This window comes from Manis javanica, chromosome 13 (assembly GCF_040802235.1).
Source record: "Manis javanica isolate MJ-LG chromosome 13, MJ_LKY, whole genome shotgun sequence".
NCBI classification, from domain to species: domain Eukaryota; kingdom Metazoa; phylum Chordata; class Mammalia; order Pholidota; family Manidae; genus Manis; species Manis javanica.
Genome location: NC_133168.1, coordinates 22,616,524 through 22,688,612, shown reverse-complemented (window position 1 = coordinate 22,688,612; position 72,089 = coordinate 22,616,524). Strand labels below are relative to the sequence as shown.

The 72,089-nt window shown below is 40.7% G+C and overlaps 1 protein-coding gene across 2 annotated transcripts; it reads right to left on the bottom strand.

The window, feature by feature from the left end:
- Positions 1-27,488: 27,488 nt before the first annotated feature.
- Positions 27,489-55,883, bottom strand: LOC108386225 (T-box transcription factor TBX18). Of its 2 annotated transcripts, XR_012124122.1 has the most exons (9): positions 54,083-55,883; positions 52,742-52,946; positions 50,511-50,612; positions 47,048-47,219; positions 40,902-41,069; positions 37,752-37,816; positions 31,959-32,053; positions 31,424-31,586; positions 30,263-30,397 (listed from the first exon to the last, which is right to left on the bottom strand). XR_012124122.1 is itself a non-coding variant. In XM_073219336.1 (8 exons), exons 1-8 carry the CDS (start codon positions 54,393-54,395, stop codon positions 29,673-29,675), a joined length of 1,845 nt encoding a protein of 614 aa, XP_073075437.1. In that variant the 5' UTR covers positions 54,396-55,883; the 3' UTR covers positions 27,489-29,672. The 2 variants fall into 2 exon arrangements, 1 of the variants encoding a protein (XP_073075437.1); XM_073219336.1 differs by lacking the exon at positions 31,424-31,586 and having other exon boundaries at positions 27,489-30,397.
- Between the last annotated feature and the right edge of the window lie 16,206 nt (positions 55,884-72,089).

Below are 72,089 nucleotides of genomic sequence, written 5' to 3'. Positions count from 1 at the left end.
AAAACCTTTCAAGAAATCCCTGAAGCACATCAATTCATATCTTACTGGCCTGAAGTGTTCACATAGTCACCAACAGCTGCAAGGGAGTCTCAGAAAACAAGTAATTCCCCAGAGGAAATTGAGGTTCTGGCGGTAAGGAAGAAAGGAAGCACGGTTATTGAGTAGGCAGCTTGCAGCGTCTCCCAAAGAGCAGAAAGTCAATAACGCAAAGAGATTGCAATGTATTTTGGTAACAGAAATTAAACAAATGCCTCAATGGTTCAGGGCTAAGCTCCGCACAGCAGCCATAAAGTTACATAGAATTTTGTTATGACTAATCAACTTTAGGAAGACGGGATATGAAATATCCCAAATTATTACATTCAGATATACATTTTTAATAATCTTTTTGTTCTCCTTTCTGAGTTCTGAAACCAAATCATGAATTGTTAAGAAACAGGAAGTAATACACCGAATGGGTTAAGTTACCAGAATACTGACTACTCAACTATCTTTCCTAACTACAAGAAACCTAGCTTGGGGATAAAAATGAATATCAAAATTATTCATTTCAGCAAACAGCTTGAACCCAGGCACATTAGGGTGACTGATATTTTCTGTTGAATAAAGCCAAAATAACATAAATATTTACATAGCATCAGAGTGAAGGGGAAGAATCAGGACTAAGATGAAACATTTTCTACATGAGAACTTCCATTAAATTGGAAAATAAATGCAAGTGTGCATTTAATTATCTTCAGTCTTTTTCAGATAGGTCACCTCTAGGAGCGAGGGTGGCCGGGAGCAGGCGTCATTGTGAGCCAGCCTGGAAGCTCAAGGGGGTCACATTGCCTGAGAACTCGGCTCCATGATGCTGAGCTGTTGCTGGGAGAAAGAAATGGGGTTTTTCCACAACCTCACTGAACTATGTGGAAGTGCTCCTTAAAGGAACAAAAGAGAAGGTTCTCCTGGGCCTGACCCCGCAGGGAACTTTCCTGTCCGTTCACTTTGTCACCAGTGTTTACTTATGTTTACTTATTTGGGCTGGTCTCACTTTTTGGCACTCTTCGTTTTGACTTCTTCTCTTTCAAACACATGCTACAGAGATCTGTGCTTTTTGTTTTAATGCTTCCAAGCCAACCCCAAAGATAAGTGTTCCATGCCCAAATCTGAAGAAACCCAGGCACAGTCCAGGCACTCAGCCTTCCAAGTTGCATTTGGCAACTGACTCTCCAATTCATCTTTCTCTTTCCATTCACTCATCTCTGAAGTAGGAATAATAGCAGCCGTCTTCACTTATAGGACTGTTTCCTTTGTCATTAAATATTTATTAAGCATCCACATGCATGACACAAAGTCGAGTTACATAGGCTACACCGGATAGACGCCGTCCTGAGCTTCAGAGAGCTTCTGGGGAGGAAAAGGCAGGTGGCCCTTGGGCACATAGGCACAGGGCAAGAGTGTGCAGATTTGTGTGAGTGCGGGAGTGAGTGAAGAACAGAAGCTGGAACTACATGCCATTTGCTCTCTTTCTAACTACATGTGTCTGCCTTGACTTTAGGTTATCTTCGGTCATTAATATATGAAAATATATTTGAATTTCAAAGCTGTTGGATTTAGCAATAGGACATAATCAGATTCTGCTTCTTTTTCTATTTTCACAAAGGGCAGTCACTACCAAGTGCCCAGAAGGTATTCACATAGCAGGTATTCAAGATGACCCCACAAAAAAATAAGGAGCAAATATTTCCAGCATCAAGCTTCTCATCTGATAGTGCTACCTAGGTGCATAATACCACTAGGGCTTTTTTCCTTATGGTAAAGGTCAGCATAAGACTGAATTATAATGGTTAGTTCTGCTAAAAAATACTGTCTCTGGGCAGAAGAGAACATTTAGAGAAGTAGTAACCAAGAAGGTACAGAATGGAAGTTACTGTGTTAGTATGTCTCCATCTATGAAGCTCCAGGCCTTCCCATTAACCTTGTGTCAATCTGTACTATTAAGGGACAGTCAATTATGTGTGGAACATTATAAATTTTCTAAGCAAGCAATAGCTGGAAGTTTTCATCTGGGCCCTAGCTGTGTTTCCCTTGTTTGCTTAATCTAGGCTTTCAGTCTTCCTAAAAAGATGAAAGGCTGCCATTTTAGCCTCAATGCCTCATAATATGTACATTAAACTCAGCACTGCCTCATTACTTATTAATGTCAAGTTATTATACTTCAGTGGAGGGTGGGGGCTGGAGCTGCGATGGTGACATATGTTCCAACAGATCAGCTTATATAATGAGAAGTTGGGCCAAATCTGTCAAAAGGAGTGTTTTTTAAAAAAACACACTGACTTCAAAGAAATGAGTTGTGGCATCTGTAACATCCATGGAGCAGTGCCAGTGGAGGCGAGTGGGTCTGCAGCCGGGGGGCACAAGTCATGCGATTATTGGAGCTTGCAGTGCAGTGACTGGAACAACATCTGGGCCGCAGCAAGCTGGCCAGGACATTTAAAAAGAGCTCCTGTGGTGCCTCCAACTTTGATTTTACAGAGCTATGGAGAAAGAAACAGGCTGCATTCAAGAGCTCATGTGTTTTGGCTCACACGTTTTGTCCTCGACCACTGGGGAGGGCTCTGCTCAGCTGGGAATCTGAGGGACACTCTTGGACTGTCATTCTCTATCCACTCTGCTAGCTTTGTGGGTTTGTGCTGGGTTCTGAGCAGGTGATCCCTGAAAATGGTACAAAATAAGAAACACTCTCTCTATTCCATGGAAATTACACTTATTCTTTCTCAGCAAGAAACTCTCAAGGGAGGTGCTGTGTAAAAACTTGACACCTATCAGTTGGTTTTGGATAGAATGTCAGTTGGAAACTAAACAGGTTCTTGTCTGCGTGTATGTGTGCATAGTGAGGGAGTAAGGAGATTGTGTCCTACAGTTGAGAATTAAGAATATCCATTTCCAATTTCACAGCATTTCAGCATCTAGTCCGAGTATCACAATGTCCTAAACAACTTTTTCCCTGTCTCCATTCTAGAACATTCATGTATGCAACAACTATTATTGTGAAACTACTGTGTGTAACATACAGTATGCAGAGTCCTGGACAGAGTGAAGACTTGGGACTGAACCACAGCCTTGCAGCCTCCAAATTCTGTGAGCCTCACTTGCTGCTCAAGGGCTTTGGACAGCATTTATGAGGTGTTTTGGAAACCTTGACATTCTCTAACGTAGTGCAGGTGGGAGGACAGCAGAGTGATGAAGAGCCTGGTTTCTGGAGCTGGAACCCTGGGTGCAAATTATGACTTTTCCTCTTATAGGTTATGTGAACTTGGGCAAGTTATTTAGCCTCTCTCTCATACATAGGTCCACATCTATAAGATGGGGATAATAATAATAATAATAATAATAATAATAATAATAATAATAATAACCTATTACAGGGGCTTGTTAAGAACAAACATGTTAATGCATATGATGCATTTAGGATTTTACTTGGCACATAGAAAGCATTATATAAGTAAGTGCTCTTTTAAAGCATACATGTGTGCATGCACCCACACACACATAAATGAAAAGTGCTATTTCAGAACTGAACCATCGATGTGAAAAACAAAACTTCCCTCTCTCATTTCTGGACTATTCCCTTTTCAGACCTCACTTGGCCAAACTGTCCTGGACTTCCTGATTCCCTTGTTTGTCCAACTTCGTGTGTGTGTCTTTTAATCAATGTAAGCTTCCTTTGCCAACATTTTAAGTATTATGAAGCCTGGAAGCTTTCCACTCCCAAAATGCAAGCAGGAGCAGAACCCAAAGGGCGTGTTGCTCAGGTAACTTAGAAGAAGAAATGGAAACCTGGGAGCTTGGAGAGAAGTCACCAGGTAGAGAAGGCATTGGTGCTGAAGAATGTGAAGTCTATGGCCCTCACTTAGTAAAGCCAGCTAACATTTAAGAACCCTTGACAAAGTGGACTTTGAAGTGAATCAGACCTGGTACGAATCCTGCCTTGAGTATGCACCAGCTTTATAACTTTGGGAAATTATTTAATCTGGCTGAGTCTTAGTTCTCTTATCTGTAAAATGGGGGTAACAATATTACCTCCCTCCTAGCCCAGTTACAGATTATATTATATAATGCTCAATAGAGTACATGAAACATAGTAAATGAACAATAAAGAGCAGTTGTAATTATAACCACTGGCTGCCCACTAGGTCGGGAGGACTGTGGGGAAGGAGCGGACTGCACCAGGAGGAAGGGGTAGAAAGGGAAACCCCTCAGCTTGCTGCCTTTCTTCTTTTAAGCCACACATGCTTAACAGTGACTAAAAAAGCCTATTCACCATTGCTTGATAAAAGAAAAGTGGGCTAAGAAGAAACTCCCGGAAAACAGAGACTTACCTATAATAAAATCAACATGAAGACCAAATTTCTAAGAATTTAAGAAAGAAAATACTGTTTTCTAAAAGGCCAATAACTGCAGTCTTTGTGCCTTAAAAAAATTTTTTTAAAAAGAAGCCAAGTATATGCCAATAGAACAGGAGGAATTAAAGAATAACTTCAACAGCATCATGGTCTTTGTGAGTTATTGTGTTTGTTTCCATCCCTAAAAGTGACACTCATCCTGGTGAAAAAGTCTCACATGCTGTAAGAACTCACAGAATCATCCCAGAGTGGAAGCCCATAAATGAGTCACTTTGGAAACAGCACATTTTTCTCTTCTTATAAATTTATAATAGGAGAAAGTGATCGTAGTTTCTAGATCCTCCTTCTCGACCCCATCCTCACCTCAAGGGGAATGTGGCGTCAGGGCCCACAGATTTTTCTTGAAGTCTATGACGGGTCAGCTGAACAGACGCAGAGCCCAGCTTCCTCTTTGCTAGCCCCCCTTTTCCCCTTATCTAATGCCAACTCAACTTTATTTTTTATTGAGTTTCCATTACTTCAATGTTCCTCATGGAGACTCAGTTCCTGTAACTGTTATAGCTGATGGTAGTTTAGTACTTTGAACATCAGTAATTAACTCTCTGCGTCACACAGGCCAGGCGCATTTCCATCACAAGCTGCTATCTTGTCCTCCAGCCTAGAAACCTTGGCACAGTGTCCTCTCAGAAAGCCTGGATTGCATCTAAAACCATGTGGCAGAGAGAGAAGCCACAGATGGGACCCCCTGAGAAGACTCAGACTGGGAGCAAAACTCTCCTGTCCAAGCACCAGGGTCCAGCCACACTGGGAGCTGCTCCACGAGCCGGCCCACAAGCTTCCACATTTGTCTGAGCAATTTTACTTGTCTCTATACCACGTGCCCCTATCCTGACTCCTCCCACTTCTATCACAGTGACCAATGAATCCAAAACACAATCTCTTCTTTCCAAAATCCATACAACTCTGACACATCAGATATACCTAATGCTTATCATCAATCATTTTCATGCAGCATGAAAGAAATTCTTTTCTCCAACAGTTGTCCATTAGTTGTCTTTATGAGAAGCCATCCTGAGTCACAGCCTTTAGCCACCCATAATGATAAATAGACTTGTTTTTATCATTTTACTAATTAAGTATTATATGGCTACTATGATGGATATGAAGAAAGAAGTAAAGGTTGTTAACACTTATAAAGTACCTATTATGTGTTAGTCCCATTCTGTGACTTCAAGGACCTTACATTCATATTGTTAATATAAGACTAACAAGCTCATGATAATTTAAATGTGGAAACTTTTTAAACACTTACAGTGACCCTGTGTTCTGCCTCTATGTGCTTCTCTTTTTAGTCCTTAGTTTCGAAAGAGAAGAGGTCTTTTTAGCTCCAAATCCCATTCAGGCCCACCTAGGGCTCCCAATGCTCATATTTCTCATTTTTTCCAATAATTCAGGAATAAGACAGCATGTGTGCAAATGTTTAATAGAATAAAATTAAATTCCCAAATCACAGAGCTCCGCCCCTCCTGATGTTTGAGAACTATGCTGGAACTATATGGTAGCCACTGGACTTGCGGCCACTAACCCTTGAAAGGTGGCTACTGTAACTGCAGAACTACATTTTTAATTTTACACAATCTTAACTAAGTTTAAATTTAAAAACATTTTTCCATTTAATAAAGCGTTATTGTTTTCGAAGGGCTATGCTGAAAATTTAGTATCTAAATTGAGATGTGCTATTGTATAAAATAAACACTGGAGTTCAAAACCTTAGTCCAGAAAAAAGAAGGTAGAATGTTCCATTAATAGTTTTTATATTAGTTAAATGTTTAAATGATGATATTTAGGATATATTGGGTTAAATAGAATATTTTTTAATTAATTTCACCTGTTTCTTTTTCTTAATGTGGCCACTAGAAAATTTAAATTTATGTATATGGCTTGTTTTACATTTTTATTGGGCAGTGATGCTCTAGAAAAGAATTAAAGAGAATTCTAGAAAAAATTATAGAAACTAGGAAAAATAATTTCTATTGAAATGCAGGGTGAGAAGGACAGAGGGAAAGATGAGAAACTACTAGTTTAGCCCATCTAACCAAATGAAAGGAAAATTATTCGGTTTGAGACTCAATCACTGACTCATAATTCCCTCTAGGATTAATTTTTCATTCCATGTTCCTACCCAAAGCCCTGCCTGCACTGTCCCCTGGGTGATGAGACTGCTCTGTGAGACCCTGACCACTCAATGCCTGGATATGATACTTCCCTCTACCCTTATGAAAGCACTTAAAATGGTGTGATAAACACACAACATCCAGCAATGGCATTCATTGTTCCCCTACATGGTATCTGTGTGGAGCTTAATTCGATGAAAGGATTACAGGAAAAATTTGTGTCATAACGATTCTTTAAAGTGAAATTGTAGATCAAAGTTCACCACTGCCAAATATACAACTCAAGAACAAACTGAAGTGCTGCTATTAATCATGGTTTCTGGGGATTTGATGACACAGATTAAACTGCTGTAGGGAATACTGCTGTGCATCTCGCCCTTGCAACTGTCATCAACACTTCTGCCCAGTATTCACGGAGCAGGAAGGAAAGCTGCTCAGTGTTCACTGTAGGTGCCTCTCTCAATGAGATTAGTCACAAATCTGGGCAACAGGTTTAAGTTCATGATAATACCTCAACGGTATCTGCAAAGCCTCTGCCTTCTTAGAAGAGAAAGGTCTTGGTAAGATTGAGAGGCACAGTGGAGGTGAAGCATGGAGGGACAAGTAAATTGAGATCAGATGTCATATTTAATTTCATTTCCACTGAATTTTCAATCAGATATAAGGCTTTCCATAAAGATTCTATAGAATGCTTTAATAATAATATGCCATATTTAAAGATCTGAGGATATGTATCTTTTCAATTACATTTTTAGTATCTTCCACACTGAAATGCTTCTTAGAGCTGATAGCATCTTAGTCACTGTAGTCCAGGCAGCACTTACTATGAAGTTGTTTCTGTCCACATTCTGGGTGCCCGTTCAATCATGCTGGCCCTTTTTAATCACTTCCTTTGAGTTCTTGCTTTGTTGGTACAAAAAGGATTGAGTTTAACTACAAAAATGGAAAGTCTTTAAGAAGATTACATAAGGATACAGCATTGAAACAAAGGGTATTGTGCACATAAAAAGATTTAGGAAAAAGTGGATATAAATTTGATATTCGTGTAGTCATCATTGGAGGAATAATGTCAATTCCACCTTCTTACACAACAACAACGAAGTGCTTTATGGGACCAAACAACTAGAAAGCATCTTATAATTGCTGGAGACACGCAAAAGGAGAGTCTCTTGCCTGCCAGGCAGTGCAATGGAAGGCAGAAGAAATTGCAAAGCAACCGAAGACTGGTGTGATTGATTCATGTGTTGCACAGGACTATGGATAAGGCCTTGTATCAAATTTAACTAACATGTTTTCTTCCCTAGTGGTTCAAAAATGATAACATATCCTAATTCCAAAAAATTCGATATGTAAGTAAATATAAAAATGGAGGGCATTAGAGAGCTTGTGCCCTCAGTTTATTTTGGGCCCCGGTGATATGCTCCAAATGAACTTCCTTGTCTTTGGTAAGTAAGTTGTCCCCTGATCACCCTTCTAACACAGGTGATGCTTAGATAAAATGTATGTATTTCCTTCCTTTTTAAAATGATTGTTTTAAAATACAAATCACCTGGCTTTTCTTTAGTAAAGGAGCAACATTCAATTGCAAAATGATAAAATATCCCTGTACTCCCTTGCCTGTAAATCAACTTAAATAATGTTTCCTTCTTTCTTACTTAGAGTCCAATAGAGATGACCATAGAGATGTACTAAATACTGTCGATAGGCTGTTTTGATTGCCAGGAGAATCAGATGCTTGCTAGTTAGATGACAAATGAGAATCAAATACACACCAGTTGCATTTGTGTATCAGGCTCATTTGCATATCAGGCTTCTGTTTGTAATGCTTCACTCTGGCAGTTGCACAAAGAATAGTCCCCACCCTTTGTTAGTGAAGCAATGTCACAAACATACTTGCCTTGAAGAAAGGAAGGGCCTGGGAAACCAGCATATCACGTGACAGGCAGCAGTAGAGTGTGTCCAGTAGATAGGTGTACATGTTTAAGTTTTAAACTTAAAACTTGAAAATCAAGACCAAGAGTGTTCCTTGCTTCAGTCGCATTCCTCCTAGTATATGCTGTCCTACACCACTGATGCTTGTTCATAGAGAACACTGGCACTGTGGTGATTTTATACTTATTTGAGTTATTATTTGATCGATGTCTGTTTCCTCTGCTAGATCACTCTGTGTTCTGTGTTTTACTCACCACAGTATTCCCAGGGACGAGAATGATGCTTGATTCATAAATGATGTTCAATAAATACTTGTTAAAGATTGAAAGAATGGACAAAAGATTGTGATATTGGTTTTCTGAACGCTATGAGGATTATTTTTTGTTTTTTCTTGTAAGAATCAGTGCAGTTCTTTGAATGTTTTTTAATTTTTAATTTTGGTAAAATACATACAATAGAAAGTTTACCATTTTAACAATTTTAAAGAGTATAATTCTATGGAATTAAATATATTCACATTGTTGTGCAACTACCACGTCTGTCCATCTCCAGAACTATTCATCTTCCCAAACTAAAACTCTATACCCATTAAACACTCCCCGTTCCTCTCCTCCCCAAGCCCTGGCAACCACCATGTACCTTCTTGTTTTTGAATTTGACTACCCTAAGTACCTCGTATAAGTGGAGTCATACAAGATTTGCCCTTTTGTGTCTGACTTATTTCACTTAGCATAATGTTTTCAAGGTTCATCCATGTTGTAGCATGTGCCGGAACTTCATTCCTCTTAAAGTTGAATAATATTTCATTGTATGTTTAGACCACATTTTTTTATCTGCTCATTCATCGATAGACTCTGGACTCACTTTCACTTTTTGGCTGTTGTGAATAATTCTGCTATGAATATGGGTGCACAAATATCTATTCAAGTCTCTGCTTTCAATGAATTTAAATTTATATTCAAAAGTGGACTTGCTGGATCATATGGGCTTCTATTCTTAATTTTTTAAGGAACTGCCATACTTTTTCCCACAGTGGCTACATCATGCATGGGGTTCCAATTTCTCTACATCCTTACCAACACTTATTATTTTCTGAGTTTTTTTTTAATGATTTCCTGATGGTGTGAGGTGGCATCTCATTGTGATTTTGTTTTGTTGTTCTCTATTTATTAGTGATGTTGAGCATCTTTTCATATGATTATTGTCATTTGTATATCTCCTGTGGAGAAATGTTTATTTAAGTCATTTGCCCACTTTTTAATTGGGTTGTTTTGTATTTGTTGTTGTTTTTGAGTTGTAGCTGTTCTTTATATATTTTGGATATTAATCCCTTATTGGATATAGAGTTTGCAGATACTGTCTCCCATCCTTTGGGTTGCCTTTTCACTCTGCTGATAATGTTCTTTGATGCATAGGAGTTTTTAATTTTGATAAAGTCCAATTTACCAATTTTTTGTTGCCTAGTATTATGTTTCATAACCCAGAAATTATTTTAAAAACAATTCTGGTATCAGATGGACTTGAGTTCAAATTCTAATTTTTCTCCTTTCCAGCCCAGTGGCCAGATAAGTCAGTCCCTTATTTTATTTCAGTTTTCTTATTTACAAAATGGTACTAAAAAATACTTGTTTGTATGTTGGAAATTAAAACATGACATATCTTTGGATCACAATTCATGTTAAAGGAATATTAGGCAATGACATGAACAATCAGAAGATTTTAATTTCAAGCTGGCAGGATTTTCCTTGAGCCAATACAGCTGTCAGATAGTTGAGTTTTGGCATGAGGCAAAACTTTTCTTTCAAAAAGAAGTAATTATCATTCTTCTCCTCTTGATTTTCACAATCTTAACATATTTGCTTCCTTTTCTAAGAGGCAAAAAATAATAATTTTCTCAAATGAAGACCTATGAGAAATAATTTCCCATAGCATTTTGAAGTATTGTACACATATTTCCAAGGGGACCATAAGTGAGAAAGCTGACAGTTTTATTGTTCTTCTTTCCAACCCTAACAGGAAAGTTGTTGTTAAATTAATTAAATAAGGAGTCCATTACACTGCGGTGGCTGTAATGCTGTGGCAGCCAATGTAAGCCAACCCAAATATAACTGTATACACGCTTCAAGGTCATGAAATCAAAATGCTAAGGACAGGCAATCGCACGGCCAAGCAGGCTTCAAGCTACAGTCAACCAGCAATTTCCTTCCTTTGCTTCTGCCTTTTCTCTATGGAAGTCGAATCACAGGCTCCTGGACGGGAGTGCTCCTGATCTGGTGCTGCCCGGTTCGAATCAAGTCTTGCTCAAATAGACTATTAAAGGACTTAATATGCCCCAATTTATCTTTTAACAACTCTTTAACCAAGACTCTGGCTGCACCCCAGCTTCGAATCCCTCAGCTGCGTCCTCACGGTAGGGGGCTGCTCGCGGGACGCAGGGCCGGGAGGAAGGGAGGCGGTGCGGACGGCTGTGCCGTGGGACCGCCCCCGCCGACCCACTGCTTTCCCTGACAGCAGCTTCTAGTCACACGGAATCTGCAAGGAGCGGTTTCTTTCCCTTTTCTTCTCTTGTCTTCTCCCTCCCGCTGCCTTTTGCCCCCCAGTCATTAATATGGCCCCAATCTTCTTCCTTCCATCCTGTCAGTCACCAGTTAGCAGACAGGTTGAGGCCTCACTTGTCATTTGATGGCTGGATGATTGTGGGCAAGTCCTTAACTTTTGTGAGTCCAGCTTCCTCACGTACAAACTGAGGACAGAAGTACCTCTCAGGGTTGTTGTAAAGACTGAATAAAATAAGGTATGTGGATGTGCAGTGTATGTAAGGAAATGCTGTGCAAAGTCTAGTTGTTTTTTATGCCTCATATAATGAAAGTTCTGCATTTTCTCCATCTTTCCCTGGGAGGAATTATCTTCATTCATTTAATGGGGGTAAGGCAAGAGAAAGAATCCCACTTATCAATAAATGGTTACCTGGCCTTTAAGTGGTTTGACAAGGGAAGAGGATGAGATGTTGCCAGATAACGTTTCATTGTGTCATTCAACTGAATACGCATGAAGAGCTGGAGGACTAGAGCCAGGGCAAGGGGTCAGGGCCCCAGAGCCACCTCAGCTGGGAAGCAGTCACTGATGCTATAAACAGGGCCCCCCGATTCAGAATTACTAACTGCTCTTCCCAAACCCTATCAAAGCAAATTACAAGTGTCACCTTCCAAAAAGGACTTTCTTGGTCTCTGCCTGATAAAGGGAAGGGGCCTGGGCCCTGGGTCACCTCTGGATGATTGTGTGAGAAGCCCACTGTGTGGAGGACAGAACTGTGCAGGTGCCCCCTAAATGCATACACCATGAATGAGCTGCCTGGCAGAGTCACCCATCATTGGTCTGTTTTCAGTGGCCAGAGAGTCACCACCTACTCATAATAACCTACAGAAGCATCATCCATACAGCGGGTGGACTGCGTGTTGCAGAAGCTGTTCTCTCCGATGCTCATCATGCATACTGCTTTTAGGACACACAGTACTTTCTGCTTTGGAGAGTTTCTAGAGCTTTATTGTCCAGCATGGTAGCCAATAACTACACATGGCTATTTAAACTTGAAATACTTCATATTAAATAAAATTAAAAATTCAATCCCTCCATCTCACTAGCCTCATTTAAAGGGTTCAATACCTGTATGTGGCTCGTATTAGACAGGGCAGATATATAATATTTACATTGTTAAAGGAAGTTCTATTGGACTAATGGAGTATACTGTCCTAGAACACTTACCCCTCACTTTACCAGCCCTTCCTGGCCTTTGTCAAATAGTGTCTCATCCTCACAGCTCGATCCCTTCCCTCTCCTCCGCATAACCGTAGTCACATCCTCTGTGCTCCCTTGGTACTACCTCCAGTTTACATAGTATTACCTTTTGGTACTCTTCCTGCTGCCTCGATTTTAACATTTACTACATGGTGTCATGACTATGTGTTTGCACATGTGATTCTCTGATGAGACTGAGTATCCCCAAAAGAACAACTTTTCTCACTCATCACCACATCACCAGCAACAGTATATGGACTGTGGCAGGTGCTCAGCAAATGCTAAAAGCAGGGCTGAAGAAACCAGTGAAAGTCATGTAAATAAGCCGACACATACTAGGAGCTCAAGGTGTCATCAACACCCTTCTCCCAGGGGTTCTGACTGGATGTATCACATGCACAGGAAACAGAAAAAGCATAAACAAAAGCTTTATCAATCCGGGCAGATATGTGATATGTGGCACCCCAAAGCAGAAACATAGTAAAAAGTACCCTAGGAATGCAGTGGGGCCTTCTGTTGTATGTGTTCTTCCCTCCCCCAGTCCATGCCTATTTTTATGCCATCCTCCAACCTTTTGGGTGGATCTTACCAATAGAGTCTGAAGAAAATCCAAGCCAAAATACTTTCCTGTATTCCAGAGAAAAGGAACAGAGAGCAAGAAGGAACCTGTGTGCCCTGCCGTGCAGTGACTCACGCGCCTAAGCTGCTCACCTGAGATGGTAGCAGCTGTGGGGTCCGCAACCACTGTTACGGTTTTCCTCAGAGCAAAGGTTTTCTGAGGCATCTTAGATCACCACCAAAAGAGAAAACATTTTTTTTCTGACACAACACCCCTAATCCATGGGAGTTGGAGAGATCTCTAGGTCCTTTTCTGGGATTTAATTGTTTTATATTATAAAAAGTACTTTTTCAAGATAAAATGACATTTACTGCACTCAGTTGCACACATCTATAACCTAGAAGTAACCATGTTAGTAACCTAATGCAGCAATCCTTTTAGAGCCACTGGGCCCATAGCTCTCAGGATGCAATACCCATCTTTCATGCAATCTGGGCTTCTCTAGCACCCTATCTCACTGCAGTCAGTGACACATCTGTGGCTAGCTGGATGTCCGAGGATGTTGAAAGTCTCCCTTTCCTCCCATTATTTCCAGACTAGACTCTAGAGGGTGTCTGCAAAAAACAGTTTCTGAAGCTACAGGTTAGCCTGGGGAAGCTCCTTAGACTGAATGATCTCCAAGCTGCATGTAATTCATTCTTCCCTTAGGAATATTTCCCCTTTGAATTCACATAACATCCTAATAACTTTAAAAGATCCTCATGATAAAACACCTATAGTTTTGGAAGGAATATCTTATTTAGCTGTCACTACAATCCTCCATTTATAAAACTCAGTTCAAACAGAGAAAGAAAAAGGAAGGAAGGGAGGGAGGGAGGGAAAGTCTTCCCTTCCCTGTGTTTTTGTGAGAAACTTAGAGTCTTCTATGTCTCTACTGATAATGGGAAATTGGCAGCTCACCCAGCAAAATCTCCAGACCTACCAAATTTGAGGTTCCATTCTAAGCCTACAAAATCCACTTATTTTTTATTCATTTATTCATGCATTTATTTAGGTAGTCATTCCTTCATTAATCACTTTTTATCTTTACCATATGCTGTGGCAAAAATAAAACAAGATAGAGATAGAGCCCCCCTCCCTATGGATTGCCCTTTGTAGTTAAGCTGTTCCACCTACACAAAAAGCATATATTGAGGTATATTATCTTAAGAAAAGTTTGCACATTTTACTACACAGGGACTGCAGTGGGGCATGGGGGGGGACTCAATAATATGGGTGAATGTAGTAACCACATTGTTTTTCTTGTGAAACCTTCATAGGAATGTATGTCAATGATAACTTAATAAAAAAAAGAGAAGTATGCACAGAATGCTTTGACAACATTTTAGAGACACCGTTTATTTCTCCCAGGGAAAGGAAGGTAGAACCAATAGAAACTGGGAAAAGCTTCACTGAGGAACGATTTGAGTAAGTTCTTGAAAAGTGAGAATGTAGATTTGAAGGACATGCAGGACTGAGGAGAAAACATGAATCTAAGCTTAAAATTGTTTGATGTCAAACTATCAAAATACATGTTTGATAGTGGAGACCATCGCTGAATTTTCTGAAGCTTGTAGATGGGTCAGAATTCTTAACTTTGAAGGTCGCCTGCTTCTCCACACACAACTCTTACTTGATCTCTTAACATCTTTTAGCTCTAATTCTTCATATTCTTTCTGCTTCCCCATCCTCCCAGTGTCCTCAAGTTACAACTGAGTAGACAGCAGACATTTACACTTATACAGCTTCTAATTCCTCTCTTCCCCATATACCAAGTTCATGAAATTCAATAATGAGAATAAGCAGAAGCTACCAGGCACCCTCCTTGATGTTCATTCATTCTTAGACAATGTTCCCCAAGGCAAAGGACTTCTAGAACTTCATAACAGTCCTTGATACAAGTGTCTTTAAGACTGTCTTTATAGTTGCTGAGTGAGAGCTTCTATTTTGTTTGAAAAACATATGGTTCAATTGATTTTCCCTTGAAATTCATTTCGGCAAATTAAGAAAAAGGAATCTGCAAATCCTTCCAATCCATTTCACCAAATACCTTTAAGAAAAATGTGCAGTTTTCCAGAAGCCTCAACAGGCAAGGTTTTTCCCTTCCTGCTATTAATAGAGAAATATTTTATTACAGTTCGGTAAACAGAGCCAAATTGAAAAAATTGCATTTAAATGATGTTAGGGTTTCCAAAGAAAACCACAAAACAAACTCAGAGTTAAGGCGATAATGCATCCCTGTTGTACCTTGGCACAGGAGCAGGCATTTTGCAGTGACCATCCGGGATATGTAACATCATAATAGTGGCAAGGGCACCAACTCAGAGAGGCTAAGAAGCAACACTTTTGTGTGTGCCAACTATGATATATTGCAATATGAAAGTTTTTTCCAGGAAACCAACATTTCAACTTTTATAAGGCATTTGAAAACACCAAAAGTTTTTTTAACTGCTATACTTCATATGTCTAAAATAATGCCTCACAGATAGGCATTAAATATTTTTTGATTGAATAAATATTGAAAGTGCCAAGCTTTTTCTGTAGTAATAAAAATTCCATGTTGCTTTGGGGTCCTTTTACCCTTCCTTTAAAACACTGAAGGATGGAGAGGCGGAGCCAAGATGGCGGCATGAGTAGAGCAGTGGAAATCTCCTCCCAAAAACACATAGAGCTATGAAAATATAACAAACAAAACTCTTCCTAAAATAGAGACCAGAGGACACAGGACAACATCCAGACCACATCCACACATGCAAGAACCCAGCACCTTGCGAAGGGGGTAAGATGCAAGCCCCGGCCCGGCGGGACCCAAGCGCCCCTCCCCCCAGCTCCCGGCGGGTGGAAAGAAACCAGAGCGGATTTTTTTTTTTTTTTTTTTTTTTGCGAGTGCTTTTTTGAAGTCTTAAAGGAACATGGACCCCATTGCTAGGGAGGCAGGGCAGCGGAATCGGTGAGCGGTGCCTGGGACCAGCACCTGTGGACAAAGATCGTGCATTTTTCCCTACGGGACCGGTGGGCAGGTGCCTGAGACCAGCGCCTGAGGCCGGAGGAAATCGCGCGCTTCCCCCCTTTTTTTTTCTCTTTTTGGTGAGTGCTTTTTGGAAGCCTTAAAGGGACAGGGACCCCGGTACTAGGGAGGCACGGCGGCGGGACTGGTGAGTGGGTGTCTGGGACCGGCGCCTGAGGACAAAGACTATCCCGTGTTTTTCCCTGCGGGACCAGAGGGCAGGTGCATGAGACTGGCGCCTGAGGATGGAGGAAATCGCATGTTTTTCCCCCTTTTTTTTTTCTCTTTTTGGCCAGTGCTTTTTGGAAGCCTTAAAGGGACAGGGACCCCGGTGCTAGGGAGGCAGGGCGGCGGGACTGGTGAGTGGGTGCCTGGGACTGGCACCTGAGGACAAAGAATATCGCGTGTTTTTCACTGCGGGACCGGTGGGCGGGTGCCTGAGACCGGTGCCTGAGGACAGAGGAAATCGCGCGTTTTTCCCCTTTTTTTTTTCTCTTTTTGGCGAGTGCTTTTTGGAAGCCTTAAAGGAACAGGGACCCCGGGGCTAGGGAGATAGAGAAGAAGGACCGGTGAGAGGGTGCCTGGGACCGGCGCCTGAAGACAAAGAATATCATGTGTTTTTCCTGGCTGGACCGGTGGGCGGGTGCTTTTTGGAAGCCTTGAAGGGACAGGGACCCTGGTGCTAGGGAGGCAGGGCAGCAGGACAAGTGAGGAGTTGCCTGGGACCAGTGCCAGAGGAAAGAAAAAAAAAATCGCGTGTTTTTTCCTTTTTTTTTTTTTTTTTCTGTTCCCTCTCTCATTGTTGCTGTTATTGTTTTGGTTTGGAGAGTGCTTTTTGGGAGTCTTAAAGGGGCAGGACAGGACACTTAGACCAGAGGCAGGGAATCTGGGGATCTCTGGGCACTCTAACCCCCTGGGCAACAGGGAGCACAGAGGTCACTTATGGAGAAAAATAGCCTCCCGGCTGCTCCCCCTCCAACAGGGCTCCACCACTTTGGAGGAGCAGCCCCAGCCAGGCCACGCCCACTGCAACAGCGGAGATAAACTCCATAGCAAACGGGCAGGTAGCAGAAGCCCTGTCTGCACACAGCTGACAAGCATAAGCCACTAGAGGTCGCTATTCTTCCAGGAGAGGAAGGCTACAAACCAACAAGAAGGGAAGCTCTTCCAGCGGTCACTCGTACCAGGTCTGCAAACTATCTCTATCACCATGAAAAGGCAAAGCTACAGGCAGACAAAGATCACAGAGACAACATCTGAGGAGACAGACCTAACCAGTCCTCCTGAAAAAGAATTCAAAATAAAAATCATGAACATGCTGACAGAGATGCAGAGAAAAATGCAAGAGCAATGGGATGAGATGCAGAGAAAAATGCAAGAGCAATGGGATGAATTCCGGAGGGAGATCACAGATGTCAGGAAGGAGATCACAGAAGTGAAACAATCCCTGGAAGGATTTATAAGCAGAATGGATAAGATGCAAGAGGCCATTGAAGGAATAGAAGCGAGAGAGCAGGAACATATAGAAGCTGACACAGAGAGAGATAAAAGGATCTCCAGGAATGAAACACCACTAAGAGAACTATGTGACCAAACCAAGAGGAATAATATTCGTATTATAGGGGTACCAGAAGAAGAAGAAAGAGCAAAAGGGATAGAAAGTCTCTTTGAAGAAATAATTGCTGAAAACTTCCCCAAACTGGGGAAGGAAATAATCGAACAGACCATGGAATTACACAGAACCCCCAACAGAAAGGATCCAAGGAGGACAACACCAAGACACATAATAATTAAAATGGCAAGGATCAAGGACAAGGAAAGAGTTTTAAAGGCAGCTAGAGAAAAAAAGGTCACCTATAAAGGAAAACCCATCAGGCTAACATCAGACTTCTCGACAGAAACCCTACAGGCCAGAAGAGAATGGCATGATATACTTAATGCAATGAAACAGAAGGGCCTTGAACAAAGGATACTGTATCCAGCACGACTATCATTAAAATATGATGGCGGGATAAAACAATTCCCAGACAAGCAAAAGCTGAGAGACGTTGCTTCCCACAAACCACCTCTACAGGGCATCTTACAGGGACTGCTCTAGATGGGAGCACTCCTAAAAAGAGCACAGAACAAAACACACAACATATGAAGAATGGAGGAGGAGGAATAAGAAGGGAGAGAAGAAAAGAATCTCCAGACAGTGTATATAACAGCTCAATAAGCAAGCTAAGTTAGGCAGTAAGATACTAAAGAAGCTAACCTTGAACCTTTGGTAACCACGAATCTAAAGCCTGCAATGGCAATAAGGACATATCTCTCAATAGTCACCCTAAATGTAAATGGACTTAATGCACCAATCAAAAGACACAGAGTAATAGAATGGATAAAAAAGCAAGACCCATCTATATGCTGCTTACAAGAAACTCACCTCAAGCCCAAAGACAAGCATAGACTAAAAGCCAAGGGATGGAAAAACATATTTCAGGCAAACAACAGTGAGAAGAAAGCAGGGGTTGCAGTACTAATATCAGACAAAATAGACTTCAAAACAAAGAAAGTAACAAGAGATAAAGAAGGATACTACATAATGATAAAGGGCTCAGTCCAACAAGAGGATATAAGCATTCTAAATATATATGCACCCAATACAGGAGCACCAGCATATGTGAAGAAAATACTAACAGAACTAAAGAGGGAAATAGACTGCAATGCATTCATTCTAGGAGACTTCAACACACCACTCACCCCAAAGGATAGATCCACCGGGCAGAAAATAAGTAAGGACACACAGGCACTGAACAACACACTAGAACAGATGGACCTAATAGACATCTATAGAACTCTACACCCAAAAGCAACAGGATATACATTCTTCTCAAGTGCACATGGAACATTCTCCAGAATAGACCACATACTAGCTCATAAAAAGAGCCTCAGTAAATTCCAAAATATTGAAATTCTACCAACCAATTTTTCAGACCACAAAGGTATAAAAGTAGAAATAAATTCTACAAAGAAAACAAAAAGGCTCACAAACACATGGAGGCTTAACAACATGCTACTAAATAATCAATGGATCAATGAACAAATCAAAATAGAGATCAAGGAATATATAGAAACAAATGACAACAACAACACTAAGCCCCAACTTTTGTGGGACACAGTGAAAGCAGTCTTAAGAGGAAAGTATATAGCAAGCCAGGCACACTTGAAGAAGGAAGAACAATCCCAAATGAATAGTCTAACATCACAATTATCGAAACTGGAAAAAGAAGAACAAATGAGGCCTAAAGTCAGCAGAAGGAGGGACATAATAAAGATCAGAGAAGAAATAAACAAAATTGAGAAGAATAAAACAATAGCAAAAATCAATGAAACCAAGAGCTGGTTCTTTGAGAGAATAAACAAAATGGATAAGCCTCTAGCCCAACTTATTAAGAGAAAAAGAGGATCAACACAAATCAACATAATCAGAAATGAGAATGAAAAAATCACGACAGACTCCACAGAAATACAAAGAATTATTAAAGACTACTATGAAAACCTATATGCCAACAAGCTGGAAAACCTAGAAGAAATGGACAACTTCCTAGAAAAATACAACCTCCCAAGACTGACCAAGGAAGAAACACAAAAGTTAAACAAACCAATTACGAGCAAAGAAATTGAAATGGTAATCAAAAAACTACCCAAGAACAAAACCCCGGGGCCGAACGGATTTACCTCGGAATTTTATGAGACACACAGAGAAGACATAATACCCATTCTCCTTAAACTGTTCCAAAAAATAGAAGAAGAGGGAATACTCCCAAACTCATTCTATGAAGCCAACATCACCCTAATACCAAAACCAGGCAAAGACCCCACCAAAAAAGAAAATTACAGACCAATATCCCTGATGAATATAGATGCAAAAATACTCAATAAAATAATAGCAAACAGAATTCAACAGTGTATCAAAAGGATCATACACCATGAACAAGTGGGATTCATCCCAGGGATGCAAGGATGGTACAACATTCGAAAATCCATCAACATCATCCACCACATCAACAAAAAGAAAGACAAAAACCACATGATCATCTCCATAGATGCTGAAAAAGCATTTGACAAAATTCAACATCCATTCATGTTAAAAACTCTCAGCAAAATGGGAATAGAGGGCAAGTACCTCAACATAATAAAGGCCATATATGATAAACCCACAGCCAGCATTATACTGAACAGCGAGAAGCTGAAAGCATTTCTTCTAAGATCGGGAACCAGACAGGGATGCCCCTCTCCCCACTGTTATTTAACATAGTACTGGAGATCCTAGCCACGGCAATCAGACAAAACAAAGAAATACAAGGAATCCAGATTGGTAAAGAAGAAGTTAAACTGTCACTATTTGCAGATGATATGATACTGTACATAAAAAACCCTAAAGACTCCACTCCAAAACTACTAGAACTGATATCGGAATACAGCAATGTTGCAGGATACAAAATTAACACACAGAAATCTGTAGCTTTCCTATACACTAACAATGAATCAATAGAAAGAGAAATCAGGAAAACAATTCCATTCACCATTGCATCAAAAAGAATAAAATACCTAGGAATAAACCTAACCAAAGAAGTGAAAGACTTATACTCTGAAAACTACAAGTCACTCTTAAGAGAAATTAAAGTGGACACTAATAAATGGAAACTCATCCCATGCTCATGGCTAGGAAGAATTAATATCGTCAAAATGGCCATCCTGCCCAAAGCAATATACAGATTTGATGCAATCCCTCTCAAATTACCAGCAACATTCTTCAATGAATTGGAACAAATAATTCAAAAATTCATATGGAAATACCAAAGACCCCGAATAGCCAAAGCAATCCTGAAAAAGAAGAATAAAATAGGGGGGATCTCACTCCCCAACTTCAAGCTCTACTACAAAGCCGTAGTAATCAAGACAATTTGGTACTGGCACAAGAACAGAGCCACAGACCAGTGGAACATATTACAGCCTCCAGACATTAACCCAAACAAATATGGTCAATTAATATTTGATAAAGGAGCCAAGGACATACAATGGCAAAATGACAGTCTCTTCAACAGATGGTGATGGCAAAACTGGACAGCTACATGTAGGAGAATGAAACTGAACCATTGTCTAACCCCATATACAAAGGTAAACTCAAAATGGATCAAAGACCTGAATGTAAGTCATGAAACCATTAAACTCTTGGAAAAAAACATAGGCAAAAACCTATTAGACATAAACATGAGTGACCTCTTCTTGAACATATCTCCCAGGGCAAGGAAAACAACAGCAAAAATGAGCAAGTGGGACTACATTAAGCTGAAAAGCTTCTGTACAGCGAAAGACACCATCAATAGAACAAAAAGGAAACCTACATTATGGGAGAATATATTTGAAAATGATAGATCCCATAAAGGCTTGACATCCAGAATATATAAACAGCTCACATGCCTCAACAAACAAAAAACAAATAACCCAATTAAAAAATGGGGAGAGGAACTGAACAGACAGTTCTCTAAAAAAGAAATACATATGGCCAACAGACACATGAAAAGATGCTCCACATCGCTAATTATCAGAGAAATGCAAATTAAAACTACAATGAGGTATCACCTCACACCAGTAAGGATAGCTGCCATCCAAAAGATAAACAACAACAAATGTTGGCGAGGCTGTGGAGAATGGGGAACCCTCCTACACTGCTGGTGGGAATGTAAATTAGTTCAACCATTGTGGAAAGCAGTTTGGAGGTTCATCAAAATGCTCAAAACAGACCTACCATTTGACCCAGGAATTCCACTCCTAGGAATTTACCGTAAGAACGCAGCAATCAAGTTTGAGAAAGACAGATGCACCCCTATGTTTATCGCAGCACTATTTACAATAGCCAAAAATTGGAAGCAACCTAAATGTCCATCGGTAGATGAATGGATAAAGAAGATGTGGTACATATACACAATGGAATACTACTCAGCCATAAGAAGTGGAAAAATCCAACCATTTGCAGCAACATGGATGGAGCTGGAGAGTATTATGCTCAGTGAAATAAGCCAAGTGGAGAAAGAGAAATACCAAATGATTTCACTCATCTGAGGAGTATAAGAACAAAGGAAAAACTGAAGTAACAAAACAGCAGCGGAATTACAGAACCCCCAAATGGACTAACAGGTACCAAAGGCAAAGGAACTGGGGAGGATGGGTGGGCAGGGAAGGATAAGGTGGTGGGAAGAAGAAGGGGGTTATTAAGATTAGCATGCATGGGGGGGAGGGAGAAAGGGGAGGGTGGGCTGCACAACACAGAGAGGACAAGTAGGGATTCTACAACATTTTGCTAAGCTGATGGACAGTAACCATAATGTGGTTGATGGGGGGACCTGATATAGGGGAGAGCATAGTAAACATAGTACTCTTCATGTAGGTGTAGATTAAAGATTAAAAAAAAAAAAGAAAGAAAAGGGGGATTACTCCTTGATAGGATAAAACTATTGGTAAATCAAAGATCAACGCATGCTTTAAATATCCTTAATGTTGATCACTTAAAGGGTGTCAGACGATCAGCTATGGAGGTACTCTTTTCTGATAATATTCCTTTCTCTTAATAAAAAAAAAAAAAAAAAGCAGTCCCTGTGTGCTGACCTCCAATGAGTTCTGCACAGTGGTATAGAGGGCATGTCAAAGTGTGGGCAAAGGGTTTGTTTGTTTCTATGCAGAAGATCAAGGCCTAGCTTGGATACCCAGAAAATGAACTAAGATACGATATGAGGAGGAGCTTCCGGCATTAGCAGTCTCTGCAGGACTCGTGCCGGGGGATGATCATCAAAAAGCCTCCACAGGGATCCGGGCGATGCTGCGGTCGTGGCTGCGTCCACCCCACCATTTCCTGGACTTGCCATTGGGATGAGGAGGGAGATGTCTACGCTGGCATGTACATACAGTGAGACAACGAATTTGAGTGGATCTGTACTGTTGGAACTCAACCATTAGTTGGGAGGGGTGCAAGGTGTAGCACTCCAAAATCTTATGACTGTACACTATCTACGGTTAAAAGGACATATGGGAGGTGAACAGATCCCAGAAATGGGCTGCTTTAATTTGTCTGATTTCTCTCAGACTGTTCAAGTACAGCTGGACAATATCCATCATATCATAGGCAAATTTTCACAAATGCCTACAGTGCCTAAATGGTTTTCTTGGCTTCACTGAAGATGGATGGTAATTATAGATTTGCTTAGTTTATGTCACCGTATTCCTATTATGTTAATATGTGTGCGCAAGTTAGTTAGTAGTTTAAAACCTACATGCTTAAGGTACTCTACAAGAAGATATGTCAAAGAAATAATCAATCCTCCCATGTTTTCTTCCATATGCTACCTCTATAGCTTTTCTTCTTCCTTCCTAATTACAACCCTTAAATAGAATTCGTGCCTCATATTGAAGTTACCGAGTGTCATAATTCCTCCAGGTGGTAAAGATACCTCGAGACAAGTGCTGGGCATAGAAGCCACAGGGCATAAATCTGCAAAGAAGTAAAAAGCTAACCTTTTCAAACAATATGGCTTCTCTCTCACTTACCAACTTTACATTTCCCTGTATGGCCCCGGAAGATGACTGGTTAGCCAGAGACGGGTAAGATTCCTCAAGGGAGGAACAACCTAAGACAGGCACAGTCGCAGGGGGGCCATCAGGTGAGAAATTGGGGATCAACAGAGGTGAGGCTCAGAACCTCATCCCCCCTGCTTTGAGAGAAATCTTCTGCATCCGTGGATGGTTTATTGCCCTTGTCTAGCTTGGATTAACACATAGTCTACAGGCACACACCTGATCATCTACAATTGCTCTCCTACAACACTAAACTATGTTTTCTACCTTTATCTTGCATCTACCTACCACTTCAGCATTTTATTAAAAATAAAAATAATAATAATAATAAATGGAGAAATGTGGGATCAACATATAAATCAAGTATAAAAATCAAATGAATATTCATATTTGACCTGATTGTTTATAGTTCATAATGTGTGATCAAAACTGAAAGTTTCTGTGATGAATGCCCTTGTACTGTTCACCATGTAAGAATTTATTCACTATGTAAGAATTCGTTCACCATGTAAGAACTTGTTCGTTATGCTTCAGAAAATTGGAGACTGACGAGAGTTAGGCTTGAGATGGACTAATGATTGTACATTGAGCATTGACTCCCCTATATTGAATTTTATTGTTGTTAACAACCATTTGATCAATAAATATGAGAGATGCCCCCTCAAAAAAAAAAAAAAAAAACTGAAGGATGTATAATTATTTACCCAAGAACATTTCAAGAGTGTTGGGAGGAGCGGTAATTTATCAAGTACTTTTAAATTTGTAGACCCCAAAACCATTTCAAAATGCACTTCCATTACTACTATCTCTACTAAGAATGTGAAAAGGCAGATTTTAAAAGTTCATCAAAATGTCTTGGCTCTCTCACTGAAAGCATGAGCAACAACAAAAATATAAGTAGATGAAGTAGATCTCTTTAAAATTAAAAATTTTGTGATGCAAAGAACATCATCAATAAACTTAAAACACAAGTCACCAGATGGGAGAAAATATTTGCAAATCATATCTGCTGAGGCTAGTATCAGGAATATATAAAGATCTCTTAGATCTGAAAAATTAAGACAACCCAATTAAAAAATGGATGAAGGATCTGAATAGGTATTTCTCTAAAGAAGATATACAAATGACAAATAAAGCACAGGAAAAGATGCTCAACATCGTTCATAGTCAGGGAAATGCAAACCAAAACCACAGTGAGATACACCTAGGATGGCTATAATCAAAAAGGCTGATAATAACTGTCAGAAAGGATTTGGAAAGATCCGAACCTCATGCATTGCTGGTAAGGATATAGATTGCTACAACCACCTTGAAAAATAGTCTGGAAGTCCCACAAAACATTACAACATGGCTCAACAATTTTGTTCCTAGTCAGATACCCGAAAGAAATGAAAACACATGTCCACAGAAAAACTTGTACACCAATGTGTTTAGAAACATTATTCATAACAGCCAAAAGAATGGCAACAACTGAAATGTCTATCAGCTGATGAATGGATAAATGCAATGTGGTATGTACTTACAATGGGATGCTATTCAGAAATAAGAAATTAAATACTGAGACATGAAAGAACACAAATGAACCTTGAAAACATTATGCTAAGTGAAAGAAGACAATCACAAAGGCCCATATATCATGTGATTCCCTTTGCAAGACATAGGTAAATCCAGTCCCAAATGGGCAAATCTATGAAAGAAAGTAGATTAGCAATAGCCTAAGACTTTGAAATAAAGAAGGGGCAGGGGAAAAAAGTGAAGGTGCCTGTCAATGGTCATGGAGTTGTGGGCAGGGTGATGAAGATGTTCTGAACTTTATTACGGTGATGGTTGCACAGCTCTGAATATACTAAAAACCACCGTATTATTCACTTTAGGTGAATTGTATTGTTTGTTAATTATATCTTAATAAAACTATGATTTAGAAAGTGTATTGGCCTTCTTATGAATTATTCTAGTGGTTTGTAGTTTAATATAAGTTAAACATGGACATAGTGTGTGTAAGCTGACCTAACCCTGTATAAATCCAACGAATTGCAGGTAAATCAACTATTTCATATTATTGGATCTGAGTCTTAGTGTGAAAAAGACCCTTAAAAAATACAAATTACAAGTGTTTTCTTGATGAGGATTTAAATGTATTTTGAGTGGACTTGGGATGATCTCTAGGTATTCTCATAGATGCCGTATCTATTCCAAAGTGACTTTATGCCATGCAGTTAGAAGTATCATCAAAAAGTAGTTTTATTAACATTTTTCTCTTCACTATAGAGTCACAAATACATTAAGTTCAGCTTCCTTCAAATACTAACATACTAAATTATGTCCTACATATTATAACTAAATAACATCGAATAACTAAATTCGATGGTGGTGTTATGTTCTTTGTAAAGATACACACACACACACACACACACACACACACACACAGGCAAATATATATATATATATATATAAATTTTTTTTCCAAAGGATGTATTTTAACAGAACTATTTCCTACTATTAAGCTGAATATTGTTTATACTTAAGGTCATAAGAACTTGAAATTGAAAGGAATAGTAAAGATGCTCATCCTAGTCACCCCTTTTACACACAAATAAACTGAGTCTTGATGGGTTATGTTTTTGTCCAAAATCATGGTTGGGAAACCCTTTGAAACCAAGTTTCTAATTCCCAAGGAAATATGTTCTAACCATACCAAAATTCTAAAAAAAGGAAATTTGTTTTTGACAAACATAGATGGATACTAACTTTTTATTTACTGGATGTGTCTGTACTTAGCTGTTCATTTCCATCACTGATAATGTTTTTAAGCTTTGAGCTCCTAAAAGGTTGTAGTCATATATGTCTACTTACGTGTTCACACATTCAACCTTACCTTCCACTTACCCGTGAACCAGTTTTAAAGAATGGTCATTAATGAGATTAAAACACTATGCAGTAATGATATAATACCCAATGGAAGGCTTAAGAAAACTTGCAGAGATGAGTCAATACATTCCCCAGGAGGAAATCCAGAATGGTTACACTTTGAAATGAAGGGTTCTTTACAAACCTAATTAGAGAGCATCGTCGTAGCATCTGCCAACTCTACCATGACTCCTAAAAGAAGCTCATGACATGATTATTTTTAATGGCTTTACACCAGGTTTGGTTAGAGTTCCCTCTTCCCGAGGTAAACTTCTCCTCCCTATCCCAATCTTCCCAGAATTGCCTTACTCCAAGAATTACTCTTTTCTTTTAATCAGACCTTCGAATGTTTTGTTTATCTCCAAAGCTTTTGTTAATCTATTTCACTGCTGATAGGTTTAAATCTGGGGAGGGATGTCTTGAGAGGAATTCACAATTTAAAAGTGAGGTTCCTTTTGCTCAAAATGTCATTAATTGATATAAAGAATGAGTGTGATCCTTTGCTATATCAGCACCACTGTGCCTCAGCCTCTTCTGGGAGCCACCGAAGTCTCCTGACCCCCTACATTCCAGAAATCAGGGGTCAGCAACTGGGTGCCCTGCTTGTGAAAAGCTGTTGACCTCTGGGAGGGAGCTTGTATGGAACCAAGTGTTAATTTTCAAAATGTGACTGGTTTTGAAACAGCAGCAACCTCATCTCATCACAAGTCTCTGGAATGTTTCCTAGTCAAGGGGTCTAGAAATGATCTGTCATCACTGGTCAGTGGTACAAGCATCTCATTTTTGTATCCTTGCCCTGCTCCCCTAGATCTGAAACAAAACATACCATTCTGCCCTTCTCTTTTCACATTTAAATTTTCATGTGCTCAACATTTGTCAGAGCTTCACTTTCAATGACATGACTAGGGCACCAAGAAATTATATTTAACACATGAGAAATGAATACCAGGCCCATTTCTCCATGCCTTATAATCAAAAGCTACAAAATCTGTGTTTGGAGTAGATATATGTGTGCTTATTCTTGCAACAACATTTTATAGACACTTGAAATGATTACCCTCCAAAGTCATAACCAGGTTTAGTAAAACACTTTAATATATAATTTCTTAAGCACTTTTTTAATAAAATACAGATATATAATAATAATTATCAATGCATGTATGTCATTTAATATAATGATAAAATGCTAGTCTTTGAAGTGACATAGTGATTAATATTTACAGTAAAACCTAAAGGACACAGCATCTGTACAATATTGCTAAATCTAAAAAAGGATTAAAAAATTCTACTAGTATTGTGGTGTCATCTCAAATTACCAACAGCAAAAAGGAAAATGCTCTCCTTATTAACAGATATGGGTACAGATCATTTCTTTCCAGGTTTTCTCAAGATGGAAAACCCTCCTATTCTCCTTGAATTATACCAAGGATGAACGAACTCCTAAGGACTTTTCCCAAATCTCTGTCAAGCTATTATTACCATATACAAACATCTTATACAGGTCTACCTATTAGAAATATTTCATGTCCCTTCATGCTAATCTTAAATTTAAAAATTAATACTAATTTGATGAACAGTTACAGAACCCACAAGGAAATTTATCAGTATCTATAAACAGAGACACATCCTGTGCAAATGCTGTTCATATAGTAATCCCCCCTAAATACCTAACAGCCACGCTGTTTTAAGCAAATTCTACCCTATCCCCATCTGAACTAAGGTTGAGTTTAAACAATTCTCTGTGGCACTGCTTTAGCTTGGCAAATATGTGAAATGTAGTGAGTCGATGGAGACACATTAATTTCTCAGCAGGTACCTGGTAACGCCCCTCATCATGCATTCTTAGCCTTTCCTATTCACTCTTAGCGTGCCATCAAAGTTACTTGTTTCGAAATCTTAAACCATGTATACATTTGATGGATTTTTAAAAAATTAATGCTGTTTTCATTTTTCCAGTTTTAAGGTTAAAAATGCTGTTGAGGTTAAAAGATTTATAGCTCCATTATCATAATTGTATCTTCCTCCTTCGTCCTTCAAGAGGGCCTTTATAATAATGGGCTTTGGCCTTTGCACCACAACCCCCAAAAGATAGATTGCTGGAGATAACCCCCTGAAATTCCTTACAGCGTTATTAACACCAAGAAGCCCTAGAATCTATCTGTTTCCGGAAATACTCAGACAGAGGGACAAGGTTAAGGAAGGGGGAGGTTTCAATTTGTAGGAGTTACCAGACATAAACAAGCAGCACAAATGCCTTTGTCCTTACGTACAGACCGTGGGTCAGAAAGCAAGATGGAAAAATAGGCTGAATGAAAAAATCTCACTACGAAAAAATAAGGGATAGTAACAACATTATTCCCCTTGATTTAAAGAGACAGCCATTTTTCTCACTGGAATCAAAGAATTTGAGGTGGATTTATTTTCTTTTTACCATTCCATTCATATCATATATTCCCTCCCTGGTGAAAATTGGAATTTAAAAATATTTATAGAACATTCTTTAACAGTCTACTTGATAAGCTAAATAAAATGAGCAAAAAAATCCCCAAATACTAAAAATTTATCCTCTGCAGATGAATAAGCACTTCTATATGCCCAACGGAAATGAAATGAAAAAAATGACAAACTTTTCCTCCACCTTAAGAAAATAATTATTATGGGTTATGGATTTTTACAGAACCGAGGTCATCTAATATCTGTGATAAATAAAAGAAAGGAGGAACACAAAGCTAATCCTTCACTACTATAAAGTACCTCAGAAATAATGCTAAGACCTCTCACACTGTGCCCAAGAATAGCAGAAATCACAGGACCCCGTATGCTGGTTACTGCTGGTTATCCAAACTTGAGTATGAAACTGTGTAGAGTGTTTTTCTGATGAATTAAGTTATAAGTCTTAGTCTGGTTAGTATTAGTGCTAAGTTTTAAGTTTGCTGTTTGGTTTTTAAGAGAGTCTGAGAACTTTGATGAAACAAAGATTTACGCCATTACTCTGTGCAACTAGATGAACTTGGGGAGAAAAGAGTAGGATGTGGTTTTGTAGACTAGCAAACTTGACGTGCTGTGTATAGTATACAGATGCACCACAGATAATTACAACTTCACCGTGAGAAAGTCAAATAACTCAGCGAGCCTTCATTTTCTATCATGTGTACATTTTACAAGCTACTGATAGTTTCTTTTCATACTGCTTGCAAGAAAAAGCAGCAAGAAAATGCATTAGAACGATTAGAATGTCATTTAACTTAAAGGCTTCTTCAGACCATATGTGCCGACACTTGAGATGATGACAGAGTTAAGCTTCCTAGGGTCCTAGAGTCAAAGAAACTCTGCTGACCCCCGCTGCTAAGCAGGTGCATGCCTTCCACAGGGGGCAACATCTGCCGATCGGTCATGGTCCCACTCGGGGAGGACCCCAAGAAACTTCCTTGAGAAGAAACAATTTTCTCAGGACTGGCAGCCAATTTGGGGGATGTGGAGAAGTTATATCCATACAAGGCACAGGGACTGTGCAACCGGAAGGTGTTATAGGAACCCTGATGGGTCTGGTTAGTAGTGAAGGCGTTGCTGGACGGTGAGGGCATGATGTACTGGAGCTGCGGAGACATCCCCGAAATCTGCATGGACAAGCTGGTCTGAGGGCAGCTGAAGGCATCCCCGTCAGTGCCACCCATGGACATGTTCACAGAAGTGCTGCTGCTCACGCCCACGTAAGAGGGAGTCCTGGGCGGGGCGAAGGTCTCGCCAGTCTGGCTGGTGAGCCTGTTGTAGGTCTCGGCCAAGGAGGTGCCGTATCGGTTGAGGGTGAGGCTGGCGCGGGCACAGGCAGAGTAGTCAGCTGGGGCCAGGCTACACAGCTGGCTGGTGTTGGGCCCCAGATGGAAGGCAGGTGAGGAGCAAGGTGAGTCGGACAAGAGATGAGGGTGGGTGGCAGGCACGCCCCTCCCAGAACCTTGGAGTAAGGGGGAGGAACTTGTATTTCCTATAAAAGAAGTTGAAAGGTTAAGAGCAACGTCCACAGCCATCTTTTCCACTCAGTTTTGTAAAAATGAGCTAGACACAGCTTGTTACAAGGGCAGTGACAGAGGTGAACAAAGATGGTCTCGGCTGTCAAGGAATTATAGTTTAATTGAATTCAGACTGGAATATTTTAAACACAGATTCTCTCAATGTATTTTTTTCAAAGCAAATTATCCCCCCAGGGAATAAATTTTTTTTTTTCAGAAGATATCAGGAAACTACCAGATAGAATTTCATTCACTTTTTCGGTTAGCTTTCTCAAAGTTTTCTCATTTACTATAATAAATATTATAAATACTGACTCTGCAACTTTACAAAATATAAATTTCATCTTACTCTATATTTGTTCCAAAAAGAGTAGCCATCACCTCTCTTGTACCCACATTTTACCCTCTCTTTCAGCAGAGCTTGCTCAGGATCAATATATTTTCTTGCCAAGAAAAAAGAGGGAACTCACAGGAAAGCCAAGCTGGCAAAGGACTCATCCTGCCACAGACATATCTGCAGCTCCCCACGGAAAGAGGTGTGCACCAGTGACTATGCCAAGCCTGGCTCCCGCAATAAAGCAATAGTCTAGAACTTCAAAGATCTCTTTTCCAACCAGAAAACAGGTTGGTGAACCACATGCAAACATAAGAGCAGAGGGCCAGCAAATAAATAGTCCTGTGAAACAGAGAGGGAGGTCAACCCTGCTTGCAAACAACAGTGGTAGTGCGGGTGACTCCCCCTCTCTGGATCTGCTGGCAGATTGATGTTTGCAAACTTGACAGAATTTAGGGGGAGAGGAGAATTCCAATGGGCAGGACAGGCTGTAAAACCTTCATTGCTCTAGCGACAGTGTTTTATACAGCTTCTCAAAATAATCTAAAAGCCCAATCCAACCAATGATAATTATCTAAAACCCAGCAGGCTAAATTCTCACTGGGGTGCTGGGCAGGATCAGGCATAAAAAGGCTGAGTGCGGAAGTGGGCTGGGAGGCCTACCTACCGAGCAGAGAAGGAAGGGCCATCTCTTTCCAGGCAGCTCCCTCTGAGGAAACACCAGCCCTGGGCTTGTGGGAAATACTCAGAGGTGAGCCCAGGGAAGTCTGCCGGAGTGTGCCTGACCTTCCATCATAAATCCAACAGGAGAACCCTGCCTAGAGGCAATTCTGCCGAAGGAAGAAAAAAGAGAAGCTGGCTAGAAAGGGTGCATTGGGACCGGCATCTGCACTTTCTTGTGAGGGGCACCAGGCATCAGGGCCCACTAATCCACCTCTAATTTTTACAAGAGATTTAGGGTGAGATGAAGGTCATGAAATACATGAACAGCCTAAAATATACAAAATTTAACCAACAACCACACAGCCACTTTTCCTGGACCATCCCCACGCCACACAGGAAAGATATGAATCCTGTAATAGGAGGATGCTGATGAAGAGGTTGCCACTACAGATGGAATAATGCCTTGAGCATTTTTTCAGTGCCTGAGCTTCTAGGCGGGAACTGGCTGTAGATAGGGCCCAGGAAACCTTGTGATTTACCTTGCTTGGGAATTCCAGGAATATCTTCAAAAGTGAGAGTCCGTAGTGAAGGTCTCCAGAATGCGTATGACTCCACAAGAGCTTCCAAACCCATTCTGAACGGAGGGGTCAAGATGGGGGGAGACAAAAGAAGCCTAGTTAGGAGCAGCTTGTCAGGAGCGTTCACCAGTAATAAGCAACGCAGAAGACAATGCTGGTGTCGACAGCGGCCCCAACCCAGGCAGGTGAGGAGATTGGCACAGGCAGAAAGAAATGCTTCGGAAATGGGCTTCCATCCTTTCACCAGTAGCACAGAGGGATGGGAGCCACCCGAGATGCCCATGATGTCCTGCAAATGTCCTCAGAAATCTAAACCGATCTCAGAGGATAAAAATCTGTTCCTTTGTGCCGAAGAGCTAAGGTAACAACCGTGCAGCTAAGGTAACAATCGTGCATCCGAGTGGATGTGAGTCCAAGGCTCTGCTGTGATCTGGGACACACCCTTCCTCCCCCTGTTACCTTACTTCTCCCTCTGATGAGGAAAGCTTTGCTAAGAAGTATGGCCTTGTAAAGCCACATCTTTTCTAAGAGGCATTTCTGCCCATCAGTTGTTGCCTCAGCAGCCAGCCTAGAAGAGTGTTCATCCAAAAAACACTGACATCTTTTTCAGGGGCACCATCTCCCTGACACCCAGGGCAGTTAGAATGGCTCTCCTTCCAGCAACAGGGCATTCAGGGTGGGCAGCCCTGGCCTCTCAGCCCAGTGTGTGGGATAATGCAGGAAGGTGATCTCACAGGGTGGTATAGTAGGTAGAGCTAGCACTGGCATCAAACACTATTTTAAAGCTCCTATATACACTTAATGAATGGATACTGAAAGAGTCAGGGTAAGTTGGTTATGGACTATTTAAATGATTCAGTCTTCCCCTTCTTATATCAGATAACTAAGTCCTCTAGGTTCTGAAAATGGGGCCCTTCACTCAACCAGCCCATGCTCAACTTTTCCCTCAATTGCCTTAGCCATAAGCAATTTATTAAAGTAGATAACATTATGCTTTTCATGAAACATATAGCTCCACTGTAGGAAATGCTTGTTTTCTGAGTGTCAGACAATACTCAGACATCTCTTGGGATCATTAGATACAGTTTTATTTAATACAGATAATCTGTATTTAATGTGGACGTTAAAGAAAGGGCTTATCTTTAATAGCTTAGACTAAGCTTGCTGCCTCCTCTGGATTCCTTGCAACCCCAAGTGATGACCTGTGAGTTAGGACTAGAGGAGGTTCCCCCCCAGTCATACCACCTACACAGCATGGAGAAAGCTTTCTGAACACCCATGTCAAGTGATATGTGCAGATAAAACCTTCTCACATCAGCTGCCCTTCTATTCCAAGGCTTCACACTCTGAATGTGCTTCCTTAGAGTGTTCAGAGTACAGACTATTAATTTGTTGATTCTGTCATGACTCCGTGAGGAGCACGGCTACCCCATCTTAGCGACAGAAGGAGACAGCTATCTGTGTATGAGTGGGCGGTGTGTGTGCATTCCCAGGCTTGCATACATGAACCATTCTCACATGAATCTGGCCTGATTCACCCTGAGTCAAAAGTTCAGCAAGGTGCTATTCTGAGCGCACTTTAAAGAGCTGTCACAAGCCCCACAAGGCTAGTCCCTGGCTGCCAAAGGGAAGGGCAGCTCACGGAGGGGGCCTGCATAGGCCTTTCCTGGGCTGTACTGAGAGTGAAGGGAGGAATCTGGCTTCAGAGTTGTCAGTGTGCCACGAAGAGGACTACTGAGTAGTAAGGATACTGGACTGGGGAGTCAGGAGAACTGGGCTGTGACTGCAACTCATTAAAACTTACTGTGTAATCTTAAGTAAATGTCTTAACCTCCCTGGACTTCAGTTTCTCACAAAGTAGAATAAAAAAGCACTGCATCCTCTCCTAACTCTAAAGTTGTTTCCTACTAAGTGATTTTTTTCCCAAACCAGATATCATAACTGTGGTTGACTACAAGCCAATCCAAGATTACTCTACTCGGTAATATTTTATGTACATTAAAATACTGATTTGGGGCAGTTTGGCAGCCAGGTCAATTCCAAAACCCCACATAGCCTGCAAGCTGCATTTTATGTTTAACTAATGAATGATAGGTGCTCTTTAGCTGATTACTCTACATTTAGCCTATACTAAGTTTTTATGACTTTGTAGAAACAAGCTGTTTTGAATGCTAGGACACAATTTTTTACAAAAATGCTTTTTCATTACCACATAGATGAGTTTAAGTTATCATACTTTTAAATATTAAGAATACTAAAGTGGTCATGGAGTGGTCTCAATGGGTGTTTACTAAGAGGTAATTAATGAGCATTCACTAGGCTTAGAAATTTATTAACTGTAGAGATGAACATTACTGCATTATTTGCTAAGGTAGTATAAACTTTATTATGCTTCATATACAAATCCATAGACTAAATTCTTGGAGAGAAGTTATTATCATCACAAACATACAACCCTTAAGCATTAAGGAGATGCTCTGAAGGTGACGTATCTACAAGTGATCTGATTTGGAGCTATTGATATTTTTCCTGAGGCTGTTGTTTCACACTGGAAGTTCCAGAAAGGATTTCAGATATTTTGCAGGAAACAGTTATAAAATATTTATTAGCTGAATCTGGACTTTTTAAAAAAGGCCTTCATTTTCCCCAGTAATGGAGACTTTTCCCATCTAGTTAAAGAAAAGATAAAAGGCACCTCCTGCAGGGGTGTAGCCAAGGCGATAATTTATACAAGATGCCTTTGAACAATTTCCACATTTTATCACCACCCTAATTTATGCTATCAAACGGCTAAGTTTATTTAGTAAAATGGTTATGTTTTTCCTGAAGTATTTAAAGAGAAGAAATTTTTGTACCTTCCTGAGTAAAAAATTTTATAGGGTCAAACCTAAAGCCTAACTGAAGAATGAAACTATTCTCAGCACATAAATTCTCTTTCACAAATGTCTTGCAGGAGAGCTTTTAAGGTCTGAAGCTACTGATTCCTATAAAATAGGCTGTAGGACCATAAATAGCCAGGAAAGGATAATTTTTAATTAAAGCAAATTGTTTTATAAAGTTTAAAAAATCACAAGTCTATGTTAATTTCTCTTCCTGATTAATTCATTTATTTCACATATGGGGAAAAGTAGAATTTATATTAAAAAGCAATAGCACAACAGAACCAGGGATATTAAAGAAATACATTGAACTTTTTCTCAAGGGCTTTCTTCTTTATCAATGTATGAAAAAAAATCACCCCTTCCCCCAAGCCCCTATCACCAGTGAACCCTCTAAGTCTTATTATAACTTAGCCTCTTTTTTTAAGAAAAATGATATATTAAGTTATAAATCTTTAAAGCTGACCATATTCTTTCTTCCCCATATAAGGGTCTTCTGCATTCATCAATGGATAATATTAAAATCAGATTTTTTTAATGGGAAATGTTGATTTATAGATATTCAACATTCCAGAATGAGCACCGAAAAGCTTATCTACAACAACCAGCAAAAGTAATTAAAATGAGAAAAAAAAAAACTATTTCTTTCACTAACACGCAAGCTATGTACAGGCTCACTATGTTTTTCTTGTACCAAGATATTGTTCAAATACTTAGAGCAAAGTTTAAATTTTAAATTTTAACAGAATTTAAGAAGTGTTAAAATCCAATTCATTATTTTCTGTATGTCCATTGAAAACTAAATTTTAGAGTCAGGAAAGAAACAGTTGCAAACACTATGGATGCCCTTCCTATATATTCCTGAGACAGCCAAAGGGAAGGAAAAAAATCGTATCAAACCCAACATTTTGACCTCATGATACCAAACAAAAGACTAAATAGTTTATCTTCACAAATGCCACCGATTTTTTTACTGACCAAATTTTAAAAACCAAATGCCTTTTCATTATGCTGATGTTTCTAGAATTCTTCCTGGAAATTTGTCATACACAACTTACCACACGCTTCTACTTGTAAGTTTATTTATTATTATTGTCTGCCCAAAATATACATTTAAAAGTATTTTTAAATTTATTGCTTTGAAAAAGAACCAGCCGAGTAGAAGCAGCACCATCCCCCAGCGTCAAGAGCAGTGAGGTCTTCCCCAGAGCAATCCTGCAGGACAGCCTGGACGTGGTTCCTGCTACGACTCTCCCAGTGTTCCTGCTGCTCTCCTGGTTCCTTATCTACTCTCCAAGCTTCAGGGATGCCCTCCAAGAGTTTCAGTGAGTTTTAATACATGTATTCTACGCTTTAAAAACATAACAAACTGGAAGTAATTGAAGACTTAAGTGGATAAATAATGTTGGGTTATACCCAGAACGACAGGAAGATTCCATCAAAGTATTTGTCAAGGAAAAAAGGAATCATTCCAAAGGCTGCTTTACCTCACAGTGACCATTTCAGTTACCTAATTATTCAATTTTCAGAAACTCCTCTGAAAAGCATCTCTAACCAGGAGCTAATGAAACAGCACAAAAGCCAAGCAAGTTTTTCCTCTCCATACTGAAATACACACCTAAAAACAGTAATTTCAATACAGCCAACAACGTGTAGTAGGTATACCTGCAAATCTTTCTACAGGATGAAGAATTTCAGAGGGAAACCCTGTTATTAATTAGTCTTGTTGACCACCTCGACTAGGTTAAAGGCTACTCTACTTTCAATGCATTTGACTCCTCACATTGCATGGCGTTTAAAAGCCATTGCACATGAAGATGGAATCAAGTCTGTGCAAACACTTGAGTGTATTCTAAGTAAAGGTCTCTGTTGACACAGACCCTGCCCAACTTAATCAGAGGAAAGAACTAAAAGTCTGGACTATGACCTGACTGTTTTCTCTCTACAATTTTAAATGAAATTATCCCTAAAATAAGTTAATTGGGGATTTTGACTTCATGTAGACATAGCCTATCAATACCAAGTTTTCAAAGAGTATTAGAATAATTTCTGGAGTAAAGTAATAAAAATTTCTCAAATACTTCCCTTTAAAAACAAAATGTTTTAAAAACATCTAAGTCAGAGCCTTACCCTGAAAAGGCATCTGGAGAACATTAGTCTATTATTACTCTCTATTACTAGCAACAGTTATTTTAGAAAATGCTGCACCAAGCTGTATTGGAATAGAATTATATCAATAAACTCAAGAACCTTCGGCACACGGAACTGGGTGATCTGCTTTTTGATAAAAGTAATAGAGTGGAACTCATTCTTGTAGCTCTCTCACTTAGTACAAATACCATAAAACACGACACAGAAAAAATAAACAAGTGTGTGGCTGTCAGCAGAGCTGAGACATATTTGGAAACTAAAGAACAACAGCTCTCTCGGCAATGGGGAGCAGTTTCATAGTCTGGTTGGGGGAACAAGAGACTCCATCATATTCAGAAGACAGAATCAACAGATAGCTATGACATCATAAGCAAATCCTAAACCAAAAACAAATTCAGAGAGGAAATTCAGTTGGGATATTGCTGCCCCTAGGCCTGCAGGAAAGACTTCCTCCAGGCCCTGTGAGAGGCAGCGTGCACTACACTCCCTGACAACTGTTTCCACCCAGCGTCACACATCAAACTCACCTTGAGAATGGGCAGGCCACAACACTACTCCCAAAAATAAGTTACATCCATGGCCCAACACTATTAAACAAGTCTAAATCCTCTTCAGAAATTATCTCCAAACCACATCAGCAAATTCAACTGTTTCTTTTGTAATGGAAAATCCACAATACAAAATCAAATATGTTTATCACAGGGTGTTCCTCACTAAGACTTACCTGTTCCTCCCAGAGTCTCGGAAGCCTTTGGCAAATGGATTCCTATCTATCTTCAGACGAGTTATCTGCAGAACAGGAAAAATAAACCACGTCAAATCACATTATAAATGTCAAGTAAGGTCATTACAAAGAAATGATGGAAGAAGTACAAGTTATTCCAAAATTAACTCAGCAGATTCTATTGTGCTCCTCCACCCTATTTCCCAGGTATTTTATTATCTTAGCAGCAAAGCTAGAAGAAAATCTCAGAAATCATCCAGACATTCATCTACTTTGAAAAACATTCCCCATCTCTATTCAAGCTCTGTAAATAAAGTTTGTTTTGCTTTTAATAACCCTAGAGATGGATATTCGGATGGTCTACTGAGGAGCTGTCCTTTGTTTGATAATCTCTCTGAACTAAAGTTCTTCCTTTTAACTCTGTGACATGGTTTAATACTGTTTCTCTTGCAATAGTGGTGATGGGAAACAGCTAATACCCAACGTCTGCTTCACAGCCATTTCTAAGCCTCAGTGTTAAGCAACTATGTATTCTTTTCTTCAGAATTACATGATATATAGTCCTTTAAATGTTCTGCCTCTATATTTTGCTTTGTCTCTCCTTGAATCATCTTTATGGCTTTCATCTGAAAGTTTTATGCTTTCCTCTTTTATCTGTGCAGTCCTGATCTGGTCAGAGCACTACAGTGAATGTCTAACCAGAGGTAACCACTACTTGAAGGTTCTAATGGGATTAAATCTCAGGCATGTAGTTGAAGTAAATGATGCGTTAATTTTAACTACAGCTCTAATTTGTTGACTAAGAACCAGCTTTTTGACCACTAGAACCCCAAGTTTTAGGAGGGAAAATTGTGCAAATTATCTAGTCTCCATTATAAACAACTTTTTTAAGATATACATTTTGAAATTGACACTGATTTTGTTACACGCATCTTAAAATTGACACTAATAAACAAAATCCAGTCTATTTCTTAACAGAGCTCTACTTTGCCTAGAGGAATTTACAGCCTATTTCTAAGAAGCACATCATGCTTTGTTTTCTGTGTTTATTGTCTTTGTGGAATCTATAAAGTTAATGAATATACTTCTGACCTTACCATTTTGGCTAAGTACAAATGAACACTGTTGGATAACACTAAGGCAAAGAAAGACATCTTTGAAGTCTTCTCCAGTTTCCTTATATTTCCTGTGTGCACTCTCAGCCGTCCTCCAATTAGTAGTACAACACCTAGGATACATGTGTTCCATAGGATATTGCTTACTATGTGGATAAAACTACATTATATATAAGGGAAATAATGTAAGGCTTTGCCAATTAATTCACCATATCTGCCACTTTGTCATTGAATGAATTATTTATAACTTACTATAGCTCAATTCTGTGTTCACTTAAATACATTTAAATAACATTAAATAATTTAAATGTTCATGTAAAATAGTATTTTTAAAAGAGTTCAGACTTACATAGTGGTGTCTTGTCAAAATAGATATATCATGATTACTATAATTTTACTACTGACATTACATCTATTGAATGCATACCATTCATGTTGTACCAAGAGTTTTATGCATATTATTTCACTTAATTCTCATAGCAACTTACAATAGTTACTATCTCAATTTTATGTTTTCTTTTAAACTAAGGCTTAAGTTTCCTACAATCATAAGGTTACTTGGTGGTAGAACTGGGCTGGGAGCTCATGCTGTTAACCATTAGGCTAGGCTCCTTCCCAATTTTCCATAAGTTCTTCAAAATAGTAGCTGGGAAGTTAGAAAATAAACATGATTGCTTTTTATCATTATCAACTTCCCTTCTACTTTTTCCACCCTCTAATAATTGATTTGTCCACATTTGCTAATTGGTATTAGTTACCAACCAACATATACTGAAAGCCCACTAAATCTTATTTATTGTATCACAGAGGCTGGGAGAAAATACACGTTTAAAACAGTTAATTTGTGTGTGTTAGAGAGACAGAGAAACAAGATGGACTGGGTTGTTCCAAAGATAGTAAATGCCTCTTTTCTCCTTATGCATTATATTTTTCCTAAAAATAAAAAATCATCATCTGTACCCAACATATTTTAAGAATTATTATTTAATTATCGCCAGCCTTCCTAAAAGTTAATTTCGTCTTCCTTCCTAAAAGCCTATATAAAAGCATGGCAATATGCATGTGAAAGGACAGGACAGCTTTGGCTGTGGGACTGGCTTCTTCTCCACACAGAGGAGAGCAGGTGAATCTCTCAGCCTTAAAGGAGGACAGCTGGGACAGGATTTGAATCTCCTAAGAAGCCTTAAAACAACAGAAACCACAACAGAGAGATTAAAATCCTTAAAATTTTAACTGAGATGTATACAAATCTACAGAGAAGTGGAGACCTTAAGTAATTCTGCTGACCATTGGAATTTATTTTTAAATCTACCCACAAACCACATCAGCCTCCACCACATTGCTATTTCTTATGAAAACCATACAGAATTGTGTGGATTGAATAATTGCCTCTATTCAATTCTCTACCTACTTGACACGACCTCTATATAAAGATATATATATACATGCTTGCCATACAGAGAGAAATATTTCACCTTTCAAATTATTTCTTATTTTATGAAAGGGTCACAACCACAATTGCTAATCTTTCAGACTATAAGCATATCCATCACCTTCTATCACAAAAAAAGTATATCTTGAAAGAAATAGCCCTTTTAGTATATACACCAAAATGACTACATAGGATAAATGCTTCTGAAATACTGTGTATAATACATGCACTGTAGTTTCAAAATGAGCAAACAAATCCCATGTTCTATGATACAATTCACTTTTCATATTCTACATGTCTACAAGGCAATATGCATTGTTTCTAATTTTAATTATGACATCATGATTCACCATCTCGAAATGGAGAGTAAACATACACTGTGGTATGAGACACATTCTTGCTTAACAAAATCCTCACTAGAGTGGCCTTACTTGGGAAATCATGGATAAAGAATTGTTACTACAATATATGTGCTCTGAACATCACATATAGCAAATGCCTTATGACAATTCATAACATTTAGATACAGTGAAAAGGAGAGCTAGCTTTCTATATACACCAGAAATGAAAAGTCCAGGAAGATGCCAATTCTGAGAACAATACCTGCTGATTCTGATAGGCGGTGACAGTTGTGAAGACAGTTTCCGGAAAGGAGAATGCTTTCACTCCTTCCCCAGATGGAACAGGCTTGACGGGAGAGAGATCATCTCCACAATCTTTACGGATGACATGAACCCGCGGTTGGTATTTGTGCATAGAATGAAGAATAATCTATGGCAAGGAAAGAAAAGCCAAATTTATCAAGAACTTCTGCCCAATATCAACAGCATGACTAAGCGTTTAATGTGTAAAATCCCAGTTGGAAGTGAAGATTTTCAAGAATGCAGAAGCACTAATTTAATAAAAATATATCAAAATTAGAGAGGGAAAGTTAGGAAGTTATTCAGAAAATATGCATCAAAACACAAAAAAAAAAAGAAAAAAAGAAAACCATTATTTTGGTGGAAACCTGTATTCAATCATGTGAATTTAACATAAAATTTTCTGTTTCTGAAAATACAAGAATAAATTCATAAGCATTTCATTTATAATGAGCCAAATAGAACATAGAGTCCAAAACAATAAAACTAAAAATGAGATTGAAATGATTATAAAATCCACCACACCCATCCCTTAAAAATAAGTATTTGTACACCAAGGTCTTCAGAGAATATTTTTCCTCTATTGGTGACTATGACATGTCCATTCAAAGACAACTGAAATTTTAAGTATAACCAGGTTCTGCCTTAAAGTGGCTCACATAGTCTCTGGTCTGACAGGAGAGCCTAGGGTCTGTGGCCACATCACAATAAGGTTTCTCAAACCCAGATGCCTGGGGATAGAAAAGTTGGAGCCCTCAGATACTACTAGAACTGGAAAATATGGTTCAACTCACTTCTACCCAATGATCCTACTTCTGAGAATTTATCTGAAGGAAATAATCCAAATACAGAAAAGCATTTTGTGTACAAAGATATACAGTGTACTATTTATGACAATGGAAAAACTATAAACTACTTAGATGAGTAGTTGGTTAGGTGAGTGAAAATCCACACAATGGATACATATTATTAAGCCATTATTAATGCTATTTAGGACATTTTAAACACTTAATGAAATGCTTCTTTTCAAAGCTTAAATGATAAAAAAGGATTCAAGTTGTTTATAAGCTTAGCACAACTACATAAAAAATAGACATTAAAAGGGACCCATACAATTATATGAACAGTGATCATCTTTGGATAGGATTGCTGGTGAATTTTTTCTTCTTTATATGTTTTATACTTTCAAGGTTGAGAAGGTGGGGTAAAGAAATAGCCTCATTTAACAGGATTTTCTATTTGCTGCAGAGAGTCCATATTTAGGTATTCATTAATGAATTTAGTTAACAAACCTGTATGTTTCCTGAGCTACATGATTTGAATCCAGGTTCTTGGGTGTTAGGAATTTGAAGGGGAGCTGCTTCCACAAAAGTGTTGGAAATACACAGTGGTTGACCTGCCTCATGTCTTTTTAGGATGCAGGCAGTTTAGTAAGCCAAACTCAGAATCTGTGAGCAGCCCAGAAAACAAAGAGCCTATATCTGAAGAATGGGTTTGCTGCCACAAGGAGAAGTCTTTACCCTCTGGTAGTAACCGGTGCTATAGTCAGTTCTGTTTTGTTGACCCTAAAGTTTTCTTTTTATCAATGGAAGAAATGCCTGGATAGCAGATCTAATAACAGTGCTTGATGGGAAGGCAGCATAAGTATGAGGAAAGGATAAGAGGGGACAGTTCTTATCTTCACCTGGAGACACATGCACAAATCTTCAACCTCTGTAAAAGTTTCTTTCCAGGTCTAAGAAAGGACAGAATTTCAGTAACCTAATAGTGGCTCACAAAATCCACTTGAAGGGTTACAATCAGAATTTTTTCAAATCAATACAATTATAAAAGAAAGTAGAAAAAAAAGAGTATGCTCTTCAGAGTAAGGATAGGTACCATTTTACAAAACACTGTTTTCTCTGTTAGTGTGTGCATGCGTAACTAGGTCATAACATAGGATGTATGTCTGATTATAAGTCAGGGAAAAAGTCTGAAAAACACACAAACAAACTTTAATTTTAATGAATCCAATGATCAGCAAATTCCAGGGCAAAAGAAAAATTAGAAAAAGCTCCTTTATATTAAAGTAATTTCAGAGGACTAGAGCAAACTGACTTGGAATAAAGGAAACAAATTGATTTGGGTTTCTGTTTATTAGTCAATGAAAAGTAGGTTCTTGTTTTATGAAGTCTTCGTTCTCTCAAGCAGACTTCTACATATAGCTATATACATTTAATTTTATCTGTTTATATCCTTACCTAATTTCCAAAATGAATTAAGATGGCGTATATCGGAGTGGGATACAGAAATAACTGATGCTATCCAGGCATTTCTCGAGCAATGTGGCCTTGGTTTTGTTTCAGGTGATGCTGTATAAAGCACTCCTTACAAATAATGTACTTTCAAGTTCATCAGCTCAATTGATTCATTCAAAATTCTTTGATCCAGCATAATGCATGAGAACACCAAGCCTCAAGATAGCCAAAATGACTTGCTCATGACCATGAATCTGTGGGACCTCTAAGCCAAGTTCTTTCCATCAGGGAGATCTAGGCAATCTCCTGTTTAATATCTTGCTTCCCCACCTGACTGTCAAGCAGAAATGGGAAGAGGATGAGGACAAACTTAGAGCTAGAGACACTTTACACCATGAATCTTTAGCACCTGGGAGAACAAGCATCCCACAGGTCCTCTGGCTGTAGCTGTGTGGCCATGCTTCCTTCCAAAGTACCCCCTGCACTGTGGCCATGAGTCTTGTTTAAGGTGTACCATTACCTGTTCAATGCCTTCTAAATATTATGCATAGTGAAATACTCATCTAAATATTTCCCTTCAGACTGCAAATTCCAGGCTAATAGGGAAACATGTACATGATAAGTAAATTCTCTACCCAAGAATGCTACCAGTTGCACAGGAGTAGTCCAAGGACCAGTCTTGGTTTGTATACAATCCAACATAAAGCCGGCTATGAATTTCCCAAGAAGCAAGTAGAGAGTATAAAATCTTTACAACATTCAAAGACCAGGTGTCAAGTGATAAGACATTTCCACTCTAGATGCTCACCAATATTCCTCTCTAATCCCTGATATTTGGAAAGATGTAAAGTCACTTTGGGGAAAACCAATGGCACATAATCTCATGTCTCATGCAATCCGATGTCCAGTCACAGCCCTGTGAGGGTTTCATTCCTGCAATCATTCTGGGTTCAATAAAAGTACCAGGTCTACATGGAGTTCCAAAGTCACTGTGTTGAACACATGTACATCTTTAGCAGAGTAAATATGGGAACTGAGAGGACAAAAAAGTAAGAAGGTAATTTAGAAAATCACCTCTCATTTGAGTGTACAGCTTGATTAGTTAGAGATTAGTGCCATTTCCTTTAGAATTAGCAGTCCTGAGGAAAAGGGGAACCTCAGCCATATGAGGGCAGAAGGGTGAGTCCCTGAGGGGTCTTCGCATCTGGAAAGTGACCACTGAGTCAGGAAGTCCCACCACGATGCTACTACTATCTCCCTAGATGCTGCATCATATCAATAATTGAATAAGAAACAAATGTCTCATCTCTAACCTGACCTCACTGGGGTCATCAGACTTCAGGAACCTCTCCCACGCTCTTCTGACTGGAATAATGTGGCATCTGTACTTCTCTGAGCTGACAGCATAACTATCTGTGTGCATGCCTTATCTCCCTGTCTAGGCTACAAGATCACCAAAAGCAAAGACTACGGCCTTTTATCTTTTCCTACATTTTAGAAAGTCTTCAAAAATACATTCTAAAAATAAGTAACAGGAAAGAGCATTTTCCCTTCTACATTCTCCTCTAGTGTCAACTGATACATTTATTTTTGCCATTTGCAAAGGCAATTTCCTTCCTTCCAAAATACATATCTTTCTCTCCCTGATCCTCACACATTAAATGCCCCTCTTTGTTAAAGTATACATCTTGCCACAACCTTAAAAGAAAAAATGCACTGGTAGATGACACACTCTTTATATTTTCCCCATTTTATGCTATGACTCACCCATGAACATGAGTGTGTGAGACCTCTTAAAATATTATAATATAAAATATTGTAATTATTAATAGAAACAATTGAGTTGCAACTTGCAAACTATTATTTTGTGTTTTAAATAAATGCTGTGTGATATTTTTATGTTTAACTTGGCTAGGTCATGATCCCGAAATATTCGGTCAAATATTGCTGTGGTTATTTAGTCTGGATGTTATTGTAAAGGTATTTTTCCATGAGATTAACAGTTAAATCAGTAGATTTTGAGTAAAAGAGATTGCCGTACATAATGATGGGCCTTGTCTAATCAGTTGAAGGCCTTAGGATAAAATTACAGGTTCCCTGAGGAAGAGGGAATTCTGCCTCCAGATTGCCTTCAGATTTAACAGCAATATCAATATCAACATCCATATCCCTGGATCTTCAGCCTGCCAGCCTGCTCTACAAATTTCAAGCCTACCAGACCCACAATTACTTAAGCAGATTCCCTAAAATCTGTGTGTATGTGTGCGTGTGTGTATACACACACATATGCATCCTATTGGTTCTGTTTCTGTAAAGAATACTGTCTTAAATAAAGTCTAGTGATATTACAAAGTTAAAGTCATATAGATAAATTACAAGATCTAAATCTTATATTATAGATATGTTAGGTATTAAATATAAAAGCAGTAATTTGATCTGAAATTAGAATTATAAAATGAATATATTGACTTACATTATTTAAAAGTTTGTACCTTACAAATGACAGTGTATAGTTTTTAGGCCAAATTGTCTCTTTAAAAGATATTCTCAAACTATAAAACTAAGGAAAGTACAGCATATGTATTTACTTAATGAACATTTTAAAATTGTTTTCTATTAAAAAAAGATCCCTCAGTGAACATTCTGGCAATGTTACACAGCCAACCCCTTTAAATAAGATGGGAAAAAACTAGCATTCTTTCACTGAAGTAAAAGATAACTATTACAACTTGACTGTGTAATAAAGAATAATAAAAAAAATTGAATAATGCAATAAAATATAGGGCATGAAATTGAATTCAGAAATGAAAGCTACCATGTTACTTTTTTATTCTGTTTCAAATCATAAAAGGCAACAAATAAACAAAAGCACTAACAATGTGAGGTGTGTCTTTAAAATGTAGGTACTACACCTGTACCACAATGAATTTGTACTTGACTATTTCCATTAAGGTAAACCACTTAAAATATTGTCTAGCAACTTGCAAATCAGATCCTGTCATCACTGTATTAATAGTTTAAGACAGCTTGCATTTTTGTGGCAAAAGATTTGCTCATAAATATGATATCTTTATGTCACCCCTTTGAGAAATGAACTTGATATTCCTTTAAGTACGATGTACTCTTCAAAAGGCATTTCAATCCTGCCTCAGTCAAAACCCTCTCGAATATCAAAAACCTAATATAAATGCTATCTTTGAATGAAAATCAGCATGTATCCAAATTATTTATTAAAACAATAACCAAGAAATCTTGCCTATGAACAATTTTACTGCATAAAAATTAATAAAGTTTTGAAAATGATTATGTTATTGGAATGACTGACTTTGTCTTAATGCATCATGTTTAAGCAGTTTTAAAACTAGAAGGAATTATTATTGTAACATATATTGACACATTAGGTGTCATTACAAAACAATTAGGAGTTTGCAGATGAAACACAAACAGCTCAAGCCTGGGCCATTACTGGGAAACAGTAAGCCTCAGCCGGGAAAAGCACTGGATGCAGGCAGGACACTAAATCATTATCCCTGGGAGCCCGGCTCCCAAGTTTTCACATTCAGAGTATAATAATTAGGACCTCATGGGATTTCAAACAAATGTTTTAGCTAAAAAAAATCTGCTTGATGTTCTTTCATTCCAATACAAAGGCAGTATCTAGCTTTAGCCTATTAAATGTTTCATAGGATACTCAGGCCACAGGCATAATCTCTGATGCAAATATAACACTGATTTTGCAGAGAGCATGCATATTCTGATCAACTCAGAGAGGAGTACTGTGATCTTAGAAAGTTCATGGCCTTAGGTCAGGCACAGTATACATATGGCTTCACTATCCAATGGTGGTACATGAAGGAGGACATCTACTCACGTGGCCTTGGTCATCCAGTTCATTGTTGGTGAGCTTCAGCTTGTCAAAGCTGATCACTTGTCTCATCCAAGTCTCCCCTGAGGCAGGCGAGTCCGGATGAATGTATACACGGGGTGGCACAGGGGAGTCGGCGTTACCTGCCACCATCCATTTAGAGCTGTGGTAAACATACCTAGAAGGTGATGAACAGGGCTCAGTATGTGCACTATTGCTTTTTTAGAATTTCCAACTCAGTAGAATCGATAAAATATGCACCTATTTTTGGGGGGGGTCTAAATCATAATGATTGGCTCCCTATATCCCATGCATATAAAATAAGATTTCAGGCACCTCTCCCACGCTCTTCTGACTGGAATAATGTGGCATCTGTACTTCTCTGAGCTGACAGCATAACTATCTGTGTGCATGCCTTATCTCCCTGTCTAGGCTACAAGATCACCAAAAGCAGAGACTACGGCCTTTTATCTTTTCCTACATTTTAGAAAGTCTTCAAAAATACATTCTAAAAATAAGTAACAGGAAAGAGCATTTTCCCTTCTACATTCTCCTCTAGTGTCAACTGATACATTTATTTTTGCCATTTGCAAAGGCAATTTCCTTCCTTCCAAAATACATATCTTTCTCTGTAAAACAGCAGTGGCCTACTGAGCACTCAGAGCAAGTGGTATTAAGAGTTTAGTGAAAAATATGCACACTATCACCACCATAAATGCAAATATATTAATTCTTACGGATCACATATTAACACATATATAGACATTCTGTCTATATTCTGATATTTCCCATTTTTCGTCTGGAAATTCAACTAACATAAATGAACTATAAAGTTGTCAAGCTCACCTTTAAGTAAATCACAGAATATTTGAGTTATATTTTAGAGGGTCTCACTTCCTTCATATCACTTCCCACTTTAGGCTTATGTACAAACTGATGTAATAGATGGTAGAAAGGTAAGGGGAAATGGTTAGAAGTTCCACTAGCTTTTATTTTCTTATCCATGATCATTTAGGGTTTTTTTTCTAATTCTTTTACACTTAAATTGAGGATAGTGTACTTAGTTTAACTTCAAAATTTTGTAAAATCAGAAGATATAGTCTTTATCTCCTATATTTCTCTTTCTTGACCCTTGTAAGAAAATTCTTTAGTTTTCAAATTCCACTAAGTAAAATACACATCAAAGTTTTAAAATGATGGCATATTTAATTAAATATTACTTTTCTAATTAAGAGACAAAACATCCTATTGTTTTTATATATATCATATATAATGACTCCTTAAGAATACATTTAAATAACAATGCTTCAAGTAATAAATACGATTATAACATTTAATCCTGTATTCAGATTACCCTTCATTAATGCTAATTTAAAACTCACTAATTTAAAAACTAGGAACTAGTATGTCAATGATCCATTTAGGAAGGATATAAAATGATAAATACTTAAGTGTTTTCTGTTCATTTGTATTTTGGAATACTATGACATAAAACTTAAGTAATAATTTGCAAACAGTCTCAGAAAATTCTATCTGTATGGCATGAAAATTGCTTTTTAAATTGGCATAAAACATGCCCATAATGTCTCTGGTGACACTCTGTTCCAACTATGGTTACACATTTCTTTCTCTTTTGAGCTCAATATGCCTTCAATTATTTAATTCCTTTTCTTGGGGAAAAAATACAAAATCACAAAATTAATAATTTTTTAATTGGTATAGTGCAATTTCAATAAATAAGTTCTTAAGTACATGGCCTTTTGTAAATATTATCTTTACATTCTAATAAAAAGCAGTTGTTTTCAACTTGACCAAATATACTTCTTGACAGCAGAGAATAAGCCAAAACAATTTTTTTCTAATGCTACTGAAAAAGTTAGAAAGTAAAATGCAAATCTTAGAAAGGCAAGAAAAAAATGCACAGTGGGTATAGTTATTATCAAAACAAATAAAGTAATATGCTCTATCAAACCTTAAATAAGTACACATATTGAATAGTTCAAAAACCCACACCCTTTAAGAGAATAAATGCTACAAAATATATATTCTTCGGGAAACATTCTAAATACAAATGCTAAAAACAAATTTATTCTTGGGGAGCTTTCAGATGGAAGCAAATTTATAGTTTGCAATTTTATCTTTTAAAAGCTAACATAACACCAAATTTTCTTGCTTTATGTGAGAATAATTCAAATCAATTAAGCAAAACGAACCATCCAAAATACATGGAAGAAATTTGGAAAAAGAAAAAGAAGACAAACTTAGAAAAGAAAGGAATAATTTCTAAGCTTGTTAAGAATTATGTTATCTTCCTCAGCACAAAACCCAAATTAGTATATAGATTCTAAACCAAGTATATTTAAAGAATAACTTTCAGTGCTTTCTAGCTTATTTCATGCAGCAGATAATTTTAGCAAAACTCCTTAATGAGTTATGTAACTAAAGTAATTAATACAACTTTTACACAAAAGACAAATTTTAAAAATCCTTTTAGTACCCACTTTTTTAGTATTCCATATGTGCCTGGATTAATTAAATCTGTATATTTTTGATAACATAAATGTTTCAAAAAAGCAACTTCTTAAATTTTAAAAAGTGATAAAAGCCAAATTTGATTGCATTTAAAAACTTACTAAATGCTCTTGTCGTTTATAGAAACACAAAAACAAAGAAGACCACAATTTAAGGCAGCATCATCTTCTGACCTCTCACTCAAAATTTCCCTTTTTAAATGGTGACATTCTTAACTCAAGAAAATAAAAAGCATTGTCATTGAAAATTGCTGATTTGATTACTTGCAGAAGAAAAAGAGCAAAGATTAGTTTAAAACTTAAGAATACATATTTTTCCCAACTTTAGTTGATGTCTAGATAAATATCCTCTTTAAAATACAAATATTATAAAGCTTTTTTAAAAAAAGCACTGTTAATTACCAACCAAACAACAGTAAATTAACAAGTTCATTATCAGTTTCACTCAATATCATAATGAATTACGAAATTTTATTTTTATAAGTTGTAAAAAAAATCTTCAAAAATTTCCTCAAATTAATGGGGTAAAGTCTGCAAATATCTACAATTTTGAATGTAACAAAACGCAGGAAATTTATTTAAAGATATCACAAAGAAAATGAAACATTTCATTAAATATTATGTTTATCTACAAACTTTCCTTAACATTTCCTCTCAAAATTCTAACCGAAATGTAAATGGATATAAACGACACATTTAGTTTAGCAACACTAAGCTGGCCCCTATTAAAGACATTTTGTATTTGTTAATAGCAAAACAAAAAATTGTTTCCTCATTTACTGCAAGAGAAGGCACCTTCTGAGCTCCTAGAACCGAAGGGCATTGGATTATGGACCTGGAAATTCTACAAGTTTCTGGAAACAAACATAGTTATAATAGATCAAACAGACATAACCTGAAATTCCTTTTATCTTCCTGTATCTTTCTGATCACTGTACCTGTATCTTTTATTGTCCACTGGCACAATGTCCATGGCAATGTAATATTGCTGGTGAGGATCTAGTCCTGAGATCTTCACTCTCATCGCTGGAAACATGCGCCTGTATATCAGGGACGGGAAGAAAGAAAGTTTGCGTTTTGTTTTTGTTTGGGATTAGGCGTGGAGAACGAATAAGCAAAGAAACCTCTCGAATCTCTACTTTTCAAATGTGCAAAAATGTATAGCTTTCACTCTGTTAATGTAATTTAAAAAATCAGAACATAGGACATATAAAAACTGAGGCTTTTAAGTGTAATTTGTAAACCCCGTCATGCATTCTGTGTTTCATGAAATATCAGTCCAGCTAGAAGGAAAAGAATTATACAATGAAGGAGTAATGACACTAAAGAAAGCACTTTATTTTTTAAACAAAAGTCAATAAGCATGTTTAAAAATATGGATGAAATGTTCCAAATGGTAAAAACAGAAACTTTGAATTTCCAAAAGTGATAAAATATATTATAAAGTGAAATTTTAAAAGGGTTATAAAAAAACCACAAGGAGCCAATGTGCCATACTATAACCAAACAATATGTTCTTTATTGAGACAGGACTTCCTGTCTGCAGCGTGGTAAAGGTGAAGTGCAAAAGTTGCTCTAAATTTGAAAGGTATAGTAAAACTTCTTTATTGAAAGCAGAAACTAAACACAACGTATATTTACCAAATCATTCCTTCCCCCACCATGCCCTGAAAACACTTTCTTTTTTAACCACACTCACTCAGAACTTTGCTAATTAAAGCAAATGAAAATCCACATTTCTTTTGGCTTCGCAGAGATGGCTATCAAAGGAGATACTAAAGTAAATGCACTTACCTTTTTAAAAGGGTACAGTAGCAAGGACTACAACAGCAAATTATTGTATGTAAAAAACAAATAGAGGAGTATTTTTTAAAACTTTCACCTAATGATTTATGTCTAGGACCCTTCCAGTTAATCTAATTTTTTACTAATTTAACCTTATAACACAAATTTTAGTGCTGTTATTTACCATTTTTTTCTTTAACAATAATGCCACTAGAGACCACTTTCAGAGAAAAGAAAGTCCTTTATTCCTAAGTAGACATGAGAACAGTTTAATACTCTGTTTTGGTGTTATTTCAGTGCACCTGTAAGATAAAGAGTTAAAGGTCTTTAACTACATCCTTTATAAGACAACTGTTGCTTTGTGTTGTTGAAGACTGAATTTGGATCACTAATAAAAGCTCTGTGAAAATGTAGAAGGTAGCATATGGATTCAATAAAATATGTTTTTGTAATTTCTAATAAGTTGGGATACTTTCATGCTATACAGGTTTTTGCCATGTGTACTCCCTGAAAGAGCTGTGTATGCTTTTTGAAGTTCCTTTAAGGAAGATATTATTCATAGATTTCACTGCACTAAATGAACTGAAAACTTTAAAATACAAATATTTCTACAACTCCCTCAAATTAATAGGCTATGGTACAAATTCATTTATTTTACTGATGGATGTGAAAATTTCACACGTTCAAAAAACAGACAAAACTACAATTTAAACATTTTTTTCTAATATTCTTCAACAAATTAAGGCGAATGTGGTGGATTTCATTTAGAAAAAATATGGATAAATATAACTGTGAATCTATAAACAAAAGGGTTTTTAAAAATCAGGGTAATTAGTTTTTCAGGAATGAAGCATGTATTACCGGTGATTCCAGTAACTTTTCATCCTGAGCAAATATTAAAATAGCACAGTACACTACGTCCTCACATTGCCAGGAAATCTTTTGATAAAGAACCAACCTAGATGTTTCGAATCTGAAAAAGCGTATCATAGTTTGATGAAAAGTAAACTGTTTTTAAAAGGGGAGAGGGGAAGGTAGTATGTCCCACACTTCCAGGAATGGTAACTAGAGCCTAAATAAATGCCTGAACAGACATAAATATGACCACGAATGTTAATTACCCTGCACAAACAGTATTAACCGCAATGGCTGCCGCACTGACGACGACAGTGGTTTTTCTCCCTGGCATCCACCATGAGGCGGCCAGGCTGTGCCCCTCACAGATCGCACTCCGGGGTAGGCAGGCAAGGCCAGCTTCAAAACTGAACCACTACTTGAGGCCTTGTCTTGTCTGAACGAAAATGCTACGCAGAGACCCCACCTTGCTGCAGGCCCTTCTTCCTAAGCCGCCAATGGGTGGGGTGAGGTCGGGGTCGGGGTTTACCTGCCCGCCTTGGTGATGATCATCTCCGTGCCGATCTCGTGAAAGCGCTTCCAGAGCTCGGCTCCCTGCAGATCCACCCTAGGGGCCTGCGGCGAAGGCAGCGGGGTCCCCGGCCGGACCAGGGCGGGCGCCGGCGACCCTTTCGGGGAGGCTCCTGGGGACGCCAGCGGGGAAGCGCCCTGCAGAAAGCCGTCCTCACAGCCGCCTGGGCAGCAAAGAGCAAAGAGGGGAAACGGGGAGGGCTTGAGAGGACAAGTCGGATGGGAGGCTGACCCCGAGGGCGGCGGGGGGAAGGAAAAGGACCAGGGGAACCGGGGGAGCTTTTGTGCCATCGGGCTCATCTAACAAAGAGACCCCGGGTACGAAATACCCACTCTGCCCTTCGAAGGGATGCTAGACGTCCAAGCGGGGCCCCCAGAGAGGTGTGCAGGCCGCGTTCACCCCACCCTCCCGGCATCCTCCCAATCAAGGCTCCAAAATAAGTTTCGCGCCAGCGTGCGGGTCTCGGATGCGTGCCCGGCGGAACCTGAGACGGGTTCCCGAGTCCAGATCCCTTGTGTGGACCCCGACACACTCCGCGAGCCGCAGCACGCAGCAAAACGGCCTAGCGCCCCGGGTGCGAAGCGTCTGGGCCTCCTTTCGCAATAGGCGTCCGAGGCGCCGCGTTTTGGGCCCGGCCTGAGGCATCCTCTAGAAAACTCTCGAGCCTCGGCTCCGCCGAACTCCGCGACGGCCTCGAGCTGCTCAGACGAACAGCGAAGGGGCAGGAAGAGCGCGGAAAGCGGGCTCACAGTCGCTGTCGGCCGCGGCACTGGGAATGCAGAGGGGCAGGGAAGGTATCGCCTAGCTACCCCTCGGGAAACCACGTTTGCAGATACGCCGCCCTCTTCCTGGTTTGCCCAAACGGTTTAGGGCATTCGTTCCGGTTTCGTGGGGTGTGATGCCGTCGCTTCCCCCACCCCCATGCTTTTAAAAGTTAGCAAAGAAAAAAGAGCACCCATTGGCTGGAACCCCAAGGGAGGCAGATACGGAAAGCACACATCTCCACCAAGCGCGGGAACCAGCGGAGCCTGCGAGCGCGGGTCGCCCAGGCAGCCCGAGAAGCGAGGCTGGAAGCGGCTTTTAAACCGTCTGGAGAGCGACTCGAGGGGCGCGGCGAGCGCGGTCAGGACGGCGGCACGCTTTGCGCCCCGGCACGCGAGGCCAGTGTGCAGGGGGCTGAGTGGTCGCCCCCGCGCACGCACGCCCGCGGCTCGAAGCCCGGAGCCCGCGGCAGCGCCGGCCCGCCGGATCCGGAGGGGACGCGCCCGGGGGCAGCCAGGCGGGAAGGAGCCGACTTACCCGCTGTCCCGCGGGCGCCGCAGCTCCGCTCCAGTTCCGCGCAGCCCCGGGCGGGCCCGGGTGCCGCCCCAGTCGATGGCGGGAGCGTGGCGCCTTCGTCTCCGTCCGCGGAGCCCTGTTCGTCCGCGCCCGCGCCACTGCCACAGCCGCAGCCTCCGTCATCCACTGCCCCGGCCGCCACCTCCGCGCCCAGCTTTCGCCGCTTCTTCTGAAGCTGTTGCTGCTTCTCGGCGCCAATCAGAGCCTCCACCGAGAAGGCGTGCGCCTTCAGGCTCAGCATGCTGCACGGCGAGCTCCTCCGCTTCTCGGCCATCCCCGCCGCCCGGCGCCGCCCGCCCCTCGCGCACACACCGCCGCGCCGGCACACGCGCTCCCCGCTCCTCTGCCACCAGAGTGCGAACGAGCCTCGCGGCCTCTCCCAGGCCGAGATAGGCCCCCTTCCCCGCCGAGGGCAAGCACAGATCGGGCTTTTCCTCCTCGCTCGTATTTGGATCCGAGGAACCAGCGACGCGCCCGCCAAGTTTCCTTCCCTGAGTCTCTCTCGCGCGCCCTCTCACAGACGCGCTCCTTCGCTCCCACCCCCTCCGCCGCCTCCTGCTGCTCCAAGTTCGGCCTCGACTGATGCGCCAGAAAGGACTAACATGGGTAAAAAAAACACTCTGCGGACACAAATTAGGGATTGTAATTGAAATTTGTTGCCTTGATCTGTCAGCACTTACAGGCAGGAGAGCGGTGGGAAGAACTTGCTCATTAGTGTCAATAAAGCGGTGGGGGTGGAGTTCGGAGACCTGTCAATCACTGAGGCATCCGACCAATCAGAAGGCGCCGACTCCGCGCAACCCTCGCCCACTTCCTTACAAGGTTGCAAAATACCCAGAGTGGAAAGCGCCGCCGTCTGGTTTGCAAGTGCCAGCCCCGGGTGTGGAACCGGGTCAGTCACCCTGCCTCCCACAGCCTAGCCCAGCCCAGCCCGAGTCTCCAGCTTTCCTCATTAGAATCTGGAAATGCTGATGCTCCTGGCTTAAAACCAAGATGATCACCAAGTCAGAATATCAAAATCTTTCAAGAAACCTTAAATTCCGATCCCTCTCGCGTATCACTTAATGTTAAAACTCAGAACATTTTGAGGAGTGTGGAGAATTCACAGCCACCAGGCCCGTGTTTTCTCATTTAAACATTCCTGCATTTAGTAGAGCCTACTCTGCACTGGGCATGGCACCAAGCTTGCTTATTAATTAATTTTATGTATGTTTTTATGTTTTGCTCCGGGGATTTTTCTTGGGGAAGGAGTGAGAATTCAAGGTATATTTAAGTCCTTTATATTTAGGATACTAGTCAGTAAAAGCTCGCCCTTTCCAGAGTCTTCCTCGTCTGTCAAAGCGTGATAGTTAATTTTAAAACGTAGGTGGTGGGATTTTAATTCTGTATGAGTTTATGATAAAGATTTAGTTTTTTTAACTCTCCTTAAAAACTTCTCAGAGTGAAATGTTTTAAGATACAGTAATGTTTCCAGTGCAGCTTTTTTTAATGTCTCTGTAATTTAACCTGACTTCAAATTGCCACTTCTTTTCTCAGGCTTTTGAAGAGCCAACTTGTTTCTTTAAAATAAAATTTTAAAAAAAGAACAATGTTTTTTAAAGAACTCTAGACGTATCTATCTGTACAGTTTGTTTTGTAGTTTGAACTCGACTACAAAACTCGATTAACAAAAAAACTGGTTTGGTATAAATAGAGCAAATATCTTGTAGAATAAAATCCATGATACATATTACTTTGAAATCTTTGGTATAAAATGCACGGCAAAGGATTGTTTTGTTTTGTTTTTTCTCATCCTTGTTCAGTCAGTTTCAACAGTTTGCTGCTCCATATCTCAGACTTCCCTCTGAGCTTTCAGTTGAATGGTTGGGATAGTAGCTTAGCCTCTGCGATCTTTTTACGCGTAGTTGAGGGGTGCGCGCGGTTCCTCCAACGTATCTAGTAGTATGGGAACCTGAGCAGGCAGTGCTCGGAGGCATTCACTTACCCGCTGCCCGGCAGGAGCCGGCAGCCCCAGGGTCAAAAACGACTCAGCAACACCGTGGGGAGAAGGCCTCTTCTAAATTCAGGAGTAACCGACTCACAGAGAGGGGTTGTTCTGCGTTTGTGAAAGAAGTCTTTGCAAACTGCCTGGAGCTTTCCGGACCCCGAGAGCTCCCCAGGCGGGTAGGATAGCCTGAAAAGTAAGCTCTAACTGGGTTTCTGAAGCCGAGGTTTCTGAGGCCAAGGGCGGGCGCGAGGCTGGGAGAGTCAAAACCTGAAGGGCTTGGGCCCAGGCTCGAGCTAACAGGGGGCATGGCTGGCACAGACGCGGTTGGGAGGCTGCGCCCTGAGCTCCACCGGACTAGGGTGTCAGAAGTCGGCATCAGCACGTTGCGAGGACGGAACGCCTCGCTCTAGGCCCAGGGTGCAGGTGACCCCAAGGACGGGGGACCCTTGGCTTCTCCGAGCCGCCCTGGTGGCTTCGGAGACTTGGAGGCTCAGAGGTCCAGGGTCGAGTAGCCGGGGCCTTTAGGCCTGCTCGCGTCCCGCAGCAGGGGAAGGAGCGGCTCGTCCTGAGGTACCTGAGGCTGCCAGGGACCAACGCTTTTTCCAGATGCGAAGCTTGCTCTGTAGACGGGTTCTTGTACTTTAATGCGCTCCGCAGCTCACACTGATTTAGAAGGACCTGAACGGTTCGTTCTACAGAGCGCTCTCAGAATCACACTGCCCCAAGGCCTCCTCCATTCCACCACCACCACAGTGCCTCTGCCCAGGGCAGCGAGGGACGCAGTCCCCACAACGTGTGGACACCCGGGAACTTGTGTCCGTCTGGACTCATTCGAGCTGGAAAGACAGGCCTCACAGATACGTACGACGTCAGACAGAACGTGGTCCTTAGAATTAATCCAGATGGGCGCCGGACGCCCGGGGGCAGGACGAAGGCGCTAAAACCCTCTGTCCAGGACGTTCTGTCTGGGGTTTGGGAAGCATTGAGATAGAGCCGCACTGCACGTTGCCGCCTCGGACATGCGCAGAATCGGGCTCGGGCTTGCGGACCCAGCAGGACCATCTGTCCCCGAAGCAGAGAAGCAGTGGGTCGCAGACCTCACCGTACCTGGACCTTCGTTCTGGGAGAGGAGGAGCTGGAGGGAAGGCAGGAGTGATGGCGAGGCCATCTGCCCTGCCAAGCGTTTTCTCAAAACAGTGGCACAGGCGTGCCAGGGTCTTGCATTTTTCAAGTCAAGAGAGTAGTGGAAGCAAGGACAGGGCGCCAATTGGCAGTAGGAAAGTTCGGCGGGGTGAATGCACGCGTACTCATGTATACGTGCATATGTGCGCGTGAGTACGCCAACTGCACTTACCGGTGTGTGTATACTTTTATGGAATGCTCGTGTGTGCACCTGCGCTCAATGCAGACGTGGGTGGGGTCTCAACACTTTAAGAAAGAAAATGTCTTTTCCCAGTATGACCTACGTTAAGAAAGCACTTAAAACTGAATTAACCTGTCAGGGCCCTGGCCAAATTAACCCGGCTTTATTTCGAAACGTCACCCAGGGAAGAACATTATCAGAGTGGGTCTGTCTCTTGTACTAGGAGGGGAGGGGGAAGGAAGGGCAGCAGAGCTTTGAATGTCCAGATTTGGGAGAATGGTACCTAGTGGAATCCGTGTCCAGCCAGATAGCAAAACTAACAGGGGCAGGGTGGTGGGTGTTTGAAAAGGCATAATCAGTCCTCGGTTTTTCTTGGAGCAGTTTAAAATTGGACAGTTCCGAAGATTCTTTTTTTAAAGCGCATTCTCTCTGTTGGTTCCTGTTGTGCTTTCAGCCTAAAATTATACTATGTCCAGATCTACCTATATTCACATCTGCATCTATATCTATGTGTAAAGAGTGCTTGCTATTTCATCGTACTGACAAACTATTTGTATTAATTTATAAACAATTGTTTATTTTTAATTATAAATTTAATAATCCTACGCGTTAGGATTTCATTCTCTAGAAAGACTTCTTTTTCTTTTTCACTCTTTTTTCTTGTACACTTGACAGCTGCTGTGAGTTTCTAATCCATGTTTGATTTTTCATACTCAAGACCGGCACCGGCAAGGAAGCCTTAGTGAAAAGTGAGTCTGCTCTTGGCCTCTGAACTCGAGGCGCATCCCAGTTCCCAAACAGTTAGGATCCGGACTTCCTTCCCACGCAAAGGAAGACGCTTATTATTAGCTAAAATATTGACCTATAAAGAAATACAGAATAGATGGATGAGAGGGGTGAACAAGGGCCCAGTCCAAGCACGAAAAGGGATGATTATTTGCTTGCATTACTTAGTAACTCAATCTGGGAAGGCGCCATATCCTAAGTGGGGTCGTGGACGTCAGAAGCTGCCTGGAGTCACAGAGCAGTGCCACACGCGCGGCTGGGGCCCACTCTCTCCTCCTGTCCTTCCCCTGCTCTTTCCCACTCTCTTGCTTCTTTTTGCACATACTCTTCTTCTCGCCCCTTCATGTGATTTGGGTTAGTAAAAATAATAAGTTATAACCTGAATACATTTACAGAGCCTACGGGAGGACGTTGAGTCGTCCAGGGGTTGGACGGCTGTCCTTTCACGGGCCTTCTCTCTACCAGGCCTCGGTCTACAACTGCAAGCGCAGTCCCCGCGGAGAAAGTGATCCCGAATCGCAGTTCCTCCCTACTCCGTTTTGTCGAGGATTTGCATACCCTGTACTTCCTCACGGATTGGCTGCTGTTTACCACTCTTCTGTTCCAACAACCTGCCTGATCCCGAAGATCAGCGAGACCCGAATCCCGCAACAGAAGAGCTCTCGAAGCCTACCGAAGAGCCTTTCGGGCTCCCAAGTGCCCAAACTCAGTTTGGGGCTGGGACTTCTGCTGTTGGTTTTTCCATCAATGCCCATTTCTCGCTAGTGCTAAAGGGAGGTGCGAGATTTTGGTAGAGTCAAAGGAGAATGTACTCTGAGGGTAAACTTGTCTTCATTCCTCCCTCTGTCCCACCTTCAAGTTCTCCGACTTGGGGAAGGGAAAGGAATGGAAAGAAAGGGTCTCTGACCTACCAAGTCGAGGGGCAGTAAGGAAGCAATGAACCTGTGATGTGTGTCCAGAAAATTCACTTGACTGGGCTGATAAACTTCCCCACTCATCTCCAATTTGCAGCAGTATCTGCTCTGACTGCAGACATTACTGCAATTATTTTTCACCCTGTGGAAAAAACCTTCACTTCCTCATTCACTGATCCACACTTTTCCCACAGCCCTACAGTTAGGGGTTAGTAACAGAAATCTCAAAAGGCCACACTTGTCTCTATCACTAATACCCGATCTTCACAAAGGCGGTAATAAAATTAATCCCCAGCTGTATGGATAATTGCTGATATGGATAATGCAAAAGGTAGCTTTGGATATAAATCAATAAATGGGGAAATTAAATAATATTCTCTAAGTAGAGGGCATTTTAATAGTTGATGATATATAAAGTGATGTTTAATTAAATATTTAAAATATGCTTCATGTTCTTTGAATTTAATATTTTTCCCTATAAACAAGGTTCTTGAGTCTGCTGGTTTAATAAAATGAATTGAAAATTGAACCAAGTGTCTCTATTTCGGCTTTGTTTAAGAATCACTAGGTATGGTGATCAGCTTTGTATAAAACTATCACACCTTCTAATTGGCTGTATATTGGGCCCTGCCCTCCTATTTCACATCTTTAGATATCCACAGTTCTTAAACAGAGGAAAATTTGTGCACATTTATATAATCTGCTGAAAATATAAACAATGAAGAATGTGACTGTAATTTATTCCTATTTTACTACTGACAGATGAGGCATTTCAGTTTTAGCTGAATGAAGGATTTTTAACAGATTAATTTAAAGGTAGCACTGGAACTGCACAAAAGGAAACGAGCTATTGAAAAATAGTATTAGCATTGGGAATGAGCCCCGAGTTAAATATACATGGGCAAAATCTTCGACAACAAACTATGACTCTTCTACATGACTTTTGGTTTTGTTTTGTTTTTACTTTGAATTGTGTACATTTGCCTGTCCTTTAAGTTCATTATGAACAATTGAGATACATGAAAAATGTAAGAGCTTAGGCTTTCCCTTCCTCCTTTAATATAAAAATATTAAACTGCTCAAATAAAATAACCTATTGGACTATATTTCCAACCTGTCTTTTAGGGAAAGCTAAGTGAGCATCTTAAAGTAAAAGGCTAAGAATAGTAATAACAAAAGGAACTCTACCAAAACATTGAATGCTTTGGAAATGTTTGTAAAGAATCCTTGGCTTATACAAAACGGCATTTCCAAACTACTGCATTTTCAAATCCAGTGTTTTGAAGAAAGGGGAGGGAAAAAAAAACCTATGTCAAGTCTTATATAATAGGTGATGTAAATTTAGAGTAACTAGTATTTCTAGAAAGACTTGGCTTTTTTTATCATTAACTTTTAGTCTTTGGTGCAGGTTCCTTCTCAAAGTACATAAAATGTACTTTAAGAAGCACTCACTACCTGCTACAGAGGTCCAGAAAAAACTGAATTGTGAAAGTCGGAAACATATGGCAGTTGCCTATTGCACAAGGAAGGTACATATGAAAGTTATAAATTTCTTTCTTTAAGTCAGCATTGTAAACGCATTTTATAGGATTCACAGTATGTATTACATCTGTAGTTTTAATTTTTGAAATTTATGCTTTTTGAAGATACTTGTGGTTTGGAATTCTAAGAAAAAATTCATCTTGATGTGTTAGAAATAAAGAAAAAAACAAATAAAAATAAATTATGTGGAGATAGTTACATTTTTTCTTTAATTTCTCGGCTGAAAAGGACATCAGACAATCCAATGGCAAAGGATTACCCACAGCACAGGAGTTGCCCATCAATAGAGCATTCTGCATTTACTGCATGTCCGTTCTGAAGAAGCAGAGATGTTAGTTTAAGCAAAGCCAGCTTGGAGTGGATATAAAAACCGCCAGATTAAGAATTGAACTGTGCAAATGTCAACAACGTCAAATACGTCATATTTCTCAATTTGCTCTTGAGAAAAATTTCCAACTACTTGATCTTTTTCCATCAAAAATTACATTTGATTTTACTCAATGCCTTTGAAACCACATATTTTAATTACAATCATAATTAAATATTGCATATTCAATATTATCAATGGATACCACGTACTATCAACTACCAAAATATCTTCCTTTAAACCTTCAAAGTTATTTTTAAATAATGCCTCCAATTTTCTACCTGAAGGCCCCTGTGGTATCTTTAAATTTAATTTTATTTTGCAGATTTTAAGAGTCACAGCTCTGTTTCAGTGTATTTGGAGAAGAGGCAAATTATGTGAATAGATTTGGTCAAAAAGGAGTTTAATTGAATACATACTCGTTTAAATACCCTAAGAGTGAGGCAGGTGCCTACCGGTAAAGTCAGTGAGTTCACATCAAGAAAACTATCCTCGGGTTTCCGCTATGGAAGCATAGGGAAAGCAGGAGGCTAATCTCTGCCTTGTGCTCCGCTGAAATTTACCTGGGGTGAGAAATAATGCAAAACATAGCTGATGCGTCCTTTCTGGGCAGAAGTTTTATTTGGTTTTATTTTGAATTCCTCTTTACGATCAAGTTTTGAGTGGTAGCCTGTGTGGGTTTTCTCTGCTCTTTCAGTTCCTGCCTTACTGATGGCTAGTCCTGACCAGGAGTTTGACTCTTCTATGTGGAACGGTAAGAAGTTGAGTTTTCATTATTGAGGCTTCCAGATTGGCAAGTGAGAGGACTCCCTGAGGTGCAGAAAAGACTATCAGATTCTTTTCCGTTGACAGAAATTTGAGAACAAGAAAAGTGCCAAGGAAATTTTTGATTTCCTTCTTTATCAAATTTTAGGACGCTTCTGGAGCTCCCACCCTATACAGCCCACGCTATTCTGTGCCCTCTGGTTATTATTTATAATTAGATCTCTTCAAGAGGACCCCCAAAATAGCATTTTTATTCATTATTATCTAATAAGAAAAACAGCACAAAATTAAAAAGAAATAAAGAAACCAGCTTCCGGGGACACTTTAAATCCCTGGGGGCATGCCCAGCTGGTAAAACACTTAGGAATTCACCTTCTCGATGAGGTTCCATGCCGAAAATTAAAATCCAGTCTGAGTTTCTGAAGCCTCTTGCTTTGGTCAATATCTCCGTTTTTTTCTTTCATTTTGTTTCCGTTCCCTTCTGAGTTTGGTGCATTTTTTTTTCTTCATTGCCGAAGACAATCTGATTTACAGTTTGACTGCGAGTTGCATTTCTGTTTAAAAGGTGAAACGTCCAAGTCAGTTAGCCAAATTACTCCCCGACGGTTCCAATATTGCGCCAGAATCTGAAAGTCAGTTATTTTTATGTCTGACTGTATTTCAAATGCCTAAGGTGATAAATAAAGCCCTCCTCAAGCTGCAAACTATCTCGGTGTGATGATGAACAATTGACAAAAATTAACCCAGCCAAAGCGTTGGGGTTCTCACGAGCCGCTGTAGCATAAATCAGCACCGCGGAGGCTTCGGGAAGAGGCGCGATCGGAGCTGCGCGCCTGGCCTTTCCGCAGCCGCAGGGCTCGCCTGCCCGTGTGAGCGCGGCTCGGACTCCGTCCAGGCTGAGTCGACCCAGAAGGGGCATGTTGGGGCAGAAAGGCAAAGCCACCTGTTGGCGACCCCCTAATTCCTCATCATCGAGAATTCTCCGTGTGTGTGTGTGTGTGTGTGTGTGTGTGTGTGTCTGATTGCTCAACTCACTTGAAAGGGAGATACATCTTAGCTATTAACAATTAGACCCTTTTTATGGGAATTCAGGAAAGGCGCCCTGGTAAGCTTTGGGCTGCGGAGCTGTAAATTGCTTGGAGTCCGGAGCCCGCCTGCATATTCAGTTCCCAGTGCACATGCCCCACCCTGGAACCCCGGCTTCTACCGAGCCCGCTGCCTGTTCCTCGGTACGAGGTGCCCAGACCTTGCGCCCCCGTGATTTGTAGGTCAGGCACGTTTGTAGGCCGCCGCGGGCCTTCGCCACCTGTCGGAATGGCTGGCGAAGCCAAAGAACCCGCCCCGCGGGTGTTGGCTGCGGCGCTCGGCAGCGGGATGACTCGCGCTCAGCAGCCACAGGGCTACCCAGCCGCGGGTTTCTGTTGAGAAGTGCAGAAAAGAACCCTCTCGGTGCTAAGTGCACAGTGAGTGCGAAGATCATTCTTCTCCCAGGGCGTCTGCCTTGAAGAGGCCTCAGCCTTATGCAGTTCAGAGCCCACTGGGGTTATTGATTAGTGTGGGTGCCTGCGCTTCGCCCTACGTGGCGTTTGGCTCTGGGGCCGGAACAAATACTAAGGATCATCGAAACCCTCGGAACTAACACCAAGTACGTAAGGCCACCCCAGCTGCCCCCACAGCGCTGGAGGCGACGGAGGCTGCGGATACCCCGTGCGCGGCGGGTGCGCCCTGTGCGTGCGCGTGCGTGAGGGCGTGAGTGCGAGAGAGCGGGCCCTCGCCCTGCACCGTCAGTTTTGGTTTGCACCGGAGAGCCGGGCAGTGAGTAAATTGAAGAGAGGAGGCTATTATTATCGTCTGTATATTTAAGAATTTCCATTTAAAAATAAGTTAAAGAGCAAAGTGAGTGAAAACCGAAAGACGCCCTCAGGAAGCGTCAGCTCCCAGGCGGTGCGCCCTGCGGCGCTCGGGAAGCTGGGCGCCCGCTGCGCCCGCCGCTGACTCGGCGGCCGCGTCCTGGGGAGCCTGGGCCTCTCTGTGGCTCCGAGCTCAGCTCCGCACGCCCACTCTCGCGCTCGGCTCGCCGGGCCCGGGCCCCGCTGCCCTTGGCAGCCGCGCTCCCCACCCCTCCTCCCCACGAGGGCGCAAACTAAATCCACCCGGCCTCGGGCCTCGGCCTGCGCCCTGGCCCACGGCCCGCCCCGCTCCAGAGGACTCAAGGGCGCGGGATGCGGACGGCGCTCCGTTCACCAATGCACGTGTCTGTTTCCTGACCTCGACCGCGCTCCAGCCTTAACCTCCTCAGCGTTACAATGGGGATAATCTTTGCCGGGCTCCCCTGCCGGGCCGTGAAATTATTCTGATGGGGGATGGGGGTCGGGGGGTTGGCGGAGAGACTGCTCTCCCACGTGTGGTTGTTCACAGTCCGCCCAGATTTGGGGATGGAGGTTTGCGCAAATTTAGGCTCGGGGCGGAAAGAAGGGGGCTCGTGGGCTTTTACGTTCCGCGGAGCCCGCCGTTCTGCAGGAGGGCGGGCTCAGCCAGGGTGCCGGGAGGGGTCACGGGGCGCCTTCAGACCGCGTGGGCTGCACTGTCCGGATCCTGGCCTGGGGAGGAGCAGCCTCCCCCCGTGCATCCTTCGCCTGACGAGTCCCTCACGCTCCACTCAGCGTGGCGCCCAGTACTCGCCGCTGTGGGCAGCAGCTGTTGGAGACCCAGGAACCTAAGCTGAGGGATGCCCTGTAGGTTGTCCTGATATGCGCACGCAACAGAGGTGACCCTGAGTCGCGCAGGAGAACCAAGCACAGAGAAGGCATTGGCCTCTGTGCCAAACTTCCGTGGAGTCTCTGAGGGAAGAAGTCTCCCAGCCCTCTACAAAAAAATAAAGCCACTGGGAAAGGCAGTATCCACCTGGATGGAAGGAGACAACTGAAAATAAGAGGTAATATGAAGGAGGAACCTGAAAGGAATAGTAATACACGTTTTCTTTGCACCTGAGTGCAGGTTATCCCCAGGGTTTTAATGTATAAACCAACCAACCTCAAACAGGTTTTCCCAAGCCATGGATGCCAGCTAGCAGGTATTTCCCTGTCAAGTTTCCACGACCTGTTACCGTTATCATCGCTCTAGATAGTGGGCTAGGAATGAGCTTTTCTGTCGTTCCCATTTTCATGTAAAACCCCACTGCACTCCAGCTAATAACTTTCTTGACTTCCCTCATTAGTGAGGTTCTCTGTAGTGGCACATTTCACAAGTTTGCTGCCCCTATCACAAGTTTCAAACTGTCCCTATCTTGAATCATAGCAAACCAAAAAATGAATGGGAAATAACCTGTATATGGGGTAGTGATCTAAGGTGTTATGGGCTCTCAGTTGCATAGTTATTTCTAAGAAGACTTCATTTAAAAAAATGAAAAACATTTTGGGGCAGTTACAGTTACATTAGTACATGTTGTGGAAATAAGCTTGCAGTTAAAGAAAAATTATTAGAAACAGCTGTGATGTTAATGTTTAAAACTTTTCATCATAACTTTTTCTTGTGCATCCACATAATGCACTACTCTCTGTGTATAATATAAGACAGTTGTTTAATAAAGCAAATGATTGTCTGTGTCAGGAAGATTTGGTTGTCTTTCTGTCTCCCAGTCCATGTGCAGAATACATCAAAGACCTGAATTACCTCTGTCTTTCTAAAGGCAGCCAGATGGTGTCTTGTTTTTTTTTTTTCTCAGATTTTTTTAGCAATAGAATTCAAAGGACAAGAATCCATGTGATGCTAGATGAAAGCTCTACCTAGTAGGTGTACTTTTTAATTAATGTCATGCATACCTTACATTATTCCAGTAAAGTTTTAAGGAGTCTCATGAGAATACATAGAATAAATATGTAAGTGGTGAGTAAAAGATTAGAATAAAATAAATAACAATCACAATTCAGGGTCAAGAGAAGAGAAGAACTCTGATATGTGGAGCATGTGGAGTACTAGACAGTTATTAAAGAGGGACTTGAAGTTTGTCTCTGAGATTCCTAGCAGTAAGAGTAAATAGTAAACAATATATTCCCTACAGCCACGATGATGATGATATTCACAGCGGCAGCAATGGCATGTTTTACATGTGCGCCTTTTGTGAAACCAGTTGCTTCCCTCCTGCTAAGTCCCCACACATTCAGATACTCTTCTTGGGATGTTTTTACCTTGTTACAGTTAGAACTTTTTCCATAGAGGCTTGTTAGTGTCTGAAAAAAACTTTGGAATCAGACCTGAATTCAGTGACGGCTTCTATACCTTGGGTTCTACTATAACCTTGACAAGGCACTTAATCTCTCTCTCAGACCTAGTTTTCTTTGTAAAATGAAGACAACCTATCCCATAAGCTTATAGAGAGACTATTTCAAGAGCCTAACACTAAGAAACTTTTTTATAAGTGTTAGGCTATGACTGCTGTTTTTATGGTCATTAACATAACACAAATGTCAAGTTTCCATTCTCTTTTTCCCATAGCTACACAAGTATTCAAGGGCTCTTCTACTTTTGGGACTCAGAGGAAACAAGACTGCCAAAGTTTGGATTTAAAGACCGTCCAAAAAATTGGATGAGCAAGGTCTTCTGAGTTCCCTTACTCTCCTTACTTGCCCATAGTGGTTACATTTCTGCAGAGAGAAATTTAAATTTCTGCCATCTGATAAATGGGCCTTATATTTCTGCCATCTGATAAGATGGGCCTTGCCTTGAACCAGCAAGGTTAGGAGTGGGTTGGCCCTTGATGTTGCAGGTCCGCTTGTGGGTTCATCCAGCAGCGCCATTCCTAGTCACTAGTGGTGGTGGCAGATGCCTGGATCACCTTGATAATTAGGATAAATCACACATAAATGAATTCCAAGAGGATGTAGGTATTTATCTGAATATTGTTTTGGAGAGGGATGGGAACACTAAGGTTTTGTAGGTTACTACAGAAAGTCAGTATTCTCATAAGTATTTGGGGCTTGGGGCAGGAACAAAATACAAGGTGACATTCCTCTTTCCCCCACCCTCCCTTGCCCTGCCTCTTACTATGTAGAAGTTTTAAACTGAGTACTTGCTGAGAACCTGACAGGGGTTCTAAGTGTTATGGAGACAGGTTCTCTGTCCTGGGTCCACCTCCTAAGCTTGTCCAGGCAGCTGGACCCCCCAGGAACTTCACTTTTTGTCCGTCTTCCTTCTTCCCTCTGTCACCTGTTCAGTGCCCACTAAATCAGTTAAATACCAATCTCGTATGTCTAGGTCTCTCTATTATATTTTGCAAGGATATTTATGTCTTAGAAAGTATGGAGACGTATATGTGCATGTTTAACCTGTTCTACTAGATTGTAAGCTTCCCAAGGTCATAAGCTTCATGATGTTTATGCATTGATTCACTGAATCTAGAACAGCAGTTTCTTGGTTTGAGGTTGAGGCAGCCCCATGACTAAACTGCCAAGAAACAACATGACAGTAATAGGGTGGATAAAGACTTGGAGTCAGAAGAAAGGGGCTCAAGGCTATGTGGGCTCTGTCACTGACCCCATGACTTTGTATAATCACCTTTGGCTTCTGCCTGGAGTATTGAGATGAGATGATTCCAGTAGCACCGCATAGCACCAACATTTTATGATCCTGAATCTACTTTCCAGCTGAAAGTAATCTCATCTTCCTCTTAGTTAGCCCTCTTGGCATTTTATTTCTCCCTTTTTTAGGTATATAACACATACTTACATTAAAATTACTGGAAACTATTTCTTATCTTCTCTTTTAGACCATAAGCCCCATTATTGCAGGAACAGTATTTACATACGTGTTTATAAAAGAGCTAGCACAGTGTTTTGCACCACTGTACTCAGTAAATATTTCTGAGTGAATAAAATCTGAGCTTTTATTCATAATATCCACTAACTTGGTGTGAAAAGAGGGAAGACTAAACTTTAATGGGGCTGGTGTGCATAGGCCTCCACTGTCAAGTCCTGTTGTTTTGCTTCCATATAAGCCAGGGTGCACACAGTCATGCTTGTGCTTGTTTGTGGGGTACAGACCAAATGACCAGAACCAACATCTAGTTCCTTTTCTTAGTAAATGCACAGAATATGGCAGTAGGGGAGCAGGCTTTGGTGGCAGTAGAGAACAGCACACAAGGAAGACTTTTCCCACCTCATGAGTGTAGACGGTGGGTATTTAGCAGTGTGGTGTGCAGGCAGCAACGGGGACTGCCTTGTCCTGGGAATTGGGTTTCAGAGAAGCCTGCCTATTCCTGTGGCATAGTTTTCTTGGCCATGTTTGCCAGCTCTCCCAAGGATAGGAAGGTGGAAAGGACAAGTGAGAAGACAGTTACATTCTGTTTAGGTGTATGCATCTGGATTTCTCTTCCAACTTTAATGGATTCCAGTATAAAGCTGCAGGCAGAAGCAGTAAACTATTTTCTAGAACAGTCCTGGTGGAAGAAAAGTGCAGTAAATTCTCCCAAAAGGTCATTGGGTCTGCAGCCCTGCTCTACCCTCAGTCCTCCATGCTCACTTAAACTGGAGCTCTTCCAAGCTGCCATTCATGCTGTGTCCCACCCAGGTCCTGAGCCAGGGCCGGCTGGCTCCTCATCCCTGTACTTCTCCCTGGAAGACAGGTGCTTCTGGAGCTTCAGCTGCTATTGCTTTCTGCCACCGAGTTGCTAAACTTGCCTGTGGCCTCAGTTGCTGATACTATCTCCCCAGCTTCCCATTGCCAGGCCTGGCTACTTGCTTGGGTCTTGTGGGTTGGAGGTTCTGCTGTAGTGCACCTTCCTATCTGTGTGGAGTTTGTTGGTTATTCTGGATTACTTGCCTCTTCCTCCTGCTGTGGAATCTCCAGCTTATCCCCTCTGCAGACCCGTTCCTGCACAATAAAGTCCCTTTTAGTGAGTGTATGCCACCTGGCTATTCCCTCTAAGGTCCCCCTCCTTGCCCAGCCAATCCAAGAGTGTGGAATGGTATTTCCTTTGCACCTCTCCTCATGGCTGCAGTAAGTCCCCGTGTACCCACATTAGAAGGCTGGAATCTTCCTCTTTATGCCAGTTAGGTTTCCTTGAACTCAGTTGGGTGAATATTCATCTCCATCCATTTATGGTACATTTACCCTGTAAGTCTCAGACGTATTTTAGAAAATTTCAACATTCTAGAAGTTATTAGTCACAGAAATTAATGCTAGCTGCAGTATCAAATGATCCCTGAATAACAGTGGACTAACCCAATACTAGTTGGCTTCCCAAATAAGATCTGAATGTGTGTCAGGTGGAATCTTTCTTCCTACTATTGACTCAGGGACCCTTGTTGGCTCCCTGTAGCTGGGACATTTGGAACTGGACTTTACATTGGCTGTGGAAAGTGAAGATGGTGTGTGGAGAAAGCACACCATTCTTAATGACCTCATCCTGGAAAGTGACACTTGTGACTTCTGTTCACATTCTCTTGGTCAGAAATCAATACCAAAGCACCACATAGAGGAATCTGGGAAATGTAGTATTTCTTTTTTCCCCAGGAAAATGGAAGTAAAACAATCTGATGTCTAGCTTTTTCTCTGTCCTGGATGTTGAAGGGAAATGCCTTTCTTTTGTACAAAGGAGCTGGTATGCTCCAGTCTCAAAGGACAGGGAAAATAGAATCCACTGTGTGTTTAATCAGGTGTAAAAACTAAGATGAGTAATATAGGATAATATTTGGTTTTTGCTCTGGAGCTGGCTCAAAGGCAAAGTTCTCTCTAAGGTCGGGGAGTATTACATTGTTGGAATTGAAACAAGGTATCTGGAAGATGATGAGGATGTGAGGAACCAAAGGATATCTACTTATTGGGAAAATAGCCATATCAGTGTTAAAAGTCCTAAATCCATCTAATACAGATTTTCATAGTCTTTTTATTACCAGGGTAGTTTCCAGTGACTTGGAGCTTAGGATGGTTTAGCCAACAAGCTATAGTCATATTCCAAAATCTAGGAATTAATCATGTCTTTCCTGGCCTTTTACTTTTAGTCCTAATGCATGCTGTCAGCATTCTCCTTCCCTTCTCCATCTTGGTGAACATTTTATTTGTATCTTTAATGATCTAACAGATGTCAAACTTTGTTATGGCTTTGACAAGGGCTGACTGCGTGAAATATCTTTGTCTAGGTCTGATTCATTTATGGGGGAATAACAGACCACTGATATCATTTTCATGTGCTTTGTTGGAAGTTTTAGTGTCCCAGCTCCCCTGTGGAAGGAGTTTTACACTTCTAAAGTGGTTGCACCTTCTTGTCAAGTTCTCCCTACATGTTCTTGCATTTTACCTTCTCACTGAACAGTATATTGAAATACCATTTAGGATAGTCTGTTCAACAATGGTACACTCAATTTCCCACATGAGAAGTATAATTAAGAGAAGGAAACTTGAAATCTTCAGTTTCTGGGAGAGATGATGGACATTACACATTGAGCTAGTGTTCAAAGAGACCAGAAAAACCTTTGTGTTGCCTGTCCTTTTAATAGTTGCATTTATGGTTTAAAATAGCCTGACATATTATTCTCATTCCTGGACTTTTATGTGAGGAGGTTTTAGAAGTCCTGTGAGAACCTTAGAAACTGCTTGATAGGTTCATGTTCGCTGGCCATATGCAAAGCATCCAAGGAAGGCTGCAGCCAGAGAGAGGAATTAAGTGGGAATCCAGTATGTCATGAACTCTGCTGACCACAGGAAAGATCTGGCCTTCACCTTCAAGAGTTTACAGCTGAATGAAGTGTATGAAAAATAAAAAATAACTGTATTAAGAGAGCAGGGAAAGCATCATCAGAGGTAAACCAATGACAATGCCTAAAGGAAACGTAGGTGAAAAATATTTGACTGATACTCTTTTTGGCAGAAATATTAAAAAAAAAAAGTCCAGGTAGGAGTCGGGGCCAGGTGAAGGAGTAAGAACCGAGTGGTTGTTTCTGGTGCAGATCCTTTCGCTTACTGCCTTTGTGACTTTGGGAGAGGTTCTTTAACTTTTATGAGCCTCCATTTCCTCCACTGAAAAATAGAGTAATGTGGACCCTGGCAAATGGGTGAACTGATTGTGTGGATCAGCCAAGACAGTGTTTTTGAAAGTGCTTTACGATGGTGGGGGTCACAGAGGGAAAAACAAAAAGCGGCCTGACTTTGCACTCTCTCCTCTCCACTTTCCCCTTTGTGTGCTCCTGACCCCCGCACACAGACTGGGGGATTCTTCATTGCAGCACAGGGAAAGAATCCAACAGGGGACATTTTGGGGTGGAGGTGGTTTGGGGGGTGACTGTTTTTTGGTATACTATTTGGCAGCATAAGTATCTATATAAAAACAGTAAATTTTTGGTGGAGAACTCTTAGCCCCAAAGTTTGCATCCAGCTGCTAAAGTCATTTATTACATGAATGGAACATAATTTAACTAGACTAGGATGTGGCACTTGGTGGTGGCTCTGATAAGTTCTCTGAAAATCAATTTGCCAAATTACCAATTGCAGGAAACCATCAGGCATGTATCTTTTACTAGGTAGAAGAGAGTTTGTAAGGAGTCTTCACTAGTAGAGGTAGAGGTGGGGTCAGGGCATAACACCTGCAGAAATACAAAAGTGTGTTCAAAGGAAAGCTCATCTATTCACATCTTAGAAGCATGGCCCTGGAGAATTGCTTCATCATCTGAAATGTGAATCATGGGAAATTAATGACTGAGATGCCCTGTCAAATCATCTGTGAGACCTACTGTTATACGTACTCACCAAAACTACTTTTCAAAAAAGTTCAACAATAACTCAGTGACTTGTTCATTCAACAACTTGGTCAGTCCAGTAGGTTGGGTCTGCCCTGCGTTCTTCTTCTGTGTGTGTGTGTGTGTGTGGAGGAAGTGGCGGAGCACTGCAGTGGTGGCATTTAGGCAACAGAGATTTTGAAAGCTGAGTTCGAGTGAGGGTCATAGTTTTTTACTGTTTATGGAATTTGGAGCAAAATCCAGAATGATGTTGAGGGTAAGACAGCAGTGGACACAGATGCTAGGTGTGAGATGGTTCATGGAACCCAGGTGTACAGAGCCCGTGCAGTGGACAGTGGAGTGCTGAAACAGAGAAGCCAATCAGATTTCAGAAGCACCCGCAGTGGATTTAGAGCTTTGGTTAGGAATGGCTCTGGAGCCCTTGAGGTAGTCAGAGGTGTGGATTGATGACATCAGTGCCAGCGTCTGAGAGCAGTGAAGGACCAGGGCAGCCAATGCTGGACCCAGAGTCAGGAA

Excerpts from the sequence above, each read along its gene's own strand:
- LOC108386225 (XM_073219336.1), bottom strand. The coding sequence starts at position 54,395 with ATGGCCGAGAAGCGGAGGAGCTCGCCGTGCAGCATGCTGAGCCTGAAG. Across the intron at positions 50,613-52,741 it reads ATCATCACCAAGGCGGGCAG|GCGCATGTTTCCAGCGATGA; the intron begins GTAAACCCCGAC and ends CCTGATATACAG. Across the intron at positions 37,817-40,901 it reads CCGCCTATCAGAATCAGCAG|ATAACTCGTCTGAAGATAGA; the intron begins GTATTGTTCTCA and ends CCTGTTCTGCAG.